This window comes from Cornus florida, unplaced genomic scaffold (genome assembly GCF_030987335.1).
Source record: "Cornus florida cultivar Cherokee Brave unplaced genomic scaffold, ASM3098733v1 CherokeeBrave_3.0.0_Hap2_Chr11, whole genome shotgun sequence".
NCBI lineage: Eukaryota > Viridiplantae > Streptophyta > Magnoliopsida > Cornales > Cornaceae > Cornus > Cornus florida.
In genome coordinates, this window is record NW_026775581.1 from 134,259,813 (window position 1) to 134,320,760 (window position 60,948).

At 31.7% G+C, this 60,948-nt stretch overlaps 3 protein-coding genes, 1 non-coding gene and 1 pseudogene across 4 annotated transcripts; 4 read left to right on the forward strand and 1 right to left on the reverse strand.

The window, feature by feature from the left end:
• Window positions 1-4,291: 4,291 nt before the first annotated feature.
• Window positions 4,292-7,315, forward strand: LOC132285346 (receptor-like protein kinase FERONIA; annotated as a pseudogene).
• Window positions 7,316-7,816: 501 nt separating this feature from the next.
• On the reverse strand, window positions 7,817-12,626 carry LOC132282818 (LRR receptor-like serine/threonine-protein kinase RPK2). Its single transcript, XM_059784621.1, has 2 exons — window positions 8,622-12,626; window positions 7,817-8,542 (listed from the first exon to the last, which is right to left on the reverse strand). Exon 1 carries the CDS (start codon window positions 12,274-12,276, stop codon window positions 8,824-8,826), a length of 3,453 nt encoding a protein of 1,150 aa, XP_059640604.1. The 5' UTR covers window positions 12,277-12,626; the 3' UTR covers window positions 7,817-8,542; window positions 8,622-8,823.
• Window positions 12,627-34,274: 21,648 nt separating this feature from the next.
• Window positions 34,275-35,615, forward strand: LOC132285661 (protein CHLORORESPIRATORY REDUCTION 7, chloroplastic). Its single transcript, XM_059787854.1, has 3 exons — window positions 34,275-34,402; window positions 34,844-34,968; window positions 35,153-35,615. The coding sequence occupies exons 1-3, from the start codon at window positions 34,318-34,320 to the stop codon at window positions 35,423-35,425; spliced, it is 483 nt and encodes a 160-aa protein (XP_059643837.1). The 5' UTR covers window positions 34,275-34,317; the 3' UTR covers window positions 35,426-35,615.
• A 12,233-nt stretch (window positions 35,616-47,848) lies between these two features.
• Window positions 47,849-52,938, forward strand: LOC132284161 (serine carboxypeptidase-like 25). The gene is made up of 8 exons (XM_059786236.1): window positions 47,849-48,273; window positions 49,488-49,691; window positions 50,050-50,225; window positions 50,332-50,613; window positions 50,881-51,011; window positions 51,167-51,262; window positions 51,369-51,474; window positions 51,769-52,938. Exons 1-8 carry the CDS (start codon window positions 48,018-48,020, stop codon window positions 51,910-51,912), a joined length of 1,395 nt encoding a protein of 464 aa, XP_059642219.1. The 5' UTR covers window positions 47,849-48,017; the 3' UTR covers window positions 51,913-52,938.
• A 2,055-nt stretch (window positions 52,939-54,993) lies between these two features.
• Window positions 54,994-55,067, forward strand: TRNAN-GUU (transfer RNA asparagine (anticodon GUU)). Its single transcript has one exon. It is a non-coding gene; the product is annotated as a tRNA-Asn (tRNA).
• The last annotated feature ends 5,881 nt before the right edge of the window (window positions 55,068-60,948 follow it).

The window sequence follows — 60,948 nt, forward strand, 5'->3', positions numbered from 1 at the left end:
AATCATATCTCTACAAATATGGCAATGAACAGATCTCTTCTGATTTTGCACAGGCGGATTTCCTCTGATCCTGCAAATAAATCGAGGGAGAGCGACTATAAGAAGGAAATCCTACCGGGCAATAAAGGTATGAGAAAAAACTCCTTAAACAAAAAATACATAGTTATTATGTGATACGATTACAAGTACTAACTTGATCGTCGAAGGGTCCTTGGCTGGCATCTCACCGGTGCCATTTGAAATAACGTCCCTTTGTTTTGCAGGTAAACGCCATCGTTCCGAGTCGTGAGGATTTACGCATCAACAGATACTAATAATAAAATTGAGGTGTATGAATCATATGACATAATTAATATTTACATAAGAAAAAAGATATAAAAATATTTAATAAGAAATGACAAATTTAATGAAAAATGATAAAATAATCTTTTAAAATGAATTTATTCATAATTACAATAAATTAATAGTTTATAGGGGTAATTTGTAGTTCAGTGTTATTTGTAAAAGGCAACCGTTTAAGAATTTAAGTTTACATCCGGTTGTTATATCATTAAAGACCTAATGCAAAGTTAGAATAGGAACTGTTATTTTTAATTTTCTCCATCAACCAAGTAAAGTTACACAAAAGCACAATTTAGTGGCACCCTAATTTAAAATTTTATCCTGAACAAGGGTGATTATGGATTACCCAATGAGCTAGTTTTGCTTCAACAACACTTCTAAACCACCAAAGATACAGATCGGCATCTTTATCTGTTTGTGGGCTAAAGCTTTTATGGTGAAAAGAACCGGATATATCAAAATAAAATAAACAACAACAACAACAACAACAGAAGATCATGGAATTGTGGAGGTAAGTGAAATGATGAAAAAGGTAAAGGGTACTATCGATTGATTTATGCAACATTTCATTTTTCAAAAGTGTGGTGTCTGAAGTCGGCCCATACAAGATAGGCCCACAACAAAGTGGGTGAGGGACTTTGATTGAGACCCAATTGGGGCCCAATAAGTGTTAAGGAAGCACTGGCATCTATGAAACATGGACACAGATACGAAATACGGGTACGACACGACACGGATATGACGACACAGCAAATTTTAAAAAAATAGGACACGAACACGGACACGGCGGGAATATGGCTATAAAATTATATATATATATATATATATATATATATATATATATATATATATATATATATATTTAAAATCCACAATTCATCATCTAAGCATTTATGAACCAAACAAATAATTTATCAGTTAAAAGTCATAAGTTCAATAACCAAAAATCTACAATATATGCATCTTTCATCATTGGCCACTGATCATATAAGATTCATAAGAATAAATAACTGAACAGTTTACTTATCAAAAAAAACAAAAAAAAAAAAAAAAACTGAATAGTGATTAGTTGATAACAGTGAACCCAAAAAAGAAAAAGAACTCTATAATCCTCTTCATTGAGTTAGATCTTCTAGAAACTCATCTTCATTTCCATCTCCCTCATCGGTAAATATCATGGCCTCCAAGTCCAGTTCATCAAGTGAAAGATTTGCAATCTCAAGTATTCCACTACTTTCTAAGGAATCAAATGCATCTCCCCCAACATCCCACATCTTAATTTCACCCACATTATATTGTGGAGTTCTCCTTAATAGAAGACGAAGATTGGAATGTACAAATACAAAATCTTCGGCTCTTTGCGATGCTATCTTGTTCCTCTTCAAAGATTGAATAAAAGAATATGTACTCCAATTCCTCTCACAACATGAGGAGGAACAAGGATGTCCAAGTACCTTCAAAGCCAAAGATTGGATTAGGGTGTTGAAGCTCCATAAGAAACCCACCAAATTGCCGGCCCCATAAGTCCTCTATCCTTCAAGAAATCAACCGATCCAAACTCTCTAAAACCTGCCAAAAAACAAGCATACTCTTTTTTAACCTTCTTTCTCTCCACATCATTAGTAAAGTATCTTTGGAAACATTTTTCTCTTAAACTTGAAATCTCTTGATCTCTATGTGGAGGAACACGATTGGGAGCCTCTTGAAGCCATTGTGTGCTATAAAACCTAGAAGTGACAAAATGATAGCTAAAAGTTAATTTGACAAAAATTCAACTTAGAACCTAAAAAATGTATAAAATATTAAAAATTACTTTGGATTCAAGGAATGTGCTAAGCAATGAAGGGGTGTGTTGCTCTTACTCCATCTAGCACTTAATATTTCGCGCACCACCAAAAAGAATGGAGACTCCTCATGCTCTTGCTTTCTTTCATGATGATAAATAGCGGCCTTCACTTTAGCTATCATGGCGTCCCACATCTCATACACCAAGTGAAGACAAGGAACATTCGTATCAGCCCTCCTAAGCATATCATAGATTGGCTTAGTAAAGTTAATTATGTAATCAATATCTCGCCACCAATCATCACTTACTATTTTTGTCTTGACAATTAAAGCACTTTGAACATTATCTTCCCTATAAGATACCCAAAAATCACTCATGACCATGTCTTGGAGACCATGTTTTATTTGCTTAAATCTTCTTAGCATCACAATCATTGAAGCAAAACGTGTCTCCATAATAGAAAGCATGGTTAATTTCATATTTTCATGAAACATTGCCAATCTTATGGAATGATTCATTATAAATTTTTTAATAAATATACAATCATCGATAATAGTTGTAATCTAATAACATTTTAGAAAAACAACTTCATTGACATCGGTATTTTTGGCCGTACAAATATTTTTCAAAGCAAGGTTGAGGGTATGAACCACATAAGGAGTCCAAAATACTTTTGGAAATTGGACTTCAACAAGCAATCCCGCACTCCTACAAATAGGAGCATTATCGGTAATAACTTGGACCACATTATCGGGTTCAACCTCTTGAATGGTCTCCTTGATCAACTCGGAGATGAAAAAATTATCTTTGATTTCACTTTCACAATTTACCGCTTTCAAGAACATAGGCCCATTTACACTTATAGCAATAAAATTGATGATTGGCTTCCTTTGTGGATCCGTCCATCCATCACAAACAATAGTAACACCATTTTCCTTCCAAGAATCTTTAATTGGAATCATCAACTTCTCTATGTTTACTCTTTCATTTTGAAGAAGAGTAGTCCTCAATAAGTTGTAACCGGAAGGACTATAGCCACTAATACTACTATTAGAGGCATAAGTGTAGGAGGAAACATAGTGTGGGTTCCTTGCAAGGTAAAAAGGCAAACCGGCCGAGTAAAACATTCTTGCAATTTCACTATGCAATTCATCACGAGCTTTAAGATTAAATGATTTTTCAATTACCCAACTATTTTTCCTCTTTCTTGGTTCAAGAGCATCACGCATAAATGGCCCACCTCCCGTGCTTACATTTGCACTTGATGAAGATCCGGCTTTGCTTGACTTTGTGGAAGGTGACAAAGGAACCTATTTTGGCATCTCTCTTTTAATTCTTATTTCAGCTTCATTAACTAACCTTTGCATTTTAGCTATATGATCATTAGTCACTTTTTTACATGCTTGAATGCCATGTCCCAAGATTTTTAGCAAATGCTCTTTCACCCTATAGTATGATCCCTTAAAATTCCCTTGACAATAATTGCATTGAAATTTTATATTTCCCCCTCCTCTCCCAACCTTATCAAACTTTTTAACGTATTTCCAGAGAGGGGTGTTATCATCAGATTTAACCCCACTGCTAGAACCTTGCACATTTATTTTCCTAATAACAAATAAGTATATATAAATACAAAATTGTAAATAAAACAACAACAAATAACATGACTAATTTTAATAATTTCATCTTTGTTATAAACTTATAACTAATGAATTGATGCATTCATTTTTAAAGAACCACATAAAATTTGACTAATATATTCCATGAATCATGCAATATAACATTATAATCTGGGAAATGTCAATGTACTGAATAATAAGCTTTATTTAATTTTTTTTTTTTCCCGATAAATTGCTTATCTAGTTATTTTTCACAAAGTCTTGTACATCAGCACATGTAGCTTAATAATAAAAAATAAAAAATAAAAAAGAAGAATATCTTATTCATGTACGTACAGAGATTTAATTGAAGAAGATGAGAGACGAAATGAGTGAAAAGAAACCTACTTGGTGGAGTCGCCTTAGTACCCCCAAAGTAATGTATGTGCTTCATATACTGGCATTTATTCCTTTCCTATGAAAGGCAATGGCTCAAAGCAATTGGGGCCAGTATGCATGGTCTTGTTACTTTTGGTGGAAAATCTGCCTGCCAGAGACTTTTCCAAGTCGTCCAAGCAAGTCTTCATTCAATTGGCCCACTCTCACGCGACTTCGCAAATCTTTAACTCCATTCACATCTCTCTTATCTATTTCTCTTCGGGGTTGAGTCTTTCCTGCAATGAAGAATACACAATTCTATATTTTAACAACATGATTCTCACTCCTCTGTACCTCTTCTTCCTACTCACAACTTCACTCTTCCCCATTTTCTGCAACTCTTACACGCCTACTGAAAATATCACCGTTGCCTGCGGCTCCTCTGACAACACCCCCGCCCCAGACCACCGGAAATGGGTGGCCGACATTGTTCCCAATTATCTGTTTTTGGAACAAAAACATAACTCATCAATACCCTCTGCAGCACAAAGACCGTCTCCCCAAGCAAGCTTTGTTCCCTACTTGAAAGCACGCATTTCTCTGTCTGATTTCACCTACGGATTTTCGGTCACCGCCGGCCAAAAGTTCATCCGCTTACACTTCTACCCTTCTCAATACCAAAACTTGGACCCCGCCAAAGCCTTCTTCTCCGTCAGAGCCAATCAATTCATTCTTCTCAACAACTTCAGTGCCTCTCTAACAGCTGCTTCTCTCGGCTCCGACTATTTTGTCAAAGAATTCTGCATAAACGTAGAAGATGAAGATCAAACATTGAACCTCACCTTCACTCCGTCTTCAACTCCATCCGATGCACACGCTTTTATCAATGGAATTGAAATTGTCTCCATGCCTACCAATCTTTATTACACCCCGGCCGAGGCTCAAGATGGTATTACTTTTATCGGCCATGAGCAAACCCCAATTCGTATTGAAAACAACACTGCTCTTGAGACCGTACACCGATTAAATGTGGGTGGGAGATATATTTCACCCATGCAGGACACGGGCATGTTTCGAAGCTGGTTGAATGACTACGATTACGTTTCGGACGTTGGGGAATTTCCATTTAGCAACAGATCTGAACTTTTCACCAAAGTACGTATTTACACTGCACCAGCCCAAGTATACCAGACAGGTCGGTCCATGGGAAACAACAAAGTAAACAAAAACTACAATCTCACTTGGAATTTGCCTGTGGATTCGGGTTTTATGTACCTGATCAGACTACACTTTTGTGAGTTTCGAGTTCGAGTTGGGGTGTTAAGGGGACAGACAATTTACTATATTCATAACGAACAAGACGGCCGAGAGTCATTTCGATGTAATCGTTTGGGCTGGAAGAAATGATGTCCCAATTTATATAGATTATGCAGTGATGATGGTGAGTCAAGGAAGAGATCAGAATCTGTCTATAGCTCTGCATCCTAATCGGGTCTCAAAGTCTCTTCACTCTGATGCCATAATTTTGAATGGGATAGAGGTTTTCAAACTCAGTGACTATTCTGGCAATCTCGCCGGACTCAACCCTGACCCAGTTCCACAGCCGTCTACTCCACAACCCACAAAACCGGAAAAGCAAAGAACTACACTACTCGCCGCCGTTGTCAGCGGTGTTATTTCAGGTGTGGTCGCACTCTCAGTTCTTGGTTTCTTGATTTTCCGGCAATGGAGTAGAGTAAAGGAATCATGTTGGGGCTCGATCCCATACGTAGCATCAAAATCCGACAAAATGGGTGGCTTGCTTCTACCGTCTGATCTGTGCCGTCGCTTCTCTTCTGCAGAAATCAAAACGGCAACTAATAACTTTGACAATGTTTTCATTATTGGAAGTGGAGGATTTGGCGACGTGTATAAAGGGTATATAGACGGTGGGGCCACCCAGGTTGCGATTAAACGGTTGGATACAGGATCAAAACAAGGGGTCCACGAGTTCACCACAGAGGTGGTGATGCTTTCCCAGCTTCGTCACCTCCACCTGGTCTCTCTCATTGGATACTGCAACGAGGAGCGTGAGATGATTCTTGTGTACGATTACATGATCAATGGGACCCTCCGGGATCATCTCTACCGTAAAAACAACAACAAGGATCATGATCATCTTCCTCTCTCTTGGAATCAGAGGCTCCGAATCTGCATAGGTGCAGCAAAAGGGCTGCACTACCTTCATGAAGGTGCGAAGCACATGGTCATCCACCGCGACGTCAAGTCGACCAATATTCTGTTGGACAAGAAATGGGTAGCTAAGATTTCGGATTTCGGGCTATCGAAAGTGGGCCCTACGGGTACGCCCAACGCTGCAGTCTCTACCGTGGTGAAGGGTACTTGGGGGTATTTGGATCCGGAATACGCAAGATGTCGGCGGTTGAGTGAAAAATCTGATGTATATTCGTTTGGTGTGGTGCTGTGTGAAGTACTGTGTGCCAGAAAAGTAGTAGATCGTAGTCTGGACGATGATCAAGTGAGTCTGGCTAACTGGGTAAAGTGTTGCATTAGACAGAGAACTCTTGATCAAATCATTGACCCGTATCTGGTGGGAAAGATAGCACCAGAGTGTTTGAGAAAGTTTGTGGAAGTTGTGAAGAATTGTCTCATAGATGTCGGAATCGAACGGCCATCTATGGGTGATGTGGTGGGAAGGCTTGAGTTCGCATTGCAATTGCAAGAAACTGCAGAAGCCGCAAAGCAGGATATCAAGGAGCTTGGTGATGGTGGGTTCGACATGGAGAATATCTACCCAGCAGACCCAGAGCTGCCATTACAATTACATGCAGCAGGTCTTCACAAGAGTGGATTCGCATCGGATTCAAGCAGCTGGTTAACAATGACAGAAATCACCAGTACTGAAATTGGTGGTTAGGATTTATTACACCTTCTCTCCATATATTTTATAAAATATACTACATATATGGCTTCAAATGGGAGATCATAGGAGCTTAACTAAGGACATGTTTAGTAGGAGGAATAATTCTTGATTTCTACTTTTAATTGTCAAAATTGAGAATCAAAAGTAAAGATCATGTTTAATATATATATACAGTGAACTCTCTCATTCTAGAAGGCAGATCTGAAATTTTATATGGTGGCTGATGGCGGTCTATTCCCGGCGTCAATTGCAATTGCAGCAGTGATAATATATATATACACACATATAGAGAGAGAGTAGAAAACATTGATGGTCAAATAGAAAGCAAAATTATAATTATAATTATTAAACTTGCTTTTTAATTTCTTGCTTTGAAAATATTAAAAACATACAAAATTAGTAAATATAATTTTATTTTATATTTCAGTTTTAAAAATGAAAATTATGATTTTATTTTTGAAGAAAGTAAAAGTGAAAAAGTGAAAGCCTTAGTATACGGAGCCTAAGCAAATAAAAATGCCTAGAGAAATTATAATATGATCTCTGGTGAATGATTGGCTTTACGATCTGACAAAATAATTAGTTTTAAAAAAAAAATGGTAAATTTTTCCGAACAGTGTTCAAACCAACACAATACTAACCATTAGTATTATTACAGCTTAGTGCACAACTATACAGCTTACTGTAGCCAAACTAAAACACACCTAACAATAAAATGGTAAATTTATATTTTCAATATTAAACTACATTTTGCAGGTATTCGACCACACAGGCACCACAATTCAAAGATTTCTACGCAAACTGCATTCAACCAACTAGCCTTATCAGTAAATGAACTAAAGACAATAAGATCACATTTCCAAGTTTTACCCAAACAGTTTTCCTGTAACTTATGACTAATAATTAGCCTATATAATCTATGCCAAACAGAAACAAAATAGCAACGTTGAGCGATACCAGCTTCCGCAATGTAGCAAAATTATATTATAATTTACATGTAGGACTAAGGAGAAAGGAAATGAAAATAAATAATGACCTTAGCTTAAGATAAAAGAAAGGTAAGATTTTGTTTATACCCATTTTCTTGTTTCGGAATTGGCTTTCTATGAAAAATAGGGACATCTATCTCTCCATTTTCTCCCACTCCGAAAGGATAGCAAAATCTCACCCTTCCCTTCACTTCTCATTCTGAAGACAAACATGAACATTTCCCTTGTCCTTCTTTTCCTTCCAACTCCCTCAATTCAAAGACACCGCAAGAGGGGAATCTAAGGACAGAGCTAACAGAACCTCATCAGAAATAACATCCAAAACATGAACACAAATTACAACATGATCACTATGTTAATCAGTTGTTGCCTTCTGGTGGTTAAACAGATGGAGATTGGAGTTGCTTTAGCCGTCGTACACCATCATTTGTTGGCCTAGACCTCGTTGAGAGAGAGTAGCAAGTATACAAAAATGGCCAGCTGTAACACTTCTACAGATCATTATGGAGACCTGCATCCGATAACCCTGCAATGCAATCCAAGCACAACTTAAATTTGGGCTTCACCTTATGCACAACACTATGTTAATCAGCGATGACACCTACATCAGGCAGTTAACCAAATGGAGATTGAAGTAACTTCCGCCATTTTACAACTTGCTTAATTGTAAGCCTGGTTGAGACAGTACGCGATGCCCAAGTGTAACATTTCTACCAAATCATCATGAAGACCCGCATCGCATGACCCTGCAATGAAGAATTCCAAGCACAAAGAATAACTGGGCTTCTACCTTCTACACATCACTATTTAAGTAGCTGAAACCTTCATCAGACAAACAGATGGAGGTTGAAGTTGTTTCAGCCATTGTACGACTTGCTTCATCGTAGGCCTGGTTGAGAGAGAATCGACAGTACATGCAACAGCCAAGTCTAACACCTCAACCAAATCATCATGGGGACCTACCTCCCATAACCCCGGAGTGAAGAACTCCTTGGCACGGCCATGTTGTAGAAGCAAGCGCGCCCACATGACAATATTGAAGCCATTCCCGTAAGAAGCGAATGACGGATCCAGAGCTTTCTTGTCTGAGATTAACTCAAGCAGCACCACCCCATAACTGTAGACATCAGCTTTGTCTGAAACTCGGCAAGTCATAGCATATTCTGGAGCCACATAACCAAATGTTCCAGCCACACCTGTAGTGGCATGAGTTTCTGAAGTTCCAAGGAGCCTAGCCAATCCAAAGTCGGACAAGTAAGCATTGTGGTCATCGTCCAACAAGATATTACTAGGCTTGACATCACGATGGAGGACACGTGGCTCACACTGGTCATGTAGGTATGCAAGTGCATGGGCTATGTCCAAAGCAATCTTGTGAAGTATCCTCCAATCGGCAGCCCTTGTAGACCTTTCCTGGATGAAATTTTCCAAATTACCACCAGGCAAATAATTATATATAAGGAACATCTCTGTTTCACTTGCATGATAACCTATCAGGGTGACAAGATTCGGATGATGGAGCCTCCCTAGGGTTCTTATTTCTGCATCGAACTGTTGAACCCCTTGGAACCGTCCAACTGCAAGCCGTTTTATTGCCACCAAGACTCCTGGGGAAATCTCGGCCTTATAAGTTGCCCCAAAACCTCCACTCCCAATGCAGTTGCTTGCATTAAAACATCCTGTGGCCTGCACAACATTTTCATACGTCAATGGAACCCTAAGATCAGTGAAGACCGTAACTTCCTTCATGGCAGCCACACAAATTCTGGGCCTTGGGTTGCATTTTCTGATGTAAATGAAGAGGACAATCAGAGCAAGAAGAACTGATACAATGGCTGATGCAGATGTTATGGATGCAATCTCGATCAAACTTAAGCCACTACTCCCACTTCTCTGGGCTGAACTTGAGGTTGGAGAGGCAGCATAATTCTGTGAATTCCCAACCCTCCCTTGCGGATCTGAAGATGGCACTGTTAAAGAGACCATATTGCAAGGCTGTAGTAAAGGATTTCCTAGGACACTACTGCATTTCATCAAATTACCATTCAGTGGCAGCGGCCCAGACAAGTTATTGAAGGACACATTGAATGCTGAGAGCATTGTCACATTCACCAGACCAGAGGGTATCTGCCCCGAGAGTTTATTGTAGTTGAGCAGAAGAACAGTCAGATTTCTCAAATTCACAAGACCTTTTGGAATCTCACCAGAAAGAGAGTTAGAAGAAAGTTCAAGCACTTCTAATGAGTGCAGCTGCCCTAAGCTTGTAGGGATAGAGCTAGTAAGGTTATTACCAGCCAAAGAAAGACACTTGAGATTGCTTATCAGGCTGAAGCTGCTTGGAATTGGACCTTGCAACAGATTCCAACTCAAATTAAGAGCAACAAGAGACGCAAAATCTCCAAAAGTAGGAGGTAAGGTCCCACTAATCTGATTCCCGGAGGCATCCAAAAGTTTAAGAGATCTGCACACTGCACCGATTCTTACAGGAATTTGACCAGATATTCTGTTGTTGCTAACATTCACAATCATTGAATGAAGTCCGTCGCATTTCTCAAATAAGTCCCTGGGAAATGGTCCGGCAAGCTTGTTGTCAGCAGCAAGAAATGCATAGACAGTACGTTTTCCTAATCTATCAGGTGCAAGCAGTACTGACTGGAAAGTGCCAGTAAAGTTGTTCCCTCCAAAATTATGAAAAACTGTAAGACCACCACTATCTTCAAAAAATGGCAGAAGGGTTCTAAGATGAGTTCTATACACAAAAAATGACTGATATGCATATGATAATTCATGAAGTTCAGAAGGATATACACTCAATGAAGGAGCATGTAAGCAACTACTGGAATCAAATTTAGGGATTGAACCTGAAAGGCAATTCCCACTGACATCAAAGACAGTCATACAAGGAACCGGAAGTTTCTCACTAAGCTCCCCTGCCAGTCTGTTTGAGCTCAAATCTAAAAACTGGAGCTTGCTGCAGTGACTTAATCCCTCGGATATTTCTCCAGTGAAAAAATTCTGAGCAAAGTTCGCCATCACCAAGTTGTCACAAACACCCCAATTCTTTGGCAACCTTCCCTCTAGAGTTGCCCTCGGCGCCCACATTATTCTGAGCTTTGGAAGAGTCATAATTTCCTCAAGAATGGCACCTTCAAAGTAATTAAATTCATCTTTGGTAGAGATAGAGTGGCCGAATGAGGAATCCCTTTCTGAGTTAGTAATATTAGAAAGAGGATCAAACAAATTTGAGAATACAAGGACAGATAGTTCAGAACAATTTCCAAGCTCAGGAGGTATCAAACCACTAAGGCTGTTCCTTGAAACATCCAACACTTCAAGCTTGTCCAACCGACCAAGTTCAACCGGAATGACCCCTTCCAGCTTATTAGAATACAACAAAAGCGACTGCAACCCACTGCAATTCCCCAAACTGCTCGGAATCCCACCGACCAAGGAATTACCCGAAAGCTCTAAATGCTCGAGTTTCCCACAATTATCCCCAATTTCACTCGGAATCGACCCACTGAGTCGATTAAATGACAAGTAAAGCTCCCTCAGATCTCTAAATCCACCAAAAAACCCTGGGATTGTCCCATTTAGTTTATTCCCCGCTAAATTTAAGATTTCTAAACTCACCAAATCTGACAGTGAATAAGGTATCTCCCCTACAATCTCATTAAACCCCAAATTGAGAACACTTAAATTTCGTAAAGCCCTGAAATGAGATGGCAACGACCCGCTAATCGAATTCCCTTCGAGATCAAGAACTTCTAACTTTTCAATACCCCATAGTTCAACAGGTATTTCACCATTCAAGTCATTGAATGGAAAAGATAGAACCCTCAGTTCTGTAAGCTTTGCAATGGCAGGTGAAAGCATACCCACTAATTTTACATTACTATGCAAACAAGTTCTCCTAATACCGAACCCATAAAATGGAAATTGAGCAAATTTATCACAAGAGAAAGAACCAGAATTACCTCCGTGACCTCCGCCTGTGATGTTGATGACCGAAACCCGATAATTTGAATCGCAGGTGACTCCAAACCACGAACAGTGGTCAGAATTAGTCGAGTTCCAGCTCGTAAGCACTCCTGAAGGGTCTGAAACTGAACTCTTGAACTGTAACAGTGCCAATTTTTCCGAATCGTCGCCTACAACCACATAGGAGTGAGCTATAAAGAAGACCCAGAAGAGAACAAGCAATTTCAAGGCCCCGTGAAGATGGTACCATTTTATAACAAAATAACAACCACCACCCATTACTGAAATCCTAAAAGAGTCAAAGAAAATCCTAGAAAAAAAAGGAAAAAAAAAAAAAAAAACCCAAATCCTTATCTCTGTCTCACGCTAATTGCAGAGAAAAATAGTGGCACATTTTTTTTGTTTGTTCGTTGCAAAACCCCAATTTGGGTTTTGGTGAACAGAGCAAAGTGGGAAAGAGGAAGACAGAGAGAGATTCAACCACCGTTGTTTCTGCGAAGAGATTCAAAAAAACAGGCGTTGTTTTTTCCACTACAATAATTTCTTTTTTGCATGTATTTTTTTTTATTTATTTTCTTTTATAGCTACAGTACTACTTTTTGTTGTCGCTGGTGGTGGTGTTTTCGTTGTTTGAATGGATTTTTCTCTCTTTGAGCTTGGGAGGTGATGGGCCCACTGAAATTAACTTTGTGAATGGTGGGCCATGTCCGGCCCATGTTTCCCAAACAAGACCGAGACCTGCTCCTTTTTACCGGCTTAACCGGTTGGGTTAGATGGGCTAAAAATCCGCTCCTGTCTGACACGTGGATCAATAGAGCGGAATTCACGTGAGACAATGCCCCCACCTCCTCCTTCTTCCGCAGCCAGATTGGAATTTGACAATTTTCATCATGCTTACGTAATTATTCCTCATTTTAATAAAACTTAAAAATAAAAATACTAATAATAGGAGGCATCCTCTAAATTGATAGGAGTAAAATATATCCTTAAAGTGACCAAAATTTAATATAGTCATCCAGTGGAATATATTTTTACTTGTTCCAGTTTTATTGTTTTTTTTTTTTTTTTGTTAACGGTCTGTGTTGCTTGTTTAAAGTCAAATATTGATTTGTTATTTATTTAGTGCAACAATGAATTTATGTGCAAATATCCAGTTCTCTCTACTTTTGGTTCAGTCTTTCTGAATTTGGAGAGAGAATAATTTCTCTTAATTAGAAAAAGTTATTTTTGTTAATTAAAGCTTTAAATAGTATAAAATTGGTGCAACTTATATAGAGTGAATGTTGTCAATCAAACTCATATTTTCAATATCAGATGAATTAAAGGTTTGGAAATAATTTATTTTTTTATAAAGGCGGCTTCATTGAACAAAGAATACAATAAGGCTACAAGCATAAGCCATAAAGTTCTCACAGATACGTAAAGTAAGATAACAATCCATGCCAATCAAGGTGTGTCAACACATGATTTGATCTTCTAACTGATATTTATCCGATACTCCGATCTAATAAAATGAAAATAAATTCCCAATGTTTTGTTCAAAATTAAAGGGTCAAACGAAGAAACACCCATATCGCACCTTTTACGTGCGAAAAACTACACAAATAAGTTTATCGATCTATAAAGTAGAGTTAGATTAAAATGTTATTACTTTTCAAAAAAATATAGATTATTTTGTAAAATAATTGAAAAGGACTTTATGCAACTAACCCAATGGGCAATATGCTACTAATATCGTAGCAAAGAGGTGTTATGTGCGAATCAAATACACTAGGAGTTTTTACTGAAACCGAAAGCTAAAGGAATGGGAGCACCATAATCCACCCAGAGGCGGCCAGTTCGTGAGACTGCGGCGGGTTCTGAATAAATCCATTCAATCTAAATCTTTTTTTTCTCTTTTCGATCTTTTTCTTCATTTTTCTCTTCCCATGGAATTACCTCTTGAAAGATTTCTAGAAACTTGAGTCTTATTTCCTCTTCTTCCGACATCATTTATCCTTTGAAAGGCATTGACTCTTTTTCTTTCGGTGGAACTTTTTCTTTCTAAGTTGTTCTTGTTATTCCTTTTCTAAACTATTCTTCCCTTATGATCGACTTTGGAAGCCGGAACATAGGAGTCCTGATGATCCAGTGGGAGGGATCTTCCTCACAAAGCTAGAGATCGCATTAATAGCATTAATTGTAGTGATGGTAGATGTTGGGAGCCGCAGGCTTCCTCGGCCCAGCGTGTTTAGCCCGGAGCATGACTAGGGAGCAAGCTCTTAAAAACTCCCATTTTCTCTTTGGGGTTCTTAGGAGCTTCATGTTCATCCGCCACGTTGATTTTCTTCTATGAAATCTTGTATTATATATATATATATATATATATATATATAAATTTATTTATTTATTTTGGCACGATTTTTATATTTAAGTTAGGATTCTTTATGTTGAACTAAAAAATAATTTCAAATGAGATTGAATTTAGAAATATATATCATAGAATTTTTTTTTTGACAATTTCATACCCGGAATAAATAAATAAGTTGTATTTCATGTGCAATAATTTGGTAAAGAATCAGAATTCAATAATTCTAAATGTAACAATTATAAACAATTCAATAATTTCAAAAAAAAAATTGCATTTCATGTGCACTTAACACACATCTATGAAAGAGTAAAATAGCAAAACGGATATTACAATACTAATTTATATCAAATTTTTAATTGAGGGGCGTTTCTGTGAAAAGAATATGATTGTTTTTTGCACACTTTTAAAAATAAGAATAAAGGTATTATCGCAGATTATACATTAGAGGTATTTTTTGCATTTGCCCTAAAATAAAAATGAAAATGTCTTGATAAATATAAAATGAAATAAAGTTTAGGATACCCACCCTAATTTCGATCTAGGGATGTCATCGGCCAAGTTCGCAACGGGCATCCTTTTCCAAACCACTCTACTAATAAATAAATAAAAATTCTACTTGAAGCACTCCGGCAGATGGGAAGGATTCGTGCCATCCTTGTATACATAAGTTTTTTAAGAAAAATATTTAAATTTAAACAAATTAAAAATAAATTTTGTAATTTTTTTTTTTTAATATAATCAAATATTTAACAATCATAATAATTAAATATTAAATTTTAAAATTATCATTAAAAATAAGAAAAAAAGAAAAATTATAACTAATAAAAAACATTTGTTTATATATTAATTATTAATCGAGGCGGGTTCAGGCTATGCGGATTTTAAACTTACTTACTTTTAAAACTCGTCTTTAACCTTATTAATATGATCTCATATCCGTCTCAATAAATACAAATCTCGATAGAGTGTGGACTAGATGGAGTGGAACGGAGTGGGTTAAATTGACTTTCCTACTCTAACATTATGCCATTAGGGGCAAAAACCATTGGAATGATTAAATTGTATTTGTATGAAACATTAGTTTATTTTATCTTAATTGATATTATTATTAGTATTATAAAATAACTTTTAAGTACTTTATAGTTTTTAGATTACTATCAACTCAATTACAAACCAATCTTCATCTTGACCAAATTTCCACTGGAAGTCAACTTTAGATTAAATGCTTAAAAATTGGTTGAAGGTTAAATTATATCATCCTTTAAAGTACAAAATACTCACTGAGGTTTTCTCCATTGAGCAAAATATCCCCCTGAAATAAAAAAAAAAAAATGAGCAACTTAGTCATAGTAGTTCTGAAATTGAGCACTTTGCCCCCCTCCAGACGTCGGAATCCTCTTTTCGGTGATATGTATAAGTGCAATTACATATATGCCCTCTATAATGATAACTTTAGAAAAAATATGAAAATGCAAAGTGTCGTATATACCCTTTAATAGTTTTAAAGGCATGTGTTGACTAAGTTTTCACCCCATGCCACCTCATTAAATTCAGGTATATTAATGTAGTTTCCAATAAAACCCCAAACCCATATTCTCTCTCCATCGTACTGTCTCTCTTTCAACCGGTATTCTCTTTCTATATTCTCACGAAACTCCATTATCATTGTTAGATCACCACCGCCGTCGTCGTCAACCATGGCACCATGAACTTGTTACCGTGATCTATACCATTGCGGTTATCGTCAACCATGGTGACTTGAATTAGTCCCCGTGAATCACGTGTTGAGAGTTTGTGCGCAGCGGAATGGTTGTGGAAGATAGTATGGATAGATAACCTAGAAGATAGTAAATATATTTAACTTGCTCTTTTATCTAATTTTTTCTTATTTTAATTTTACCGAAATAAAACTAAAATTAAACCACAAAACAAAAATAAAGTGCAAATAAAGTAAATAGAGTTTGAGAGATGACACCAAGATTTTATCGAGGAAACCCTAATTGGTATAATAAACCAATTGTAACAGGAAAAACCTCGTTGAACTCCGCAATCCTGAGATAAACTATCCACTGTGTTTGAAGCAAAGTATACCGAACTTTGACTCAGTTTCACACCCTATCGTTTTACCAAAAATCAATTGCTGATAATCCCTGGCTTTGCGACTCCCTCGTCCAACAGCTCTGGATCTAAGGCTTACTCTCGATCTCTGTAGAAGAGTTGCAGGTAGATCAGACAACACTCCACGAATGCTCTGACCCTTTCAAAGTGTGATCGCTTCACCCCTTTTCTTCAAGATCTGAATTTAATGAAGAATGAATGAATTCTACTTTTCCGGAATTTCTGAATCTTCAATTATGCTTCAATTCCGATGAGATAGAGAACAACACTCCTAAATCACTCTTGTGTTTATGTGTGTGCTCTCAAAAATAAAATCAGAAAAATCAGATTGATTTTCTGAATGAATAAAAATATCTCTCAAATATGGCTTTCAATAAGATCTGAATTTTGTATGCAAAAGCCGTCACTAAACCTATGTGTATGATAAGGTTTATATAGAGTTTAGAAAGTCCTAATCCCTCAGAAAATATGATAAATTTCGTGCATAGGATTTGGTACAGTTTTAAACCAAATAAGAAAGAAATCTGAAACAGGAAACTAAACTTTCCATTGGCTATTAGGACTCTTGAACCTGTTCAAAGAATTGGGAACCGATTCAAGGATGGCAGAATGTATTTCGAGGCCAATGTTGAAGACTTGAACCTGTTCAAAGAATTGGGAACAGGTTCAAGGATGACAAAATGATTTCTAGGCCAAATTCAAATGGCTTGTACCTATTCCAAGAATCATGAACAGGTTTGTAATACCCCTAATTTTAAAAAGGATATTTCTGATATTTAATTTATTATTTAAGTGCATCTTATTTGGTCATGTGTCGTTTTATTTGATTATGTGCTTAATTGTTTTATATTGTAGTGCTTTAATTGATTATTATTTAAATGGAATTATTTGTATTTGATGATTGGAACTATTCGTATTATTAATTTCATTATATTTATTTATTTGTGTTATTTGAATTAACTAAATTAATTGCTTTAATAATTAGTAACTACAAATCGTTTTGTGAACTGTTTAATTATTTAGGATTTTAGGTTTCATGGATGGGCCAACTGAAATTGCAGCTAGGTTTTATAGTTATACACGGATTAGGGTTATTGTTTTCACCTATAAGTATAGGTGGTTTAGGGTTTTAGAAAAAAAATAAACAAAATTCTGTTAGACAGAGTATATAGAGAGGCAGAGAGAGTTTTGAGAGAACGGTAAAGGAGGGAACTAGGATTTGGTTTGGATCAAGGTTGGACCAAAGAAGAGGAAGGGGTGGTTGTTCGTGGGTGAAACCAAGAGCAATAGAGGTGCAATAGCAGTGGAGAGTTGGACGGAAAATTCAGAGAACGGTGGTTTAGAGTTTCAGGCTGAAACTCAAAGGCAAGTTCTGTTCTATTCTATCCCTTTAATCTGTATTTTGTGCATGCTTATATAGACTCCAGGGATTAAACTAATTATTAATTACATCTTTTATACATGTTTAATCAGTATTTAGAAGCATTGAATTAATCTGGTTCTCAGTTGTTTAAAAGTTCAGTGTTGAATCTTACTGCCGTTGCTTTAAAAAAAAACTGATGTTGAATTCAATTTTTAGTTGTATAATTCTGTCTTGTGATTAATCTGGGATGATGATGAAACCTTAAAACATGTAATAAAACAGAATTCAGAGACTGGAAATCACCGGAGTCGAATAAGACAAAGGGAAAACGGACAACGGCTGCTAAGGGAGGGAGAGCAGGCTCCCAAAACCCTTAGAGCCGGCTCCCAAAGAGTTGGAGCCGGCTCGAAGTGATTTAGAGCAGGCTCTAAGTGAATGAGAGCAGGCTCCAAGTGAGTTTGAGCAGGCTCTAAATTTTGAAAGAGCCTGCTCTCTCTTAAAATGCTACATAATTGATTTTTAGGAGCTGTTTGGGCTATACTGGGTGTATGCACTTCGGTTAAATTGTTTTAAGTGATGGAAAAATATAAAATCATAATTGGATTGAAGAATAGTGCAAGAAAAAACCTAAGAGAAAACTGATAGCTTACACACTGTCTTGTTGGTTTTACTTACTGGAACTTGGCACGGTTTTTATATATAATCTAATTATATATAATCATATATTTTTTCAGTGTTATAAGTATGGTGAATTAATTATATTTAACTATACTTAGTTTAGAATTAATTGATACTCAAATTATTATAATTGTATCGATTTGTCGGTTGTTTTGTAGGATTTGAATGCTATGGTTTATTTTAGCAGTTTAAATAATTGAAGCATGATTTTTAGGTTCTGTAGTGAATACCTAATGTCATTATATATGTATTAAACTCCACTGATGCATATTTTGGAGAACGGTTGATAAATTAATTAATGTTATTTTTATCAATTATGTGGATTGGAGGACTGTATGCACCGGTATGGGACGGTGGCATACTAGGTATGGATTAGTTCAACACTAAATCCTACCTGACATGGATTAAGGTGTGGATTAACCATAAAGGTTAAGTCCAACTCCTATTAGTGTTAGGTCAGTAAATAACTGAATGACATAATTTGGTTTCTGCGATGGATTGTATTACATACTTATTAGCTTTGGATCTTATTTCAGTTATTTTGTTTTACAGTTGGGATTTTTATTAGCGGTCCACTAGATGGATTCCCAAGTTGTTAATTAATTGGAGGTTTCGGATTAGTGGATGTTCAGTTTTAATATTTAAGGATTTTATTTAGTTTTCCTTCAACTATTAATTATTTCTTATTTCAACTTGTATTCTGTGTTCGGATTAAATATTAATTGTTTGATATTCCCTCAGGTTCGGGCTTGGGCCTGATCAAGCCGTATCCGAGGGGTATCATAAGGTTCAAGTCTGCCAGACCTGATTCCTAAAGTTCTAGGCACTGTTTTTGGTATATTCTAAAACTTACCAAATATGGAATGTGTCCTAACCTTTTTGGATTTCTTCCTAACATATTGTTCTTCCTTTTCTGTGATGATAGCTGTTACAGCATCTTTGAACAACCTTCCAATTTCGCAGTCGCTGTTGATCCCGATATAGTAACGTGAAATTACAACTCAACTAGGACTTGTTTTGACATCGAAAGTTGCCAAATACAAAATATATATTTTTTGCAATCTTCCCAATATATATATATCTCACATCACGTGGTTGGCAAACACATAAATTTCTACTCATAGCTAAGAAAAATTAGATAATCAAAAAGTTCAATAAGAAAGCTTGTTTAGTTAAAGAGAAAATGCAGGGAAAGAAATGAAATTAAAATTTGGCTCTGATTTTTCCTTTTTTTTAGGAGTCAGAACCTAGGAAATAAAAAGTTCGACTCAGTTGAAGATGTCATTTTCAAAAACCTAAACGACAAGTATAATTGACACAGAAAATGTTATAATTTCTCCCCTTCCCTCCATTTTCTCAACAACTAAACAAAGACCCCACAAATTTTGAAAATAAGAAGGGCAAATTGTCTATTATCTTTTATTTTCCTTCGTATTTCGAGCAACTAACTACGGATTTATATAATTAGGTTTCCTCTATTTTTCTCAACGACCAAACAGAGATTCACATATAAAAAAAAAATTCAAATTTCAATGATCAGAAAAAATATGAGAGGAAGCTGACTTTGGGTTTTGGCAAGCGATCTTCCAGAAAATAGCATAAGACCACTGGTTATTGGCACAGAGAGTCTTCAAAGCTTCTTTCAACACATACCCCATAGGTTCGAATCGCGATGAGACTTTGAACTTTGATGGAACTGTGAATCAACAAACTAAAATTAGATGACCGTGCAGGGTAACTGATAGATATAGAGAGAGAAAGTTTAGTGCCAAAGATCACAAATTTCCCGGCAACTCAGATTTTTCGGCCTAACTTCCACGGCACGATCCTTGTCCTGCCTGTTTCGTACTCAATCCCCTGCTCATCTTCCTCTCCAGATCCAAGTTCCCCACAATCATCCTCTTGCAACTCATTCTAGAGAAAAAAGTAAAACAGGTTCGGTAGAAAGAGAAAGTGGAACACACTCTGAGACCTAAACTATACCACAAGCTTTGAGCTTGTAGTTGGCGAAGATTTTCTCCATTTTAGCTCAAAAATTGAATCAAATATTACAAAAACAGAGGTGTATATGTGTGTATATATAGCTGTATGACTACGATCATGTATAAAGTTTGGATGCAAAAGCTTTTTTTTATAGGGGAGGGGTATAATCGTCATATTGAAGGGTAATTTTGGAATTAGTTAAAAAGTTTAAGTCACGTGTATCGCCATATCACTGGAAAGAGGATTCTGATCTCTGGAGGGGGGCAAAATGCTCAATTTCAGAATTACGATAACTAAGTTGCTCACTTTTTTACTTTAGGGGGGTATTTTGCTCTATGGAGTAAACCTCAAGGAGGGTATTTTGCACTTTTGCCAAGTAAGTATGAACTAATCCCTCAATCTCACTGACACTCCTAATTTTAGAAAACATCTTCTGTTTTTTTCCTCATTGATTTTGAAAGCGAGGCCACCTGACACATGAATTTGATATTGGAGCTTTCCATTTTAGGTTGGTGAGATTAAAAGTAGATTTGAAAAAAAAAAGAAAAAAAAAAAAAAAAAGAGGGTTTCTGGGTATAATTAATTTTGATTCTTTATACTTTTTTTACTACTATTTATCTTGTTATATTTATTTGTGCTTTTATTATTGACAATTACGTATATTATCATTGTATTGAAGGGGAGTAGGGGGAAAACTTGTGTTAATAGATTCGAATGATTGATCTTGAAAATTATGTGTTACAAGAAGAAGAAAAAAAAGACGTTTTTAACTTTAAAAAATGGTTAATTTCAATGACACCTCCTGTGGTTTGGACAAATATCACATAGAGACATCTTTCAAAAATAAATATCACTCAGACCCCAAATCAGTTTTTCATCATTTTTATCGTTAAAAATATGTGAAGTGACAAATGTACCCTTATTTTTTTAATCCATTTTAATCCAATATATGGGCAAATTTAAAAGACAATATTGCCGTCATTAGCTTTTCTCTCCTCTTTACTGCGTACGGATGTGAAATAATCTTGTGGGCATCACAATTCGTTGATATCTGCTCTCACTTTTAATTACCTCTTCTTCTTCTTTTTTATAAAATTATATATTATTATTTCTTCCAATTTGGGTTTAAATGATTTCACCCTTTTTAAGCTTCAACATAAATGTTTCGTTTGGTTGGAGGGATGGAAAAATAGATAGAAGGGATAGAGAAGGTGTCTCTCTCACTTTTTATTTGGTTGAATAGAACGGATAATAGAAATGATGAATAGGGTGACACATTTTTTTTGTTTGGTTGGAAGGAAGGGAAATAGGGTTTTTATATTTTTTTTACTAATATGCCCTCAGTATTTAAAAATTCTATATTTATTCCAAATTTTTAGGAAGGTTAGAAATGGAAAATCAATATTTGTGGTAGTTATTATTTCTTTCTCTCTCCTCTTCCTCCCAATTTTGGGCAGATGGAGAAATACAAAGGAATGAGGGATATTTGATTTCTCCCTCCTTGCTTCCTCCCTCCCGCTTTTCCCTTCCCTTCAACCAAATACGAAAAAGTTAGTTTATCCCTCCTCTCAACCATCCCTCCTTAATCCTTCCCTCCAACCAAACATAGCAAAAGTGAACTTTGGTATTAGAGAAGAAGATTTCATGTTCATGATGTATCAAGATGATGATGAAATCAATAGTGCGTCTCTTTTGACCAGAGAAAGATACAGATTAGATAAAGCAAAAAAGAGGCCATGAAGAAAAGATGTCCACTTTGATGGTGGTGGTGGCGGAATTCGAATCTTGCCGAAATCCTTGGTTGCCGGAAACCATGGAAATCAAAGTCTGCGGTGCATAAAACTCTCAAACATTTTTTTTTAGATGTTGAAAACTTTTCTCTTTCTTAACATTGAAATTAAATATATTTTTAAAATAAATATACATATTTTTTACCATATTTAATTTACCCTAATACATTCAAAAGACATGAAATTGAATACTATATATATATTTAAAAAATTAAATATACAATTTCTTAACATATATATTTTTAAAAAATTATTTATAAATACATTTTATATTCAATTACATTGGACTATCTTCTGATCTTTGGACTGACTCATAGGGGAAGACTTTGGGCGATTCACTGGAGTATTTTGCAATTTTGTCATATATATATATATATATATATATATACTAGGAAAAGGCACGTGCGATGCACGTGGTGAATATTTTGTAACTTATAAAATTTTTGTTTTCATATTGATTAATGAAAATTTATTTTATATTAATAAATAAATACTGAAATACTAGGAAAAGGCACGTGCGATGCACGTGGTGAATATTTTGTAACTTATAAAATTTTTGTCTTCATATTGATTAATGAAAATTTATTTTATATTAATAAATAAATACTGAAATATTTTGAAATTGCTGATAGAGTTTCAGTTTCGTAAATTAATAAATTCTTTTATGTTTTTATATTAATACTGAAATATGTATATTTTATTTTTTATTAAATAATAATTTTTTTATTTTAATAATGAAATATTTGAGTTTTGCAAAGTAACAAATTTTTTTAGGTAATTTGAATTTTATTAGGTAATTTGTAATTTGAATTTTATTAGATAATTTGAAATTTAGTATAATTTTTAATTTACAATAGAAATTCAATTATATTAATTTTTAATTAAATTTTAAGATATAAATTCAATTATACTAATTATACATTAGATTGAAATTGATATAAAAAAATTTTATATGGAGTTTGTGGTTTTTGGAAGACTCTAGGTTGTATTTCATTTTCTTTAAATATGTAATTTGTGGTAGAATTTTATAGAAATTATTTTATTTTATTTAGATATATCTTTGTAAAATTAGATTCTCTTTTATTAAAAAAATCATAAAAAATAGATAAATACAAGGGTTATATACTTATATGTGATAGAGTTCTTTTTTTGTATTAATTAATAAATATTTTTTATATTAAAAAATAAATACTGAAATGTTCAAATTCTTTAACATTTATATTTTATTTATATGTATTATTATATTATTATATATTTTCGTTAAATATATCATTGTCTAATGTAATAGAGTTATAGAAATTGTTTTATTTTCTTTAAATATATCCTTATTTAATTATATTTTATTTTATTAGAAAACTCATAATAAATAGATAAATACAGGGTATATGTGATAGAGTTTTAAAGAAAATAAAATACTTAATTTGTGGTAAAGTTTTGGTAATCTGTGTTAGAATTTTATAAACACTATTTCAATATATCCTTATCTAATGTGATAGAGTTTCATTGCAAATAAAATAGGTAATTTGTGGTACAATTTTATATAAATTATTTATTTTCTTTAAATATATATATTCTTGTCAAATTAAATTTTTTTATTTATTAAAAAACTCATAATAAAAGATAATTTGTGGTAGAGTTTTAGAAAAATTATTTTATTTTTTATACCAATTATTAAATATTTTTTATATTAATAATTCTTGTCAATTTATATTATATTTTATTTAAAAATTCATAATAAATACATAAATAGGTAATTTTTATTAGAATTTTATATAAACTCTTTTTAAAAAATATTTTATTTTCTTTAAGTATATCGTTGTCTAATTATATTTCCTTCATCAAAAACTCATAATAAATAGATAAAAACAAGTTATTTGTAATAGAGTTTTAAAGAAAATAAAATAGATAATTTGTGCTAGACTTTTATAGAAATTATTATATTTTTTGGAGATCTATTTATAAAAAATAAATAAATAGGTAATTTGTGTTACAGTTTTAGAAATTCTTTAAAAAACACTTTTTATATCAATTAATAAATATTTTTTTATATTAATAATTCTTGTCTAATTAGATTTCATTTTATTAAAAAACTCATAATAAATAGATAAATAAGTAATTTGTGTTAGAGTTTTATAGGAACTCTTTTCAAACCTCTTTTATATTAATTAATAAATATTTTTTTTATCTTAATAATGCTTGTCTAATTAGATTTTCTTTTATTAAAAAAACTCATAATAAATAAATAAATAGGTAATTTGTGATATAGTTTTATAGAAACTCTTTGAAAAACTCTTTTTATATCAATTAATAAATAATTATTTATATTAATAATACTTGTCTAATTAGATCTCCTTTTATTAAAAAAAACACTTAATAAATATATAAATAGAAAATTTGAGTTGAAATTTTATAGAAACTTTTTAAATATTATCTCTTTGTCTACTGTGATAGAGTTTTATTGAAAATAAAATTTGTGATTTGTGGTAGAGTTTTATAAAAATTATTTTATTTTCTTTAAATATATCCTTGTTTAATTAGATTTAATTTTATTAAGAAACTCATAATAAAAGTTAATTTGTGGTAGAGTTTTAGAAAAATTATTTTATTTTATATAACAATTAATAAATATTTTTTATATTAATAATTGTAGTCTAATTAGATTTTTTTTATTAAAAAATTCATAATAATAAATAGATTAACTTAAATTTCATTAGATAGATTTTAGAGTTTGATTGACATTTTTTTTTATATATATAAAAACTCTTTGCATATCAATTAATAAATATTTTTTTTATAAAAATAGATCGTTAAATTCGGAAACTCTTTGCACATGTAATAATACTACAGATAAAAACTTTTTTTTATATCAACTAATAAATATTTCTTTATATAAATAAATAAATACTTAAACAACTTGACACAACTTCTGTATTTTACTCAGAAAATTAGGTTTTTTTTTATTAAAAAATTCATAATAATAAATAGATAAATTTGAATGTTATTAGGTAGATTTTAGAGTTTTATAGAAGCTCTTTTTTCTATAAAAACTCTTTTCATATCAATTAATAAATATTTTTTATATAAATAAATAAATACTGAAATACTAAACTCTTTCCACATTTAATAAATATTTTTTAAATAAATAAATAAATACTGAAACTTTAGATTTACTTTTATTAAAAAATTTATAATAATAAATAGATAAATAGGTTAATTTGAATTTTATTAGGTAGATTTTAGAGTTTTATAGAGGTTTTTTTCTTTCTTTTATTTTTATTTTTTTATAAAATCTCTTTTCATATCGATTAATAAATTTTTTTTATATAAATAAATAAATACTGAAATACGGAAACTCTTTGCATATTTAATATTTTATTTTCTTTAAATATGTTCTTGTCTAATTAAATTTTATTTTATTAAGAAACTCATAATAAAAGTTAATTTGTAGTAGAGTTTTAGAAAAATTATTTTATTTTATATATCAATTAATAAGTATTTTTTATATTAATAATTATTGCCTAATTCAATTTTATTTAATTAAAAAGTTCATAATAATAAATAGATAAATAGGTTAATTTAAATTTTATTAGATAGATTTTGGAGTTCGATAGAGTTTTTTTTTTTTTTTTAAATACTTTTCATATCAATTAATAAATATATTATTTGATAAATAGCTACTTAAATACTGAAACTCTTTGCACATTTAAATCTTTTTTTATATTAATTAAGAAATATTTTTTTTATATTATTAAATAAATACTGAAATACTTTGGTAGAACTTCTGTACTTTACTCTGAAAATTAGATTTTCTTTTATTAAAAAATTGTAATTTGTAATATGTGTTAGAGTATTATAGAAAATATTTTTAAACTCTTTTTACATTAATTAATAAATATTTTTTATTTTAATAATTCCTATCTAATCAGATTAGTTTTTATTAAAAGAAACTCATAATAAAAGGTAATTTGTGGTACAATTTTAGAAAAATTATTTTATTTTTTATATCAATTAAAAATATTTTTTATATTAATAATTCTTGTCTACTTAGATTTTCTTTTACTAAAAAACTTATAATAAATAAATAGGTAATTTGTGTTAGAGTTTAATATAAACTCTTTTAAAAACTCTTTTTATATCAATTAATAAATATTTTTTATTTTAATAATTATTGTCTAATTACATTTAGTTTCATTAAAAAATTAATAATAAATAGATAAATAGGTAATTTGTGTTAGAATTTTTTAAAAACTCTTTTGAAACCTCTTTTTGTATTAGTTAATAAATAATTTTTTTTATTAATAATACTTATTTAATTAGATTTATTTTTATTAAAAAAACTCATAATAAATAGATAAACAGGTAATTTGTGTTAGAGTTTTATAGAAACTATAGAGTGTTGCCGAAAATAAAATAGGTAATTTGTAATAGAGTTTTATATAAATTATTTTATTATCTTTAAATATATACTTGTCTAATTAGATTTAATTTTATTAAGAAACTCATAGTAGAGTTATATAAAAATTATTTTTTATATATATCAATTAATAAATATTTTTATATTAATAATTCTTGTCTAATTAAATTTATTTTATTAAAAATTTGATAATAATAAATAGATAAATAGGTTAATTTAAATTTTATTATGTAGATTTTAGTATTTTATCATATTATTTAATAAATATTTTTTTACATAAATAAATAAATACTGAAACTCTTTACACATCTAATAATAGTACAGATAAAAACTCTTTTTATATCAATTAATAATTTTTTTATATATAAATAAATAAATATTGAAATACTCAAACTCTTTGACAGAGCTTCTATATTTTACTCAGGAATTGAACTCTTTTTATACCAATTAATAAATATCTTTTTATATAAATAAATAAATACTAAAACTCTTTGGCAGAATTTCTGTATTTTACTTTGAAATTCTAGATTTCTAGAATTCTCAATTTCTAGATCCCTTCTTCCATGCCTCTATTTATAGGCTTTTTGGATGAATAGAATAATGACATGTGTCCTTTTCTGATAATGACATAATCATAACTGAGCCGGTTATATTGTGATAATATCCACAAAAAATAACTAAAATTAAGAGTTTTATATAGAATATGATTGATTTTATTAGGTAATTTTTAGATTTTTATAAAAACTATAATTATCCATAAAAAAATATAAAAAAAAAAACTAAAAATAAAAGTTTTATATAGAATGTGATTGGTTTTATTAGGTAAATTAGATTTTCTTTTATTAAAAAACTTGTAATAAATAAATAAATAGGTAATTTGTGTTAGAGTTTAATATAAACTTTTTTAAAAACTCTTTTTATATCAATTAATAAATATTTTTTATTTTAATAATTCTTGTCTAATTAGATTTACTTTTAGTAAAAAAAAACTCAAAATAAATAGATAAATAGGTAATTTGTATTTTAAAAACTCTTTAAAAACCTCCTTTTGTATCAGTTAATAAATAATTTTTTATATTAATTATACTTGTCTAATTAGGTTTCGTTTTATTAAAAAACTCATGATAAATTGATAAATTGGTAATTTGTGTTAGAGTTTTATACTAACTTTTTAAATATATCTTTGTTGATAGAGTTTTATTGATACTAAAATAAGTAATTTGTAATAGAGTTTTATTGAAATTATTTTATTTTCTTTAAATATATAGTTGTCTAATTAGTTTTAATTTTATTAAGATATTCATAATAAAAGCTAATTTGTGGTAGAGTTTTATAAAAATTATTTTATTTTATATATCAATTAATAAATATTTTTTGTATTAATAAATCTGGTCTAATTAGATTTTCTTTTATTAAAAATGTATAATAATAAATAGATAAATGGGTTAATTTAAATTTTATTACGTAGAATTTACTGTTTTATAGATTTTTTTTTTTTTTTTTTTTTTTTTTTTTTTTTTTTTAGTAAAAGCTCTTTTCATATCATTTAATAAATGAAACTCTTTACACATCTAATAATAATATAGATAAAAACTCTTTTTATATCAATTAATAAATATTTTTTTATATAAATAAATAAATACTGAAAACTCTTGACAGAGCTTTTGTATTTTACTCTAAAATTCAACTCAATTAATAAATATTTTTGATATAAATAAATAAATACTGAAATACTGAAACTCTTTGGCAGAGTTTCTATACTTTACTCTGGAATTCTGAATTTTTAGAATTCTCAATTTCTGTTCCCCTTCCTCCTTCCTCCATGCCTCTATTTATAGGCTTCTTGGATGAATAAGATGATGACATGTGTCCTTTTATGATAATGACATAATCATAATTGGGCCGGGTCGGTTATATTGTGATAATTATCTATAAAAAATAACTAAAAATAAGAGTTTTATATAGAATGTGATTGATTTTATTAGGTAATTTTTAGAATTTTATAGAAACTATAATTATCCATAAAAAATAACTAAAAATAAGAATTTTATATAGAATGTGATTGATTTTATTAGGTAATTTTTAAAGTTTTATAGAAACTATTTTTACAAAAACTATTTTTATATCAATTAATAAATATTTTTTTATATAAATAAATAAATACTGAAATACTGAAACACTTTGCACATTTAATAATAGTATAGATATAGATATATATATATATATACACGCGCACACACACACTATATAAACCCTTTAACCCTTTAGGTTAAAGGGTTTTTTTTTTTTTGACAAAGTGTATTTAAGTCATTTTATATGGTGTAAGATATCAAAAGATAACAGTTGGGGTACGAGTAAAAAACAACAAACATTTATAAGATGAGTGATAGTAATTTTCAAAAGTTATTTAAGGTGATATTTGGCCAAAACTTATGGGTATCAGTGAAATTAACCCTAAAAAAAAACATGGACTCTTGAACCAGCATCTTTAATTTAATGAATAAAAATCCTATGGAATCAAGAATTGCGGATGGTGAATTAAGAGAATAGATAGGCAATGGAGAGGAGGAGTTAGATAGACTACATGAAGGTACATAAGTAGATATAATTGGATGAAAAAATCATGAATCAGTGACCATTATATATATTTTCTTCTAAATGCTTACAAGTAGTTGCTCCACATGAAGCCACACATGCCAAATAAACTGCACAGCCAACTTTGGTAGACTGTCGAATCCCTTAGAGACTCTCATTAGCTGCTAACTTTGGCACTTTTCATTTTGATAGCACTTGGGATGCTTAAAATGCTGCAAAAAGTGCTATTAGGTGCACATAGATCTCCAAACTTTCAGTCGTTTTGAATCAAAGGGGGATAATGAACTAACGATTTGGAACACACCATCTCAACAGCACAGTGCGCAACAAGAGAAGCAAAAGAAACGTTTGGTCACAGCAGTACTTGAAGTCACTGCAGGTGTTTGTGGGTGTGATTGGGGTTTCTCAGGCGCCGCCTTCTCCGAGGTGGTTGTTCCATCTCCACCTGATGGTTTCTCAGGCACCACCTTCACCGGGGCACTTGTTCCACTTCCACCTGCCAATCTGAAATGAATAAATAGTGCAATGTTTCAGGAGGATAGAAAAGAATGTCACTGTCTGCATTGGTGATAGCACCGAGAAAATAATTTTATGTAATCAGCTAGTACCAATCATTAATATAACAACGAGTATTGTCTAGACTACATACTAGAAGTTCATGAATCATGTGAAGTACATAACTAAGAAAAAAGAATTTAAATCATGACCTTTTGAGAGAAAGAAGACAAGGTTGGCAGTTGGATAAGAAGCACAGAAATTTTTTATTATATATGTAAATCAATTATAAGAAAGAAAAAGTATACACTAGTTTGGCTACATTTGATCAGAAAGAGCCCTATCAAGTAAAGGACATAACCATCCTCGCAACTTTATGTACGAACACCTTTGTTTCGGGGTTGGGCCGCTCTTCCTCCTGCTAATCCAGCCATTTCCCAACCTGTCTTTCCCAATGCTTTCAATTCAATAGAGGACCTCAATTCTTGCAATCACTGGACTCTTTAGTTTATTATTATTATTATTATTATACTAAAAAAGTTAAGGTTTAAAACTTTAGCTTGGATATATAAGCTCAACAATCTCTTTCTTCAATAGACGGACATGGCTCCCCACACTCTACATGGTTGTATTTGTACATGTTTCGACTTCCATCCATTATGGATCTCTTGGCATGGAGGCAAAGAGGGGAAGCAACTATGGAGTTTTGTAGACTCTCTCTGTATATAGAATATAATGAAGCAAGCTAGCGTGCTTACTCTCCTAGTTTGAATCCCATTGAATGGCTGTCGTTCCCGGAATGTATGGATTCTCAAGAAGAGGGCCTGTGGTGGTTGCCTCTGGACCGCCCGGATCTCATGAGTTAATCGAATGTTGGATCTACATTGGATCTCACCTTAATCACTCCATCTATCCTCCCAAGGAAAAGTTTGGTTTCAAACCCTGGTTTGAACCTGAGGAGTTCATGAAAGGGAGACCTATCTCCACAACAAGCTCCTCGAATGGTTGAGAATGCTCACCTAACTTTCAAGCAGCAGTTTAGGAATGTATGGTAGAAAAATGTTCAAGAAACAAAAGGAAATTAAGTAGCATAATATCTAGCACACATTGCCAACAAGTATTACACGTATGCATCAATCACACAATCAAGAAGCATCTATCATTATGTGTATGACATCTTAGTATTAGCAAGACCACCACCTCGACATGCTTACAAAAACAGGATTCCTGCAGGGTGGAGCTACATATATGTCAATGATGACCAACCCCCTCTCCCAAATCCTCTTAAGAAAATTTTGGCTCCACTACTCATACAAGTACTTAAATAATTTTTTTCATACAAGTACTCATACAAGTACTCAAATATTCATTCATGCATTTAAAGGAGATAGGCATACAAATGCTTCTACCTTGATGTGTAGGAAAGCAACAGCTTACATTGGAAATGCAAAAGACCCGCCGCTATTACCACTTTCAGAAGAATGGCCAGAAGTGCTAGCAGAAGTATGAGGTCTGTCAGCAGGTGGCACCTTTTTCTTGCCTTGATCTTCTGCAGTGCCTTTTGAAACACTCTTTGGGGTTTCCTCTGCCACTTCTTTTACTTGAGTTTCCTCTCCTGTATCAGCACACTGTCTGTCATTGTCTGCTGATGATTCAAATACAGTGGGGAGGCTGGACAGAAAGTTGTTCAGCCCATTGGACTTGGACTTGGACTTGGACTTGGACTTTGTAACAGGATGATGGCTGGATGAAGAGTTGTTTGACTCATCATTGTTAGTCACTTGTTCGGATGCACCCACCAAATTAGCATGATCTCTTGGGAAACTGTTATTCCCCATTTGAAGACTAAACAACGAGTCATTTGAAGCAACACTCCATTCCATAGCAGAGGTCGGTTTACGACCAAAGATAGACGATGGAATCCTATTTGGATCATAACCTGTAGGTTGACCCATCATTTGGATAGGAGGGGATTGCCTTGGTGATGCACTTAACATGTTCCAATCAGGATCCTGAGCAGAAGAAGAAACTCCTGGTGATAATAGTGGTCCTAGTCTAGTTGGCGATCTTGGTGACACACTTACCATGCTCCACTCAGGTGTCTGAGGAGAAAGTTCTGGTGATGTTGTGGGTTTCGATAAGCTAGTATTATCCCGGTCAGATTTGGTAACGGAAGTAACAAGAACGATCTTTTCACCATCCGATTTCATTTCAATATGTGGATCACCCGCCTCACAAGTTGACTTGGCATGCATCCTTCAATCCTTACTACTACTACTCCTGTGTACATGGCCCATTGGTTAGAGCCCCTCAAAAAAAAAAAAAAAAAAAATCACTAACCACAAGTAATTGACCTTATATGAGTAAAACATGTAATATAATCAGTTTATCAAATGCATAATTTCTACAACATAGTGTTTGTTAACCCTTGCACAATTACAACAAAAAAAGTACTATTACACTCCAGTAATTTCTACGACATAGTGTTCTTTACACTTTTCTTTTTCTTTTCCATTGCTTTGCGAAAATCAAAGGGAGCCATAGGTTACGGCATGGAAAAGGTTTAAAATGAGATGAAAAATTAAAACTTCAGACACATGTGGGAGGCAGGTCAATTTGACAAAGCCCCAAATTTTTAAGGATCAAATAGCAGTAATCCATTTATCTAATTCTTGCTTTTAATACATTGTTACAACAAAGTGATTCAATTGAACTATGGAAAAATATCCAACAGAAGCAACACACTTGATGAGATGACACATTGATGAGGTCGTGTTGTGCAACAGGGACCATAGTGTAACGGTTTGATGGTTCTAGGTTGATATTAATTAAAATATAAAGCTCCATATAGCTTACTAAATCTAACTTAATTGATTCACAAGGACAAGGTCGCTTTTTTTTTTTTTTTTTTTTTTTTCTGGCTTATTAACCATTCCACGCAATTTCACACAACTGATTTAGGGCTTCTTTTCTGTTTTTTTGGCCTTTTCGTACAAAATTTGCAGTTTATAGCGGATATATATATATATATATATATATATATATATATATATATATATATAACTGTGTGTGCATATACATCATCCAATTTGCAGTAGGATACATTTTAGTTTCCAGCAAGTGAATTTTGTGCATTCAGTCTCGATAACTAAAGAAGATCATCAACTTCCGGGAAAAAAATAAATAAATAAATAAAGAGGATCATCACAATTATATATAAAAGTTTCAAGAAATTGAACTCACTCGAATTTTCAAGAAAACCATTGACGTCCCCAAGAGGTTGTTGATGATGAGCAGTCTCAGATTTACCATAAATGGCTTTGAAAATGAAGAACAGGGGAATTTAAAGACAGGAAGATATATGTATTAGTCGACAGAAGAAAAAAAAAAAAGGGAAAATTAGGGCACTGGAAGAGAGAGAGAGAGAAGTGGGGTGTTAGGGTTTCATCTGAGAGAAAATTTGCTAAAAATGGGGTCAGCGACTGTTTCGTGGTTGCTAATAAGTTCTCCTACAACGAACCCAGGATGGCTGCAGTTATTTTCACCCCCCTCACCAGTTGGCGCCATTCTTATAACTAACGCTCTTCCTGACGCGGGAAGACAAGTCATTCGTGTGAGAATTTTGTTACAAAGGCCGACTTTACTTATTTATTTAACTGATTGAGATGAAGTTTTGAATTTTCATTCTAAATAGTATTGTCTAAATTTAAAAAATTTGTTTTTTTTATAAATCCTAAAAAAAAATTTAGACAATTAAAAATAATACTCACCCACTTTACCAAGTCCCCTGTTGTACAAACTAACACACGTGACCTAGTGGATGATGGCCTAGGGAGTTTTCGGGAAACCATAAATTAAAATGTGCTAAGTCTTTTAAAAAAATTAATGTTATGCTCTCAAAGTAAAATATTACTCCTATTATTGTAGAAAAATGAAGTGCAATACTCTAATTTGATGTTTTGAATGGTTTCACATACAATGTGGGCCACCCACAGTCCATGTGGTTGTTCAATTTCATTTTTTTTTTTTTTTTTTTCCTTTTTTGGAAGTAATTTTAAATTTTTTACAAAATGCACTCCTAAATTATCTTTTAAAATTCTATCTTTTAACTCTCTTTTTTTATAATTATTATCATCTCTCTTGCTTCTTCAAATTTATTTGATCATCAATCAAACTCTATTTTTTTTTTTCTTTAAAGTCTTTTTTTTTTTTTTTTATCTTGTTCATTGTCTTCTTTTGTCTCTCCCCAAAAGGCATATCTATTTTGTTTTTATTTTTATTTTTAAATATTTTTTTTGACTCGAAGAGTTATACTACTTACCAAATAGGCATGTATCTATGTTGTAGCACTAGAAAATGTTACTAAACAAATAAGGAATAAAAAATAACCATGGAATCTGAGGGTATTTTTGAAAATAAGATGAAGAAGTGAGGGCAAGAAATGAATGAAGTAAGAGGCTCAGTTCCATTATATTATCTGTTATCGCCAACATTGGTAAATGTTTCATATCAAAGCTCCAATTACAGAAAAAAAATGCTGAAAGCCGCCTCCAATAAGATACTGATGGAGGGAGCAATGGGAACGCACATATTCAGAAATAGAATTCAAAGTTTCATCTGTAAGCCCTATCATTATTTCCTTAATTTACAGAATAACCACTTGGCTACTCTTATTAATTATATTTTCTGAACTCTTCATCGTATTACTTGTTTGAATCTTTGGAAACGAACATGAATATCATCAAACAACTACAGTTAAGTTCTAGATTTTGTCAAGCTTAGTCGTCTGTTGGCGAAAAATACAACATACGTTCATAAAGTGAAATAAATTCATGAATGCCCCAAAAAGAGATTTACAGGGTTGTATTGAAACCTTAATTATATGTTCTTAAATTCATAGGGAAAAAAAAATGGAATAAACATAGGACATTAATGGAGTTTTGAAGGTATCAAAGCTAGAAAGAAAGCGACATCAATGATATATAGTGTGGATTATAATATACTGTATTTAGATGCTAGTGTAAAATACTGAAAAGCGTCATTACTTACAATTTTTGCAGGCAAAATAGCATCAAGCCACCATAATCAAACTCCAATTCATCCATGGTCGATAACGAAGAATTTTAGTGCTCCACATTATCTCAAAGTGCCCAATATAGCAAGCCAGCACAGAGAAACAGTAAAGGTGAATGTTGTGTTCTTCCTGGTTGAAACACCATTTCCGAATTTTGTTGTGTCATATGATGTCTCAGTGACATTGCTTTTATTAGCAACCAGATTTCGATCCTATTTTTACTTCTTTTGACATACATTGTTTAGTTGTGAATTCCTACCTTATTCCTTTTCGATCATTGATTATTCTCGGTCAGGTTTTTGCGATAAGGAGGAGAAGGGCAAATACGCAGACAGACACATATGTGCTATTGGAACCGGGACAGAATGAGGAGTTTGTCTCCGAGGAAGAATTGAGAGGCAGGTTGAAAGGTTGGCTCGAAAATTGGCCCGGAAAGACCCTGCCCCCGGACCTTGCAAGGTTTGAAACCATTGATGTTGCTGTAACATACCTAGTAAAGTCTGTCTGTGAACTTGAAATAGATGGAGATGTTGGTTCAATCCAATGGTATGAAGTTCGTATGGAGTGAGAAACAATGATTTGAGTTTTAGTCCCCCAATAGATGTCACACGTATTTTCTTAATTTCCGTGCTTTTAAGATGACATGAAACATCATGAGTTTGTATCAGTGTAAAATGCATCTTGGCCGTGTTTAGTTAATGGATTGTATATCTTTATTGATTTGCATAAAGATAATTTCAGGACTTGTAGATTATAAAGTTTGCCATGTTCTGGTTTATGAAATGTTCCTAAATTATTAAGGTTTTCAAAAGGTCAAACAAAACAGGGACATGGCCAAAGCAGAACTTAATGGGACAGATGTTTGTGAACTGTGGACTTTTTACCTAACTAATGGCAAGAGAAATTATTACAAGTTGGGCCTTTGGCCGAACAAGCCAGAGATCTGGCAACACAAGCGCAAGAGAGCAACCCCAAACAAGACTAAAGCTAGCCCAACCCAAAAAAAATCTTAAATCATGGATTAACCAACTGAATTATAGCAGTTAAATAAGGATTTCAGGCTACACTATCCCGGTGAGCAACCTAGATCTAGATGAACTACGAGAGAAGCGTCGTTGCACGACCTTCGATTTTCAACCTGGAGGTCTCGGTGCTATCGATTCTCAAAATGAGTCTTCTGGTTCATTATCCCATAATTGGGCCTATTTGGTAAGCTTTTTGTTATAATAGGATACTATTGATGAAAAAAACATGTTTAATAAAAACTGTTCTTGAATAGTGGTCAAAAATCAAAACAACAATTTGGTGTTTTTGTATGTTTCAGCATTGTAGCGATAAACAATAATTTTTTTTTTAAACTAACCATTATATTTTTCAAACTTGCAATATTTTGATTCAAATATATTTTTATATTTTTATTTTTAAAAATCTTGCAACAAATAATCGTTACCGAACATGTTTTAAATTAATATTTAAAACACTTTATAATAAAACACTTATTTTGTTTTGAATTAAAATAAAACGCCTAACATGCCTTAAATAAATAGGATGCAAACAATAAAGACACTAAATAGTCTTCTCAAAAGAGAGCCGAGCAAATTGGTGATGGCCAGAATGGGAACCCAAAATATACGTAAGACATCTCATCAGAAGTGCTCTGCTATGTTGCTATGACAATGAGCTTCCAACCTTTTGGGGACGAAAGTTGTAAAAGAGATAATGTGACAAGTACTGAAGGCAACACAAGTAGTAATTAAACTATATTTAAATCAAAAGGTCCTACTTGCTAAATGCAACCTATCAAGTGTCAATTGAATATGAAAAAGAAAAAAGAAAAAGTGTCATTAGAATTATGCCCTAATTATTAAAGTACCTATAAAAGAAAATTTAATAACGTTTTTTTTTTTTTTTAAGAGGATGGTGGTAATCGGCCCTGTCATAATTTACTATAGGATACATGTTATCTCCTATTTTGCATACATCATGCAATTACCAAAAAAAACCTCCCTAAAAATGATGAAAATTGTAATACAAGGTACAGTGGCCCTCGTATGGTCCATTCCTTAACCCAGAACCAGAAGTAGTGGGATTGTCACATTGACAATGAGTACAACCACTCCACACCCACCTTAATCATATATTAACATTACATGGTGAAAATGACCCCAGTAATCCATGGATCTAGATATATTTCCAAAGCAAAGCAGCTTGTTTAAAATTTTAAATAAAAAAAAAAAATTACTAATTTAAAGAAATGCCAACCAGTCTGACCCTCTGTGGTAATCGAAGTTGATCTCCAACAAGAGGACATCATTCATCTCATATATACTAGTGCACACGTGCTTGTATTTTACTAAAATGATAAACCTTAGGATTCTCGTATACTATTTATATACTGTAGTTGATTGACTTGGACCCCATTTTCATGCCCGTAAACATGGAAGTGGATGAGGCTATAACTAGAAAATACAATTCTTAGATTTATTCCTCGATACCATTCCACCTTGAAAATAATTCTTCTTTACATGATATAGTTTTGTGTTGCGCACCTTGTCGATGCATATGTATATTAATTGTATTTGGAAAGTACAAGCAACCTCGAGGAATTTTTTAACTAATTATTTAATGGATATGAGACGAGACTTCTAAATTTGGTGATAAAATAAGATAGAAAATTTTAAAATTTTAGAGATATCGTACTTGTGAGTGTTCCAATCCTTCAATATGGTGGTAGAATTTACTCAATAGATAATCCAACCATTGAAAACAGGGACTGATATAAGGTGGGCTATGGAGGGCTTGAGTCCATATATTTTTTTGGTATAACCCACTCCATTAACAATTTTTGGATCCGCCCTTTATTGGGAGACTCAGAATATTGTAGAGGCCCGATAACATATAGTGATGGTAATGGGGCAATTTGGGACAGGAATCTCATTCCCATCTCTATTTAATTTTTTCACCCCAGAACCATTCCAAAATCCATCGGATTTTTCAAAGCAGCCCTCATTCCCATCTCTATTTACATAATCGGTTTTTCAAAATCACCCCAAACAGGCCAAGTCCCGCCGAGTTGGCGATATTTATCATTCGTACTAGCAGTTTTCCTTTTTTCACAAGACTTAAAGATATGAAACGAAATGAAAGTTAGAATTTCATCCTCTCTATATATATTTAACCTATTTTAGTAATATATCATAATATGTAAGAATAATTTAATAAATTTATTATATATTTGAGACAAAACGGGGAGGGGCAACCCTCTCCCGAAACAGTCCCAAAATCCGTCTAGTTTTTTAAAACAACTCATATTATTGTCCTTATTTATATAATCGATTCCGTAAAATCTTTCCAAAGAAGATCTAGTGGGTCCATCGAGGTACGAATTTTTGCCATCCCTACTAACAAACCAACATCATGGTACTTAAAAATAAATAAATAAAATTGTACCACGGCTGTTATAGTCTTATTCATACCGAAAAGACTATGGAACAAATTCATGGTGGTACAATTGTACATATATTTGGAATCAAGAGACCACCAAGATTTTGAAATCAAATCCTTGGAAAAAAATTAACAATTATGAAATACGAGTCACTTCCATAATTATAATTGAAATACGTGCTCATTTTGGTGAGATACAAGGAATTTGAAGGCTCCATCAAACAACTAGCTAAGACACTTATGGGACCATCAATTTGTCACTGGTGGTTTTGGATTCTACACTAGGGCCATGGAAGTTAGACAGACTGTCCCTTTCCAAGACAAAGTAGAGATCAATGGCCTCTGATATATATGTGCCAGATTCGTTATATCTGGCTAGAGTTCATCAACCAGGTCGTCTTTTCTTTCAAAATTTTGATAGCCCGATGTATAACATCTTTGCGGAGAATCATGGAGATCGTTTGGACTATCAAAAGGTTAAACGGGTAGTTGATACATTTTTTCAAATCAAAATAGATTGTTCCATTTTGAAAAGATGTATCAGTCTGTTCATATAATCTTTCAACAATTCAGATTATATAATCATCGACAACCCGTTTTACATCATATCCTTAACAAATAAATACTATCATGATTACCAGATTCCTTATATCTAGAGTTCATCTAACATGTTGTCTTTTCTTTCAAAAAATTGTCACGACACGTTGCGGAGAATCATGGAGATCATTTAAATGACTATTAGAAGGTTAAATGAGTGGTTGATATAAATTTTTTCAAATCAAAATGAACTCGTCGATGGTATCTCAAATAAAAGAAATTGTCAAACCTATCCATATGGTATTTCAACGATTCAAACTGTATAATCCATAACCCCTTCTACATCATATCCTTAAGAAATAAAAATCATTATTTAGCTCCCCATTCCCGGCCAAACGTACTACAAGGATATGATGTACAAGGATATGATGCAGAAGGGGTTATGAATTTCGATTTGTGTTTAGTTTTTTTTTTAATAACTAATCTTCAGTTACGAAAACTAAAAATTATTATGAATATTATCAAGATCATCATATCAAGATTTAAAAGTTATGGAGTATTTATTAATATTATTACAACTTAATTGAATTTTCTTAAGGTTACAAAAAAAGAAATAAAATTTTTTAAATTAAACACAAAACTTTTAGAAGTTACTTATGAATATTGTTACAATTAAATTGAATTTTATTAAATTAAATATAAATCTTGATAATATATACAATGGTTCTTATTGAATTATTCAGAGTCATAGGTTATATAAATATGCATGAAGTAATTATATATATGGTAAAGTGCAAAAAAAATCCTGAATTATGTTGGAATTTGTAAATAAATTCCCTTGAAGCATATTTTGTGCATAAAACTTCATGAACTACCATATTTAGTTGCAAAATACTCTCAATGTCTTCACTATATTTTATTAAATGGCCATAATGCCCTTTATTATTAAATTGCACTTAATCTATTTTTCTTATTGAAATAAATTGTGAAAAAAATTATACTAATTTGATGACATCTTCTCCATTAAATTTGCATAAATTTACCCTTAATTTTTTAAATTAATTTTTAAATAAAAATCTTAAGTAGAAAATTTTAAAAAAATTTAAGTAATTTCTTAATTTTTCATGAATATATTGCATAAAAAGTAAGGTATTTTTTATTTAGAGAATTTATTAATTTTTCATGAATATATTGTATAAAATGAAGGTAATTTTTATGGTATTTATAGTGAGTATAATAAGTTTTATTATAAATAGTAAAGTTTTAATAATAAGTTAATCATTTTAGAAAATGGGAGATCCAAATCTATTTATTTATTTTTTAAATTTTTGATAAATTATAATAATAAAATTAAGATAAATAGTATAATTAATATTTAGATAAGAAAAAAGATGACAAAAATAATTTAATAAAAAATGATAAATATAATGATAAAAGGTAAAATAATCTTTTGTAATAAGTTTATTCTTAATTGTAACAAATTAATATTTCAGAGAGGTAATTTATAATTCAAGATGGTTGTTTATAAAAGGGTAATAGTTCAGAATATCTTTTACACTTTTCCTTTATATATATATATATATCTTGAACTTTATAGTAGTATAAAAATCACAGTGGAAATGGAATTGACGCTCCTTTTTTTAATTGTGAATGCCCGCTACTCTATATCATTTTTATGTAATAAAAATTACTTAAAAGAAAAACTCTTGCAATAAACATATTTAATTTAGAATAAAACAAAAAATGACACAATCGCGCACAGAGAAATTATATTAATGCAAAATCTATTCACGTACACAATAATACAATATATAATATGAATATATATATATATATATGATATAGCAGAGCCAAGCCACAGTGGACTTAACAATAATGATGATGGTGGTCAAAGAGAGAGAGTCCGTAATCCATGGATTCTGGGAGATATTTCCAAGGCAACGAGGGACCCCATTCTACTTGGACTAGAAGCTTAAGTAGCCTTTTTTGCTGACTTAAAGGATTACTACCCACCCTCTCCCTCTCCCATGGCCAAAACCACATCATGTCACTGGATGCAGACGTGTCTATATATATATATCTATACATATATTTCCATTATATAATCTAAGAGGTCACGACCAGCTGATCGACCCCTTTTCTAATCATACACGTGGGGATGCATTGATTAACATATACTCTTTAGTCCACGACAACAACATCACTTCTTTGTATTTAATTACTAAATTAAAAATTAAATAAATTATTTAATTAATCTTTTAATTTAGTAACTAAATCGAGAAGAACTCTATTAATAGTATTACTTTATAAAAAAAATTGAGTATATTTGGTTCAGTTTTTTATTTTTTAAAAAATTAAAATATATAAAATTGTACAAAAAAAATGTGTGATTAAATTTTTTGAAAACTCAATTGAAAAATATTTTTAATTGTATTTTATACTTATTTAAAAATAGTTTTCGATTTTATGAATTTTTAAAAATTATTTTCAAAAGAGTAAACAAAGTAAGTATTTGGCCTCTTCAAAATTCGAAGTTTTGAAAGAGAGCTATAAAAAATAGTTTTAATGCTCTTAAAATATGACATGGTACGTTTAACTAAATAATAATTCACTGAATTAAATTAATTTTACTAATTTAAATAAATATAATTAACTGATAACAACAGTGACCAATTAAATGTATTCTAATTAAATGTATTCTGTCAAATAATTGTGGCTAACTTTTTTGCTCAAATACCACAACTCTTATTGCATCAAATCAAATATAATAATTGAATAAAACTCTGAACTATTTGGCATTCTTATTCTTTCTTAAACGCTCTTAAAAAGATTTTCCATTATTGAAAACTTGAAGTAAACAAATCAAATTAAATGAACAAAAACTTATAAGTCATGTAATCAAATATTTCAACTTAATTAGCCTCTTATGTGGATCCATCCACCTAAAGACCCTAGCCAAGTACAATGATGTGGCTGATACAATTTCATGGTTGAGACACAAATGGTCATCTCATTGATTGGCACCAATTACTCGTGCGCTTAGTAGAATTGCTTTTGCAATATTAAATACGGAGTGTATATATATATATGTGTGTGTGTGTGTGTTATTTTGTATTTGATTTGATTTATGACATTAATTAAGAGACCTGAAATAGGAAGATGTGGTTCTGAGATGGACCTGATGCATTCAGACTACTGTACCAGGGCTGATGAGAACTTTTTTGAGTTACTAAACGTAGGAAACAAGCTAGATATCATCGTCATCATCATCATCATAAAAATGCGGGTAGTGAGAGAAAGTGATGATCGAAGCAACTTGAATGCTATCAACTTAAATGATATATATAGATATGGAATTGAAAGGACTATGCCCCATTAAATGGATAGCCAGTCAAACGGATCACATCTGCTTAACTCCTATCTTGTCGCATTTCAATCTTCCATATTCCACCTTACTGTTTCATGAGCACCTCTAGATTCATAAGGACTTGTTTGGTTGATTCTCTTTCTAACATCATGGAGTGCCCAAAGTGGTACACAAAGATTGTGCTATCTAAACCCACTGTAATTAATTATGTATGGTGAGCATTTCAAGGTTTGAGCAGCTTTATATATATATATATATATATATAGTATATACAGAGAGAGAGAAAGAGGAGGGTAGAGAGAGAGCGTTGACCACATGGAGGTCCCTCTTCAGTTTCAGCGGAAGTAGTTTTGCTATCTACTACCAGAGAAAGTGTTGGCTACTCCAGCGTACTTAGAATATTATATCCTAGTTAATACAGTAGTAATTAATTATATTTTTTTATTATCAAGAAAAATATAAAGCTTTGTGGTCGGAGGGATTACGTAGACAGGTGTCCCAGAAAAATTTTCCCCTGCTACTCTATGCTACTCCTCCCTTTCAACTAAGTTTATGACTACATGATTACATCTATAAATGATTTATATAAAAAAATTGAATAAATAAATCCTCCAAGCAGGGACGGAACTAAAAAAATTATGTGAGAGGGAATTATAGTATAATTTTTTAATAATTTTAGTGAAGGTGATTGTGTAATTTTATAAATATATATATCAAAACAAATAAAATAATAAGATACATTACTAAAAGTAAAAAAAATTGAGTAACAACAATTACTCCCACTGACTTATACATAGATTCGTCTTTGCCTCCAAATCTATGATTTTCTTTTGAACATCAGTTACTATGCCACTTTTGATTTTCCTTTCACTTTTAATTTTTAAAATTTTTTTTTCACCTTTTGTGGCAAGAGAAGTATTTACTTGTGTGATTAATCCTCCTTGATATATATTTTATTATTTGATTCACATCTTGACATTAAGAAGTCCAATATGATCTTGAAAATAAAAAATAACAAAAATACTGAAAGGACTAGGAAAAAAATTAAGAACTTACTAATATAAAATTGTTATAACTATTGGGAATTTGGGAATAGTTTGATATGAATAAACGAGAATGTCTTTCTAATTTAGATTTTTTTTTTTGAGTAATTTTTAGTGTACTTCAAGAAATATGTCGTACTATAATTTGTTTTTCAAAGGCCTTATAATTTAGTGGTATCTTGTTATAAGAGGTGTTTCGTCCCGTATTTTATTTTAAAGGGAAAGTAAAATAATATATATGAATCGGATGTTAGTCTCACTTCATAATTTAAATTTTTAATTTTGACCACGAAGCACCGGACCTTTACCATTGGTGAGCGTTCAAGTGAACCCACTAGAATAGGCAGAATAGGTAAAGTGGCCCGATCACAAACAAATATTTGCAATATAATATAAGAACATTACAAAATTTTTCACACAAAATGACATTATTCTTCTGTAATTTCACTATATTATGTTTGTAGGCACAACTCAATTTCAAAAAAATGATATGATATTTTTTAACTGGTATATATAAGTTTAAATTAAAACATCTAGAGAGAGAAATAATTGAAAATCAAAATCCACGTCTATATATCTTATACATCGTTTATGTGAAAGAAAATTATGCTTTTGACAACAAATTTAATATATATAAAAAAAAAAATTATATATCGTTTATGTGGAAGAAAATTATGCTTTGACAACAAATTTTTTTTTTTTTTTTTTAAAAAAAGAAACAAATTCAGACCAATAAAAAATTGAGTAGGGTCTTCCCTCGAGTAGATATGATGATGATCATCATTATATGAAGGAAAAAGCGCGCGGGACATATATAGATTATTGGGAAGCTTCACTTCTAGAAATGATTTTGTTGCACATGTTAATTGACAAATGCCAATAATGGGATTTGCACAAGACGACAAATATATTGTCTTTCACGATTTTATTATTATTATTTTTTTTACCTGGCAAAGAGAAAACAAACATACCACAACTACCAACACATTCACAAAGGACACCACAGATGCAACAAAGGTTAGTTATAGAAAGACAAACAAAACCTGAAGCAAAAAAAAAAAAGAATAAAGAAAATTGAAGACCTGATTTTAAATTTGCTAAGAAAAATAACGAAAATCACCAAATAAGACGATTATCAATACACAAAGGTCAGACCATTATCAATATAATAGTTCTAAAACAATATCCATAAGGCACCTTCGACAAGTAAAAAAAAACACCCAAACTCCGCACAAGTCGAGGACAACAAAAGCCGACATAGATAGAAGAAGAACAATAGATCTACCCAGTCTGGTCGGAAACAAGTCAAACAGAAACAAATCTAGCAAAACAAAAACAAAAACGGTGTAAAAAACACCCACACAGCGTACTTATTATTACACGTCGATTTTATTTAGTTTGTGGGAGGCAAGAAATATCACCTCCCCCGCGTTCTAATTTTTAAAAATAATACGGATATGAAGATATGATATCATAATTTGTTTTTTTATTTTTAGCTACTGTAAGATCAAGTCCACCGCGTCACATTCATAAACTGTTCTACCTTAGTATATTGGTTATGGGGCTTCAATTCACATTAGATCCGGTAAGACCAAATATGAAAGTTGATGGTAAATTGGTAATTCAAGTCTATGAAAGACTGACAGTTAGACAATTTGAAATCTATACAGTACACTCTAATTTATCATATAATCACGTGTATTCAACTTTTAAAATGGATTAACATTTTCGTTTGTTTGGGGGTAAAATAATTTTTATTTTTTGGTATTTAATTTTTGTAAAATATTTACGAAAAAAAGAATATTAAAATTTTCTAATAAATATAACTTACTTATTAATTTTCAGTAAGTTAGTACTTCTGACCTCAATCTCAACATAGACACTTGTCAAACACCGAAAAATAAAAATAAAAATAAAAATTTATATTTTACCTGAAAAATAAAAATTATTTTTAAGACAATTAAGAAAAATATATAATTTACTTTAAAAATTAAGACAAAATGGAAGAATTTTCAAATAAAGCATGGAAATTAGGGGGGGGGGGGGGGAGAGAGAGAGAGAGAGAGAGAGAGAGGATCTAAAATTCAACAAAAATGCTTAATTTAGTAAATTAAGAATAAAAGTAATGAAGAAAGTATAAGGTGGTGACATCATGGCCATTATCACCAAGGCCCCACACCATCCAATTTTTACAAGTCAATGACACCCACCCTCGCGTGCGCATAAAGAAAACTTTAGCGTCATTCTTTTTTACTTCCAACTTTTTAATTAATTACAATCTATTTTAGAAAGAAAAAAACCCAATTAATGATTTATTTTTTAACAACAGGAAATTAATATATAGGGTGTGGTTGAATCCGGCTAAGAATTTGAATAGGAATCCCAAACATACCTGCCAAGTGGACAATAACTTAGCTGGTCCTAACCTACCATCTCAAATGACAAATCGAGTTAAAGTCTCAATGAAAACATAAATGTGTTTGCTTAATCTTAAAAAAATAATAATAATAAAATAAAATTTCCAAACATACCTATATATGAGCAAGGCTATCAAATTAAATAATACCATAGATAAAGTATAACATATGTATATTATCCACTTGACACTTATTAAATTGCAAACCATAGAAAAGATTGGAACTGTACTTTGACACTAAAACCTAATGTTGGAAAAATCACCTCATTTACGTAGTGTAAAATCAAGTGCCAATAGTATTAAAATAATAATAATAATAATCAAGTGCCATTGTCAAAAAAAAAAAAAAAGAAAAAAGAAAAATGCCTAGTTCAACTGGTACTAAAATTAAGTTTTCGCGGTCTAGCTAGTCTAATTTCCAGCACCACCCTTGCTCCAAGTGAATAACAGTACAATTGAGTGAGCCGATTAGTTTAAAAACAATTTTTATACATTTTAGTTGCCTACTTGTGATATTAGTTATTAGGGTAAACTGCCAAAAAAAAAAAAAAAAATGTGCTATATAAAAAATATGCAAAAAAAAACATCTTACAGTACAAGTATGTACATATAAATTTCTAAAATTTGAAAATATGTGTAAATTGCATTTTGACTGTTAATTTTAATCATTTAAAAAAAAAAAAAAAAATTTCTAAAGTACCTTAATAATCAGTGTTTTTTATTTTTATTTTGTCTTAAGAATATTTTAAATATTTTAGTCTTCAAACGACAAAATGTCCTTATTTGCTCAATTTAAAAAATATAAACATTTTGTATATAATAAGAATTTTTATTTATTTTTTATTTATTTTTTTTTATTTTTTATTTTTTTGCACTTACGCTAACTATTATCAGTTGGTATCTTTTTAACGAGGAGTTAGGTTCTATGCTAGGAACAACATTGTTAGTATGTGAACATTTGCTTGAACTTTTAAAAAATTTGTGATAATATTGTTATTATAATTTTAACAAAAGAAGAAAAAAATCAAGTGCCAAAGCAAATAATAATCTCATATTGGAATTGGGTAAAATGCAAAAAAAACCTTCTAGAACTATGTCTGAATTTGCAAATAAGTCCATTGAAATATATTTTGTGCATAATAAACCCCCTAAGTATCACATTTTATTGTAAAACGGCTTAGAGTTAGAGCCTAGATTATTTTCATTAAATTACCATAACTTATTGAATTGCACTTAATCTATTTTTCTTGAAATAAATTATGAAAAAAATTTCATACTAATTTGATAACATATTCTTCATTAATTTGCATAATTTTACCTTTAATATTCAAATTAATTGTTTAAACATTAATATTTAGTATAAGATTTCAAAACCATTTAAGTAATTTCTTAATTTTTTTTATGAATATATTGTATTAAAAAGAAGGTATTTTTTATTTAAATTAATTTCTTAATTTTTCATTAATATATTATATGAAAAAGAAGGATTTTTTTTTTTACTGTAAAAAAGTTTAAACGGAGTATAATAAATTTTATTATATAGTAGATTTTTAATAATAAGTTAATCATTTTTAGGAAAGTAGTAGTTACAAATCTATTTTATTTTTCTTTCTATTTTTATGATAAATTGATACTAATAATAAAATTAAGGTAAATGATATAAATAATATTTAGATAAGAGATAAAATAATAAAAACAATTTAATAAAAAATAATAATTTATTGAGAATGAAAAAATAGTCTTTTATGATAGTTTTATCTTTAATTACAGCAAATTGATAATTCATGAATGCAATTTGTAGTTAGATATATATTTTTTTAATTCACTTTACCTTATTATGTACTGACACGGAAAAAAACAGAAGCTCTTTGGCATCATAGAGAAGAAAAACTGAAAGAATAGGTCACCCAAGCAGAACACAGAAAAGAACAAAGCGATGAAAAAGAAGCATCAAAAAAGAGGTGAGAGAAACGGAAATGGGATAAAGCCGTAATGATGAAAGGTAGTCAAAGTCTCTTGTCCGAATAAAAACAAAGAGGAAACTAATAGGAGGAGGGTTTCGATCAAGAGGTTTTTTCATGGGCCTTTTGAAACTGCAACAACTTTACAGGGGCAATACTGTCTTTTCACAATGAGATTTGCCCCAATTCATCAGGGAAATGTGGCCGCCCATGTCATTTGTCTTTTGGGTAACGCTGGAGTAATGATATTAATCAGACTCTCTCTCTCTCTCTCTCTCTCTCTCCTCTATTTATTTCATTCTCAAAAACACACACTAACACATACTTTGTGTAACACAAAAAACTAGGAAGCAAGCTCATCCTGCTTCTTCTTCTTCTGGTCCTAGAAGTCCATGGTCATGGCCAAAAGAAAGATGTTTGTTTCCATGGTCTTTGTTTTGCTTCTTGTGCAAGTGGGTGCTTCACATGAAGTTATAGAAGAAGAAGCTGACCGAATTTCGGCTCTTCCGGGACAGCCCAAGGTCTCCTTTCAGCAGTTTTCCGGCTACGTCACTGTTAATGAAATGGCGGGAAGAGCCCTATTTTACTGGCTCACTGAGGCTGCTCATGACCCCTTGTCAAAACCTTTGGTTGTCTGGCTTAATGGAGGTCTAATCTCTCTCTCTCTCTATATATATATATACACACACACACACATTATGTACGTGCAGTTGGCTTTGGATTGGAGTAGCAAATTTAAGTTTTGCTAATACAAATCTACGAATGGTCCATTGGAAGCGACCAATTTTTTTTTTTATTTTTTTTTATTTTACTGTTGCATTGCTTGTTAGGTAGTAAGATGCTTTGTATTTTATGTGTATGTACTCATTTCATGATCAGTCCAAAAACAAAAGAAGTGCATGTGATCATTAAAATTGTTACTTTTTTGCTCACATATCCTTGAAGTTCTTTTTAATTAACTGCATATAAATGTAGGTGATTAATATTATGTTGTTAAATGTTGGTGGTTAGTAGATGATATGGCTATAGAGCAAATGAAGGTCTAATTCTTTGATTTGTGCTATTCTAATCTTTGTATTTGCCCAAAAGAGAGTCCTTATTGATGAGAAATTATTGTACTTTGACTATATCCATTTCTATATCCATTTAGTCAAAGTACAATTATTTTCCATCCATTCATGCTCGAAGCTATATATATAGATAGGCCTGTTTTGTCTTTTGGTTATGCTTGGTCTAGTGAAGGTTTTTTTTGCCAATTATAAGAGTACAGTTTGCTCATGTCCGTAGTCACTCCAATTTTCCTAATGACAGAAATGAATGATGACCTAACTACCGACGAAGTTGAAGCCCACGAGTCCATGAAAACACACACACTCTCTCTCTCCACAATTATATTGTTGCATGCAGTAACCAGAGAAATTGAATGCTTGAAAGCAACCAAAAACAGTCGTCATTTATTGATATCAGCTCTGGTAAAGTACGGTTAGCCAGCTTGTCAGCATGCGTGGTGCACTATGCAAAAACTTGCAGACACTCTATTTAATCTATATTTAGCACATCTTTTGACTCTTTCTCTTGCAAAATTGTCCATGCCATAAAATCTGAATGAATAAAATAGTCTTAACCAACCAATTAAAATCAGTTTCTTAACTAAATGTGTTCCTTTTATTTAGTCTCCCCGTCTAATAATTTATTATAATTGATCGAACCATATAGTGGAGTTGTAATTAATGGGTCACAGCACATGATGATGGGAGTGATATCAGCCGTCTGATATTAGACACGGATTCTTAAGTGGGACCCATTACATAATAGGGCTGATGGTATGACTAGCTAAATGTTGATGTTTCTTTGGTAAGCAGGTCCAGGATGCTCTTCAGTGGCATATGGTGCATCTGAGGAAATAGGACCATTCAGGATAAACAAGACAGCCTCTGGCTTATACCTCAACAAATTCTCATGGAACACTCTGGCTAACCTACTCTTCCTTGAAACTCCGGCCGGTGTAGGCTTCTCTTACAGTAACAGATCATCGGATCTCCTTGACACGGGCGATCGTCGCACCGGTAGGGCCCACCACCTCCATGTTGCATAAATATTGTCATTGCAATTATATCTTGTTCTTATCAGAAAGAATTTAATGAATGATTGTTACTGCCTAGCTATCAAAAATTGGACGGTACGTCCAAGTTGGTAGGCCATGTTTTTAAGTGATTAGAAGCACTGAATTATATCGATCTCTTGTCCTTGTCTTTCATGGATTGTGAAAAAAATTAACCATTTGATTGACGTTAACAAATTAGTCAAATATAAAACAAGATCAACTAAATTTGTATATGATTAAAGTGCAAAACAATTTTAGTATGGACCATGAACTTTGTTATTCAATCTAGTGTGTATGTCTAATGGGAAATTGTGATTCAGCTGAGGACTCACTACAGTTCCTAATCCGATGGATGGATCGATTCCCACGTTACAAAAACCGGGAAGTTTATATAACCGGAGAGAGCTACGCCGGTCATTATGTGCCACAATTAGCTAGAGAAATAATGAGCTACAACACCAAGTCCAAGCACCAAATAAATCTCAAAGGATTTATGGTAATTCATGCATTTCATATTATCTTAATTATATATAATACCGTATATCACTTCTTGTTTTCTTTGCTTTATACTGTTACATTGATACATGTAACAATTAATGCAGGTTGGGAATGCAGTGACAGACAATTACTATGACAATCTGGGAACAGTGACATATTGGTGGAGCCATGCCATGATCTCCGACCGGACTTACCGGCAACTGATCAATACGTGTGATTTCCGGAGGCAGAAGGAGTCGAACGAGTGTGAATCCATGTACAGTTATGCCATGGATCAAGAATTCGGAAACATTGATCAGTACAACATATATGCACCCCCTTGCAACAATTCTGATGGTAGCAGGGCCACCCACCAGACCATGCATTTGCCTCACAGACCCCACCAGGTATATATATATATATATATATATTTTACTCTATCATCTAACCAAATAATAACAACTATTACATGTTTTGGGGGTCACAAATTCAACTTCTTTTTTTTTTCAGTTATCTGAATCATATTTTGACATTTTCATTTATATTTTTTCAATATTTTGAAGTAACATCTTTAGAAAAGTGACATGTTAAGAGAAATTTATATATATAGTTATATTTCATTATAGTTCATACAAACATTAAGAAGAGTTCGTGTATTTTTGGTCCTTTCTTAGACATTTAGGCAGATATCTGGATATGATCCTTGTACGGAAAAATATGCTGAAGTTTACTACAATAGGCCAGATGTGCAGAGAGCCCTCCATGCCAACATAACAAAAATTCCTTATAAATGGACTGCGTGCAGGTAAACTAATTTAATTCATTCTTTTTTTCAATTGTTTATTTTATCCCAATTTTTTTATAAAATAAAAATAACAATTTTATATATAGAAAAATCTCAAAATGTGCAGGCTATTATGTGCTTGTTAATGTGTGTTTCTTTCTTTTTTTTCAATGCAGTGAAATTTTAAATCGGAATTGGAACGACACGGATGTATCGGTTCTTCCAATATATAGGGAAATGATAGACGCTGGTTTGAGAATTTGGGTTTTCAGGTTGGCAATTTTTCAGTTCACTAGACTTGTTAATTCTTCCAAATTTTTTACTCATTTTAGATGACTTGAGTACTTTGCTTTTCCTCTCAAAATTGTCCGATTATAGCGGTGACGTCGACTCCGTAGTGCCAGTTACGGCCACAAGGTATTCCCTTGCACAACTGAAGTTATCAACCAAAATTCCATGGTACCCATGGTATGTTAAGAAACAGGTCAGTAACTCACTCTGTTCTAGTCTTTATTATCTGCTAATTTGTAATTTATAGTTGTGTGCGCCTTTGTTTGAACTTATATATCATTAAACTTGAAAAAAGATCGCGTATCATCCGATACGTCGCGTATCATCCGATACGTATCGGATGATACGCGACCTTTTTTCAAGTTTAATGTATGAATAACATTAATCAATTTATACTAATTTTATCTGAATTCGTTATATCGCAACTACCGATCATGATATATATACACGTGTGTGGGTCATAATATATTGATGTGGTTTTGTGAAGGTGGGAGGGTGGACAGAGGTATACAAAGGGATAACATTTGCAACAGTGAGAGGGGCAGGTCATGAAGTACCACTTTTCAAACCAAGAGCAGCACTTCAGCTTCTCAAATCATTTTTGAAAGGAGAGCCTCTTCCAAAGTCTTGAATGCCATAAATATATCTCCTTTGGAACACGAAGTGTTCTTCTGTATTCCAAGTCAAAATCATAGTCAATTGTTAATTGTTAGTGAGAGAGTTCTGATCTGATAGAAGAAGAAGGAACATGTGGAATGGAGTTCCTTTTCTTATTCTTAATTATATCAAATATGTTCCTATTAATTTGAGGTGGGATGTAAGGAAAACAATGGTGTGGTCTATTTGGTTAATTTTGGAATGATAGCTATTTTGATTATTTTAATGTTTACAAATTAAATTTCATTATGCGATAAAAGTTTACAAATTGCGGTGCCTTGTCTTTATTCAACATCGATTACATGCACTTGTGTTATTCACTTTTAACAAACAACTAGAAAGAAAAAAAAAATGTTGTGAAAATTAAATGAAGAAAAGAAGAAAAAAAAAAATTCCGGATCACTTATATTTATGTAATTCATTAAAAACTATGATGAAAAACACGAAATTACAAAATTTAAAATGGTAACCGCCCTTATTATCTTTTTTCAAGTTTAATATATGAATAGCATTGATCAATTTATATTAATTTTATCTGAACTCGTTATACCATAACTACCCATTATGATATATAGTGTGTGGGTCATAATATATTGATGTGGCTTTGTGAAGGTGGGAGGGTGGACAGAGGTATACAAAGGGATAACATTTGCAACAGTGAGGGGCAGGTCATGAAGTACCACTTTTCAAACCAAGAGCAGCACTTCAGCTTCTCAAATCATTTTTGAAAGGAGAGCCTCTTCCAAAGTCTTGAATGCCATAAATATATCTCCTTTTAAACACGAAGTGTTCTTCTGTATTCCAAGTCAAAAGCAAAGTCAATTGTTAATTGTTAGTGAGAGAGTTCTGATCTGATAGAAGAAGAAGGAACATGTGGAATGGAGTTCCTTTTCTTATTCTTAATTATATCAAATATGTTCCTATTAATTTGAGGTGGGATGTAAGGAAAACAATGGTGTGGTCTATTTGGTTAATTTTGGAATGATAGCTATTTTGATTATTTTAATGTTTACAAATTAAATTTCATTATGCGATAAGAGTTTACAAATTGCGGTGCCTTGTCTTTATTCAACATCGATTACATGCACTTGTGTTATTCACTTTTAACAAACAATTAGAAAGAAAAAAAAATGTTGTGAAAATTAAATGAAGAAAAGAAGAAAAAAAAATTCCAGATCACTTATATTTATGTAATTCATTAAAAACTATCATGAAAAACACGAAATTACAAAATTCAAAATGGTAACCGCCCTTACTATCTTGTTATAGAATTAGAGCTACAATAACACATCGATGAAAATACAAAAATAACATGCTATTAATCTAAAGTCAATATATATATATAAATAAAAACTATTTTTTGTATTTCATATTTAAAATTTATTTTTCTTATTCATCTCCTTCAGACCTCATATATTCGAATCTCACGTACAGTTGATTTAATTAAAATTCTAAACAATCACACTAATTCAACATATCAGATGATAAGTAGCTAATTGTAATGGTTGTATTCATATAGAGCAAGAAGAGTTAGAAAATTATGTTACTAAAATTTTGATGACAAGTCATTTTTGTGAAAAGTTGGTAAGATATTTTATCTTCTAAAACAGTTTATTTAATTTTAGGATAACCAAATAAAATAAAATCATAAAAATATGCCCTTAAACTTAGTTCGAAACAACAACTAAATTTTATCTGCACTCCTTATATAAGAATCTTAACGGTTATGATCCATTATAATTAATGACTAGGATCGTTTTCATCTAAATATTTACAATCTCTAATAAACACTTCACACTTTTAGAAGGTTCTCTAACTAATATAAACTCTTTAATGTTCTAGAATCTCTACCCTACAATATTTTATAATTTTTTAAGCAAATGTAAAAGATTCTAGAATTTAATTCTCCTTGTAGGTGCCTCCTAATGTTAAATGGCCAACATTACATGATAATTTAGATAGGAACGATTTTAACGGAGAACGGCATTTGATTGAACATTTTGGTAGTGTTTGGAAGAACTTCTTAAAAATATTTTTTAAATTGAACTATTTATATTGTTAAATATTGTACAATTTAAAATTTGTAAGCCACTTTTTTTTTATGTTAAAAAGTTAAAAGTTGAAATATGCAATAACATCCTTTTAGCCAATCCCTTGTATAACAATTTTTTATGTTTGGTTTTTAAAGAAGACATTTCATTTTTCTCCTATTGTAGCCAGGGGGCGGCCTGTTAATGTTTGAGACGTAAATCAAAATTTTAAAATTAGGCCTTCTTTTATTGAATATATTAATACAATATTAATATTTTTTTATTCAAGCAAACATAAAGCATTATTTTTATTTTTAATTTTAGAAATAATAATTTAATTTTGTGGGCAATTAATGTGTGAGGGTCCAAAAGAAATATAATGACAATTATTGGCATGCAATAGGGATAGTGTTTTATTTTATAGGGTGAGAGAGTTCAAAATAAATAAAATGTTGAATCATTTTTGAGATGTAAATAGAGATAGTGATTTTATTTTGTAGGCAACTGATTTTTTTTTTGGTTAAAAATTTGTAGGCAACTGATGATGCGTGAGAGTTCAAAAGAAGTAGTATGAAGTTGAATAATTATTGATATGGCAGAGAATTTTTTTAAAAAAATACATCATATAAGAAGCCCTAATGACAGAAATAAAGGGCTTGTTTGTCTGCTCTTCCTGTAAAAGGCTTCTAAGGTTAAAAAGTCCATTCCCAAAAATAATGAGTGCTTGTTGAAATTTCTAAAAACGGACGTTTAAAACTTTTTCCAATTTTAAAAGAACTTGTATTAGTAAATACAATATGAGTTATATTTATTTGATAATTAATACATTGAAGAGAACATAATTAATGTATTAAGAAAAATCTGGGACCTCTTTTACCATTTGGACGGCAACTTGTATTGATCAATATAATAAAAATTGTATTTATTTGGTAATTAATATAATAAAGGAAATATAATGAAAACGATCCGGTTTTTCCTCTTTTATATATTATTTTAACTTATTTTAGAGAACTCCAAAAACAAAAGCTGGAATAGCTCAGTTGGCTAGAGCGTGTGGCTGTTAACCACAAGGTCGGAGGTTCAAGCCCTCCTTCTAGCGTGCATGTCTATTTTTTTTGCTTCGTCCTCTACCTTTTCTCATGTTCTCCACTATGAATAAAATTGCAAATCTGATCTCATTGAAAGGTAGATGATATATGAACAATAACTCTACATTATTCTATATATTTTCCATCTAACACACTAAATTCACCGTTACAAGCTAGTCTTAAAACATTATAATTAGAACAACATACTAATTTGCAAAAACTGACCGGAACTGCATCAGCAGCAGCTTGACCTCCCATGAACTGAAGGGCATTTCCTAGGCCACACAAAAAACCAGCCAAAAAGGCCCACTTTCTCCCATTCCAATCTTTCAGATAAGCTGTCAATGATGATTTAGGTAAGTTGAGTAGAGGATGACACAGGAAAACGACATTTAAAACAACTGCAACCAAACAAAATTATGAACCACCCTTTCCAAACACACTTCTCAAACACCTGTCTTCATTAGTATTACTGAACACCTATTTGTACAAAAGATGTTGCTTGATAGGACTAGTAATCCATGTAATTTCACATAGTGAACAACTTTGATTAATGACACAGAGAACAAGAAAGTCTGAAGTTCCAGCCTTTGCTTTGCCGCTTCATTATTCCCATTTTCTAAATCCTCCTTTCGATCCGACAATACTGCTTTCTTATAGAATGTTTCTCCATCTTCGTAACTATTGAACAAGTCTCTAAGTTTTGCTTCGTTATCGGCTACATTGGAAGAATGAACCACAAATCCAAGACAAACTGCAATAAGAAAGCATCCAACACAGGGGAAAAGGATACTTGCTTTGTTGATTCCATCATCCAAGAAATAGTTTAAGGTAGTGCCTGTTACAATGAAACATATGTGTTTAGCTCCAATTTCACATACCATCCTGCTTCCTCAGTTTGTTAACAGAACATACTGGGTAAAGTAAACTTGAATTTAATTATGTGTGTTCATGTCATCAGTCATCACATAAGTATATTCTGTGTGTTCATGTCATCAGTCATCACATAATTTAGTATCTGTCTGTGTGATACTCAATCTGCTACTGACCAAAATTTGGAACATTTTGTCTTCAACAAATTAATGAGGCTTGGTTTTCGTGTTCAGTTTACTGTGGAACAAATAATTTCGATGTAATTTGGAGAGTGTCAACAATGAAGTTATTTTGCAGTCTTGCTAGGGAACTTCTAAATAGTGATGAAGTTTGGAGCTGACTTAAAATTTATTCAATAAATTTGTTAAATAATACTTGGATTATACTTTTTGTGACATTTATATTCAAAATACTAGCTATTCACCAATTTTAACTCTTGATTGAAAATAATTAGAGACAAACCTGAGAAAGTTGAGTGAATAAATTTGGCATATTGGGGTTGGCAAAGGTAAGACCTATGGTTGCTGCAGCCAAGAAGTTAGTGATTAAAAAATGGAGGTAAGTATGTTGAGGAAGACGACCTTGTCTCTCTGGGAATGTCAGAATTGCAGGCCAAGTACCCAGTAACACAAGTGCAAGCAGCATGCAAGCTATGGCACCTTGCTTAAAGTTAAAATAAAGAGCTCTTACCGAATTTAATTAATGTGAGAAGGGTGGCGAATCCCATCACAAAACGTCATGCTGATATCATATGGTGGGCTTCACTGTCCATTCATATAAATTGAATTCAATAATTATATAATTCAGTTCTTAAATCATTATTCTAAAATAAATAGAAATGAGGATCTCATGATTTGTCTAATATATATACCTACATTTATTGCATCAAAATAATAGTAATAATATAATAAAATAGAAATAATTAGTCTGAATATAAATGGCGGGCTTCACACTGTTTTATAGTATTATGACCATGCACGGACCGATATAACCCCAATATATATATATATATATATATATATATATATTTGATAGAAGTTACAACGAAGAGAGGGAAGAACAGTGTGTGGCCTTTGTTGAAAAAGACACTTGGGCTCTGTGCAGGGACCTACACATAGTCCCCCATTTTTTTTTTTTTTTTCTTTTTTGTAATTTATCTTTGTTAACTTGATTTTTTCAATTATAGATCTATAAAATATTACTATTGCCCTCCTTAAAATTATTTTAAAAATTTATTACTGTACCCCCAACTTATTTTTTTGGCTCCGTTTCTTGCCCCATAAAGTATTAAATATTATAATCGATTCCTGCTAAATATAAATAATTTTTTAAAAGGAGTGCGTTGCTAAATTATTATATTCAAAACATTTCATCATCTATCTAATTATTTACAATCTCTTCTAAATTCTTCACTCTTCTTGAAAGATTCTCTAATCTAAATGTTCATATAAATTCTCTAATGCTGTAGGATGCCCCCAGCCCTCTATAGAACCCTATAAATCTCTACACAAATATCAAAAGATTCTTAACTTATGTGATTGTCATATAATTCCAGTTGGTCTATAGTGTAATTCCGAAACTACCTTAAAAGTTGTGGAAGTGTCTATAATGCAATAGTTTTCGATCATATTACAAACATAGAACTTAAATTCTTTTGCCAGATGATAAAAATGATATATATAAAAATTAAAATAAAATAATAAGGATAATAAATCATCGTAATTATGATTAAATAAAATTATTAATTTATTGAAATTAAATCTAAAATCTGTAGACATAGTTACAAACAAAATAAAAAATATCTTTACATTAGACACGAGTGTTCAAATATTATTTGATAAATTAAGGGGAGAAGAGGCTAAATTAAGGGGAGAAGAGGCTGAACACGGATACACTCAAAAAATTAAGAGCTCAACCAACTAGTTATTAAATGCCTCATTACCTATATAATCTAATTGTCTATAAGATAGCAGTTCAAACCCAAATGGCCCCTCTTAATCAATATGGGCTGAGGATAGGTGCTTTATCATAAAAAAAATATTACAAAAGGAGATTTATTTCATATCAAATTTAAATAAGAGAGTGATTGGATATAAATAAATATGCATATATTTTCTCTGTAAAAAAAAAATTGTCCTAATTATGAGTCACTATTATTAAAAGAAAATATCTTTTTTTGATACAAAAGTAGTAATACTGATCAATAATTTAAATTTTTAAATAAATGAAGCGTCCACCATAATTAGGACATTTGATATTTATAGATACATTTGATATTTGGTCGGTCGGTCGTGTCAGATAAAGATTCTACGAAATCGAAATCTGAGGTATCTGCTGGTGGTGTCAACGTTGACGTGTTGAAGAATATGCCACACACATACACATATATAATCGCATTGGCTGTACCGACAATTAAAGTACATAGTCACACATGGATGTACGTAGAGTACATTAGGGGGGCGGAGCCATGGCTCCAGGCTGCCCCCTGCTGGGCCTGCTGGCCCATTAAACAAATATATATATATTTATTGCCATATACGTATATAAATTTACATTATGTCCTCCTAAAATTAGTTTTTTCTAAAATTATTTCCTTCTTTTTCTTTTTACTTCACTTTTTTCTTCTTTTTTTCTCATAATAACTTGTATCTTCTAATTTACTCTTTTATAAACTAGAGACTATTTAGTAATTTAGTTATTATGAAACTTATAATTTTCTAGTATTTATTGTTAAATTGGGTATTATTAATAATTTAAATAATATAATATCTCGTTTTAATAAATAGGCCATTAAATAGGTTATATGTATAATTCGTTTAATAAACAGGTTGGATTAGTATTGAGAGTTTCTGACATGATTATTAAACGGGTCGTAATCGAGTTAATCTGTTTAGTATTATATTATTAGGTTAACACAATATAATTATGTCCCGCAAATACGAATTGATACCCTTAACTGAAAAGGATATAATAAAAAATTAAAATATAAAGGCACAACTTAACGTTGCAGAGTATAAACCACTTAATGAATTTTTATTTTTTTATTTTTTATTTTTTTCACTCCATTCAAACTCATAAAATATTTATATATTTTTCAACTTTTTTATTAATAATTCTATCTAACCAATCGAATTCTTCGAATTCCTCTAATTACCTCATATCACAAGTACAAGTCGATCATTTAATTTTGAAACTCTGCTTTATATTATCTCTTACAAATAATTATATAACATTAATTAATAATTTTTTAAATAATTACTGAATTTAAATTTTGTTACTGGAATGGTGAATCTATGGAGACTTTATATTCTAATTTATAGCAATATAAAAATACAAAACAAAAGTGGTTGAAAAGATGGGCCCGGCTTTAATTAAGACTGAGGAGTAGTCATATAAAGAGTAGGACAATGATTGCATCCTGTAGGCGGAGGATGAGGTTCATCCTCCGCGCTGACGTGGCCCAATGGGATTATGACAGGTATCCAATATTAAAAATAATAATAAAGCCTGGGCAATGCCCATTTTGTCCGGTTCAACCCATTTCTCTTTTCTCTCTCATCACTCTTAATACCTAATATCTTCTCTCAGACGATTTTCTCTTCTCTCTCATCACTTACCCAAATCTTCTTTCTCAGACCACCTCAAACTCATTTTCACTTTCCTGTCCATCGCCACCACTAGATCTGACTCTCTCTCCCTCTAAAAATGTCAGGAAGAGGCAAGGGCAGAAAAGATTAAACCCGTTTCTTACCCTCTTCTTTCTCTTTCTCTCTCTCTCCTTCTATCGCCTCTCATCTTGTAATACCTCTAATTTCAAAAGGATAGTCCTAATATTTAATTTATTGTTTTAATTGAATTTTAAATTTGTTTAAATTGTTGATTGGCGTGTTTATTTGCAATAGTTGATGGCTTGTTATTTAATGGTGATTTTGTGACTTAATTAATTATTAAATTATATTTTATTTTCTGTATTAATTATACACTTGTTTTTATTTTCTGTATTACGTTAAATTGGAATTTATTGGTTGCCTTTAATTGAATTGATTATTAAATGTTTTAATTTAAGAAGTATTTTAATTAATTTTTCGTTATGAAATTATGATTGGGGTTTTTGTTTTTAGAAATCACGGTTGTAGCCGACGTAGGTTTTGATTAAGTTGTTATGGGCCGACTAGGATTCAGTTGGGGCTTGAATTAATTTAAGGTTTAGTATAACTCTATAAATATGTAGGATACGTCTGTTTAGGATTTAAAAAAAATAAATAAATAAAACTTATTCACGTCTGTGGAGGCAGAGCAGAGGGAGAGAACAGAGGAGGAATTTTGTAGTCGGAATCGTCGGAACCTTAGAAGACGACGTAGAGATTTTGAACAAAAGTCTCAAAAACAAGTTCTATCTTAACTCTCTCCCATAGGCTCGTGTTCTTTGCACGTTTAATACAACTCCAGGATTTAATAAGGATTAAAATTAAACTGGGTTCCATGGTTAGATGCTTACAAACTGGATGTGTTTATATACTTATATTGTTTTGTATTAAATTCATTCTGGTGTAGATTCTGTTTTAATTTATGTAAATTGATGAATAAGGAATTTTAGTAGACCCGTAACATGTTGGAGACACATTGAAAGTAATTTAGTTGCAAGGTTGATTTGCTAAAACAGTTGGTGTTCATGAATGGAAATTATCCCGGTTTAAATTCCTTGTCGCATAATTGATGTATAATTAATGTCGTTGAGTGAGTAAGGAATTTAGTTATTTCTTAAGCACACTGGAATCTAATTAAAACACTTAGGAACCCTAGGGATGAAGAACAGTTCGTTGGAAAATTGCCAGACGCGAAAGGGATGAGGAACAGAGAAGAGACGGCTCAAAGTTTGAAAGAGCAGGCTCTTTGGAAACAAAGAGCAGGCTCTAGGGGACTTGGAGCCGACTCCAAGTCTAGGAGAGCCAGCTCCAAGCAACAAAGAGCAGGCTCTTTCAACCGGCTTCCAATTTTATGTTTTCTGCGACCTGTTTG

Coding starts and splice junctions, on each gene's coding strand:
- LOC132282818 (XM_059784621.1), bottom strand. CDS start 12,276: ATGGGTGGTGGTTGTTATTTTGTTATAAAATGGTACCATCTTCACGGG.
- LOC132285661 (XM_059787854.1), top strand. CDS start 34,318: ATGCTGAAAGCCGCCTCCAATAAGATACTGATGGAGGGAGCAATGGGA. Junction 34,403..34,843: donor TAGAATTCAAAGTTTCATCT/GTAAGCCCTATC, acceptor CAATTTTTGCAG/GCAAAATAGCATCAAGCCAC. Junction 34,969..35,152: donor AGCACAGAGAAACAGTAAAG/GTGAATGTTGTG, acceptor ATTCTCGGTCAG/GTTTTTGCGATAAGGAGGAG.
- LOC132284161 (XM_059786236.1), top strand. CDS start 48,018: ATGGTCATGGCCAAAAGAAAGATGTTTGTTTCCATGGTCTTTGTTTTG. Junction 48,274..49,487: donor GGTTGTCTGGCTTAATGGAG/GTCTAATCTCTC, acceptor TTTGGTAAGCAG/GTCCAGGATGCTCTTCAGTG. Junction 51,012..51,166: donor TATAAATGGACTGCGTGCAG/GTAAACTAATTT, acceptor TTTTCAATGCAG/TGAAATTTTAAATCGGAATT.